General features: G+C 38.4%; 2 long non-coding RNA genes across 2 annotated transcripts; both read left to right on the top strand.

The window, feature by feature from the left end:
* The first annotated feature begins 32,883 nt into the window (after positions 1-32,883).
* LOC104662216 lies at positions 32,884-44,007 on the top strand. Its single transcript, XR_747954.2, has 4 exons — positions 32,884-33,026; positions 37,983-38,159; positions 39,496-39,616; positions 43,903-44,007. It is a non-coding gene; the product is annotated as an uncharacterized LOC104662216 (long non-coding RNA).
* A 3,944-nt stretch (positions 44,008-47,951) lies between these two features.
* LOC115900031 lies at positions 47,952-58,037 on the top strand. Its single transcript, XR_004059716.1, has 4 exons — positions 47,952-48,002; positions 54,896-55,096; positions 55,897-56,019; positions 57,508-58,037. It is a non-coding gene; the product is annotated as an uncharacterized LOC115900031 (long non-coding RNA).
* Positions 58,038-72,089: the final 14,052 nt, after the last annotated feature.

Raw genomic sequence — 72,089 nt, 5'->3', positions numbered from 1 at the left:
AGGGAATAGACAGGGCATGAGATGGAGCAGAGTTCTGCTATTTTTTTATAGGTCAGGAAGGGCCTCTCTGACATTTGAACAGACAATGAAGGAATGAGAAAGTGACCAAGTGAAGATGTGGTGGGGAAGTGTTCCCAGTAGTGAGAATAACAAGTGCAAAGGCCCTGAGGTGGGAGTATGTTTGAAGTAGGACCAAACTTGCTAACATGGCATGGGGAAGGCAAGGAGTCAATAGGACTGGAGTAGAGTGAATAGAAGAAGATGAGGTTGAGAGGTAGTGGCAAACAGGCGAGAAGGGGGCTGCAGGTCTTGCAAGGCCCAGTAAGCCCTTGTAAGAACTTTAACTTTTACTTGGCAGTGAGATGAAAATGTATTGGAAAGAGAAATGCCATGCCCTTACTTAATTTTTCAGAAGATTATGCCAACCTTCTTTCCGTGTTTGGAAAGTAGTTTATCATACTGATTAAAATCATAAGTTCTGCAATCAGACTGAACTAATTTTAAATGTCTCTAAAAAGTTCACTTTCTGTGGGTTTTGGGACAAGTAACTTACCTTTGCCTTGATTTTCTCATCTGAAAAGAAAAAGATGTGGCAGTACCCTAGTTTAAAGAATCTAAGTGCCACCAGAGAGGAGATGCACCATTATTTTATGTATCAGTAAGAAGAAAACAAAACATAACACTGCTAATGATGTACAAATCAGTCAAATCAGGCTCATGTGCAAATTAGTCAAATCAGTCTCTCTCATTTTGGAAATATCATTAATGATAATAATCATTCCTGGGGACTTGGCAATTTTCCTTGCCCTCACTTGCATTGCTTGGCATGAAATAGACACTTATTTTGCATATATCCCTGCCTTTAATTGAATAGCTTGTCATGTAATAAACAATTATTTTACATATATTTAAAGAACAAAATGAAGCACAACTTCATTTATTTATTGATGCTTTCATTTTTTAGTGTCCCATAAAGCATTTGGTTGTTGCTTTGGAAAAAAAGATGAAATTTGTTTCTTATAATGAGTACTTGCTTTACTAATACCAAATTTAAAGTCACATCTTTGCTTGGTTCTTATGCTTGTCAAAACACCTTTAGTTTAAATACTGAGGACAGTGTGAAATATTTTTAAGCAGCAATTAAACTCGGCATATACAGTGCCAATGATGTGCATAAGTCAACTGAAGTGACAGGAATATGAGTTTGTGCATTCATAGACAATGACAGAATTACATCATGTCTGCCCTTTGGCCCGTAGTGATTATAAGGTGACATCAATCTTATATAAAAATATGTATGGATAAAGTCATGATGTATAGAAAATGATATGTATGTCTAAAATCTGTGTGTATGTGTGTTTTTGTTTCAGAATTGATGGAATATGTGGTAGTACCTGCACTACAGAACAGAATTCACTTGGAAGTTCTTGGCATATGGTCAGCACTCAGTAACTGTTAGTTATCACTCTCAGCTCTACGAAGACTGTATTTGACCTGCCATTATCTCCATAAGATTCCTGAACTCAACTTTATTTCCTCTTTTTTTTCCTTTAACCTCAATCTTCTAATACTAATTAGTAAGGCGGCTTCCTCTCCTTCTGGACTTGCTACTCCCAGAAGGAAATTAAATTACAAGTCTTGAACTCCCTCGGCACTCCCTTGTAGCCCAAGTCATTAATCAGTGGCTCATATTTAAAAAAAAAAATTGCTCTAGGTCTCTGGAGACCCTTTCTATGGCATAATAGGTTTTCTTTGTTTCTCATCCCCTGAGTAGCTTTTAATTCAGGGTGGATATTTGCCCTGCAATTTCTTTTATTCCCTAGACAATTTGAAAAGCCAGGGAAACAGTGTCACTCTGTCTTATCTCTTCCCTGTTTATTAGTCAGCCTGTTCTAATAAAATGTTGATTGGCCCACCCTTTTCATGGAATGTCATGGTTCACTGATAAGCTGCCCCCAAACTCAGTTTCCTGGTTTAACGTTATAATCATAATGTCCTCTGAGATCACTTAGAGAAAGGCTGAGTGTAGCAACACTGCAGATTCTTATTTACCTCATGCCTTTGACATCTGCAATGATGTGCTTCTTGAACACCTGCCTCATCAAATTAAACTAAGAATGAAAACAGATGGGCTGGGAAGCCAGTAGATCAAAAGAAGGACCCGGGGGAAGCTCAACTTGGGGACCGGCTTGCTCTTTGCCCTCACTATTTGTCAACTGGGAATCTCCTGGGTGCTCAGCTGTGCTGGAATCTCAGGCAAGGCAAAGACATTGTCAGTTTCTATCAGGCCCAAGTGATTAACAAGATCTTAAGTCTTCATATGGAATTGCTGCTAGGTCTCCTAAAGCACGTGATGTGTTCAGAAGTACAGGCCGTATAAATGTCACAGAGTCAGTTGGGAGAGTATCCATTTGTGAGGGAAGGTGGGCAGCTGAAAAGTCCTTTATATTTTAGTTAGTTGATCCCACTTGATCTGGGCAGAGTGTAATGAAACTGATTACTGGGTCCCTTTAAAATTACTGATTAAAATTTAAGGTAATCTATCTAAACTAATTATACATTCCTGATTATTGATAGAGCTCTACGCAGTTTAATTCACTTGTTACTCGCACCTGGATTGGAATTTGTAAAGTGGTTAGTGTCCAGATACTTGTCCCAGAGGTCACTCAGGCTCTAATTGATTTTCCTCAAAGTTTTGAAACTATCTGCCATTTTGACCTTCAGACTTTTTTTGATAGTCATCTCCCTGTTGGCTCTCTCATTTGAGCGTGTTTTCATTAGCATGTTAACGTTTATTTGTTTTATTATCCAAGTTCATATGAAAATGAACCCAAAGTATTATATTTTAGCTGCCCATTCCCATTATAGGATGTCTAGGTTCCTGCTTTTCCTTATTATTATTTTTTTATTAATTAAAAAACCCTAACACTTGCAGGCTTTAATAGGCTTTCTTCTCTGATGCATTTCAGATAAAGAAAACGGTTGTAAGTTGAGAGAAATCTTTGTGATTCATGCCTGTGCATTGATCTTATCCATAAACATCTGTCTTCAGAGGAGAAATGTATAGTCCAGACAGGAAGAGGAAAGTGGTGGGTATAGGGAAACAACAGGCGGAGTGGAGCTTCCCCTGGCTCTGTGGATTTAACCTCTGGGAACAAACACCCACAAGGAGTCCCTGCATTTGAAAAGGATTAGTAAAGCTAAGGGGGTTAAATAAATATTCATGATCACATACAAGCAAGTGATTAGAAGTCAAGCAACCTACCCCTGGTAAGAGTCTGTTACAAGCAAAATGTTCTCCCTAGAAGGAAAGGAGATTGATATTAGCAATTTTCATAGGTCTTGGAGAGACTGATCTTATTGTCTGTCAAATAAAGTTAGAATTAGGTTTGAAAGAGTCTTAAGCTTCTTTAATAACCTATCCTAATCACCTGTCTAATGCTACACCCCTTTACTATAGAAACATTTTTAAGACCCTTTTATTTGAGGAGTTTATTCTGGGAAATATTCTGTTGATGGAGAGTTTGGGGGGATCTGATATTGTTCAGCCAACTTAAAATCAGTCTACCAAAATTAATTTTGACCACCTGCTATTTGCCTGTTTTTCTAGTTGCTGAGATTATGACAGTATTAAAGGTGTGGTGGATTGGTCTTGAGTCTTGATCCCATTTCTTTCCATACTTGTTGCTGGATAACTTTGAAATCCATCTCACTAAATAGAGAGAGATGTTGAGTGGCCAACCAGTCCAGATTTACCCAAGGACTTTCCTGGTTTTACTATGGAAATTTCTGCATTCTGGGAGCCCCCCAGTCCCAGGCAACCTGAGATGGTTGGTCACTCTTAGTGAAGTGTATTTCTATATCCCTTTGATGTGAGATAGATCTTGTGACATATTTGGCCAATAGTATGAGGTAGAAATTACAGTGTGTCAGTTCTAAACCTATTCTTTAACAGATTTTGCATGTTTGCCCTATCTGTGCTTCTGCTGTCATCATAAGGACATGCTCTGATAATCACGTTGATCCAAGGAGGATGTGGGTGTGTAGAGCACAGCCAAACTTAAGACAGCAGTCCAGATAAACCCAGTTTACACCAGCCAACCTCCAGCAAAGTTATAGTTACATGAGTGATAATAAATGGTCATTATTTTAAACTACTGATTTTTGGCATACTTTATTACAAACAGCAATAATCAACTTGTACAAATAAATTTTATTAGTATAAGGAATTGGGCTGAAAGCTTTACACAGATCATCTCCTGCTACCACACCATGAAGTAGTAATTATTATCACTATTTTACAGTTAGAGAAATGGTTGATACATAGGAATATGGAATAAATATCCAAGGTAAGCAATGGAGACTATTTTAAACTCATTTCTAAAGGAATCTAATACCTTAAAGATTTTAAGCATTATCATGCAGTATAAGCTCATTATAAAAGATTTAAGCAAATCAGAAATAGAAATAAGAAAAAGCAAAATGTCATTCCTTCCATTCCTGGCTCTCTTTCTCGTTTCTCTAACTCTTCCTCTCTGATATAACTGCCATCAACTTTTTGGTATAAATCTTTCCAGATGTTTTACTATGCATTTTATAAACATATTTCTGTATTTAAAAATTTCATATCATTGTAAATTACTTATAGTTCTGCAGTGTTTTCTCTTTGGATATTTCATATAATTCCATGCCAATACATATAGAGGCATCCTATGCTCTTTTAACAGCTACATATTACTTGATAAAATGGCAGTACCATAATTTGAATATTCTATTAACAATAAGCATTTCAATTGATTCTAATTTTCCCTATTCCAAATAATGATTCTGTGAACTTTTTTTCATATATCATTTTGCACATATGGGTATTCGTATAGAAAAAAAATCCTAGAGCTTAATGCTGTTTTCAGCCAATTACACCTTAATGTTTAATATGCCATGTGCAAAGAATTGTAGACTAGTACTTGTGCACCATAAGCAAGTGCTCATCCGATACTGAGCTCCTCTTTCAGGACCCTCCTTCCCTTGTTGGGGGCATTTTGTGGGTCATTCATGACAGCCTGTAAAGTGCCTTAGTTGTATTTGTTTGTCCTTAGATGAAGTGCGTTGTGTTGTTATCAGCTGTTGAATTTGTTGATCTTCCACTTCAGATAACATGGATGATTCTCTGGAAACTATACCCACCATCCTAAAAGACCCCATTAACTGCAGGTGCTTGCTGCTTAAGCAACAAATCAGTAAATTTCTTCAATGGAAACTTTTGTCTAATTAGAGAGTAAATCATGGTATGTACTTTGGGTACACTTTGAGGTGGACTTGGTCACTGTTTCAGTTTAGACTCTTAATAATGTTTCTTATCAAAAGGGACTCGAAAGCTGCTGTCTAATAGAGGTTCCCCTGGCTGGAAGGAAGAACTGGAGAAAGAGAGAAAGAGAAAAAAATATGAGGAGAGAAAAAGATGGGTAGGGATGGGATTAGCATGTATTACATGCTTCTTATAGGTCAGGAATTCATTCTTTGATTCAGAGTTACTGAAAACCATTCACTTGTCAGATACAATGCTAATCATGGGGAAGTTAGAAATAAAAGAAGCAGTCTCTACCCTCAAGTGGCCTATGGTACACTGAGGGAGGCACCTATGGAAGCTGACAATCACTATAAAAGAATACACATAACAACAGAAGCACATAGAAAGGGTGCAGATCCTTCTCCTGTAGATTCTGGGTAGACATTCACGGGCAATTGGTTCACATGCTGAGGTGAAGTGAGAGTCCCTGAGCTCCCTTCCCACTGAATATATTCTTTCTAGAGTATATGACTACTCTGTCTCATGACACCAAGCATAAATTATCAATGTACATTTCAACGAGTTTTTATGAATTGAACATGCTTATGTAACTGTACTCCACATCAAGAACTAGAGTACTGTCAGCACCCTAGAGGCACCCCCTACCACCCTAAAGTTAATCACTATCCTAACTCCTGTCAAAACAGATTAGTTTTGCCTGTTTTTAAACTTTATATGCATGTAATCACATGGGATGTTTTCATTTATATCTGACTTCTTAGGCTCAATATTATATTTGTGAGCTTTATCTACATTGTTGTGTGTCGCAGTTCAGTCATTTTCATTGCTGTTAGTATTCCATTGTATAATTATACTGCAATTTATTTGTGCACTTCAATGTTGAAAAAAATTTGGGTTGTTTCTCGTTTTAGGCTATAATAAATAGTAGTACTACTCTAACAGTATGTGTGTGTGTGTATTACACATGAATAAAACAAATTAGTTAGTTGTTAGTTAGTTAGTTAGTTAGTTAGTTAGTTAGTTAGTTAGTTTTTTGAGATGGAGCCTTGCTCTGTTGCCCAGATCGTGGCATGATTTTGGCTCACTGCAACTTCTACCTTCTGGGATCCAGTGATTTTCCTGTCTCAGTCTCCCAAGTAGCTCGGATTACAGGCACCCACCACCACGCCCAGCTAATTTTTGTATTTTTAGCAGAGACAAGGTTTTACCATGTTGGCCAGGATGGTCTCGAATTCCTGACCTCAAGTGATCTGCCTGCCTTGGCCTCCCAAAGTGTGATGTTTACTTTTATTGGTTATATATCTAGTGAGATTGCTGAGTCGTGTGGTATATTTGTGTTCAGCTTTAGTAGATCCTATCAAACCATTGTTCTTGGTGATTGTGCTAGTTATTGTCAGTGGCAGCACAGCATGGGGACAGCCATCCTTTCTACCCCAGTGCAGGACTGGCTTTTCTTCTTTTCCACTCTTTTTTATGTCTTACATTGCAACCAGCCAAATATGTATATGAAGTCTCTGTCCATGCCACCCTTCTTTGGCCACCCCCTGGACTAAGATTTACACATACCAGCAATATGATCTGCCTTTAAAAAATAGGTCTAGGGAAGAGGCCTAATTAGACAGGATATTCTGGAGTCCTGGTTTTGTTCTATAGTCCAGGGAAGGAGGAGCATGGGTTCTTAGCTGCCATATTCGTTTGGCTCCATGGGCTCCTTACTTTATGAGGTAAGGTAGGACCAGGTCTAGAATGAATGCTCTTGCCAGGTCTCAGGATGGCCGTGTATTCATTTGCATGTAGAGGAATCTCAATTGTTCCCATTTTCCACCAAGACTTAGTCATATTCATTTAGCTATTCTGCTGAGTATGTAGTGGTATTTCATTGTGTTGAACTGATGATCGATGATGTGAGTATTTTTCTTTATTTTCTGTGCCATTTGCATATATTATCTTTTGAGGTGTCTGTTCAACTGCTTCCCACAATTTTCTATTATGTTGCTGGTCACTATTATTATCTCCATGTCACAATGGGATATCTGAAGCACAGAGAAGATAAATAATGTGTCCGAGGTACCATAACTAGAAAGTAGGAACAGAACTAGGATTTGAATCCAGAATGTCTGCCTTCACATTCTGTTCTCTTAGAAACCCAGATGGTCAGACAAGAAACCCAAATTGGATTTTTACTTCTATTATGATTCACAAATACAGAGCTTGGGCTTCTCCTAGCAGGGGGAAAAAAAGAGTTGTACTCAAGTTGCCTAAGAGGAGACTGCCCCTTAGGGGAGGTAGATTCAGGGGAGGGGCTGTGTTGCAGAGACCACAGTCACAGGAAAGACACTCTCAACTGAAAGTATAATAGTAACCACTTACTTGATTTATGATTATAATAACAAATTTTTATTGAGCATTTACTATGTGTTGAGAAGGATACTCAATTTCTATACATTATCTCTAATCTTCACAGCAACCTAATGAAGAAAGTATTATCTCCAGTTTATAGGTTAGAAAAATAACCTTTGAAGAAGTTAAGGATCCATATCAGCAAGAGGTGGAGCCAGCTTCCAAGATCTTGTCTCTCTCTGGCTCCAGAGCCAGTGTTTTTTTTCTGTTCCACTACACCTTCTTCATAAAAAACTAAGGTGAGCTGAATTCCAGATGGGATTTTATGACCCAGGGTTGAATATGGAAGAGGAGCTGCTCAGGTCAATGGGATATGAGATATTGAACCAGTAGAACCCTAAAGACAGTATACCAAAGTCAAACCAAGAAAAGAAACCTTCAGGCTAAGTGAAATGTCGATTAGAAGGAGCCAAGCATAGAGATGAAAGGAAGGGATGAGTAAATGGGACAGACACCAAGGTTATCAGAAAAAAATTTAGGAGAGTAGATGGTTGTGGATCCAGGAAATCCATCAAGCATTTTTCTTATGCTTGATGTTGACAAAAGAGGTTTCTTCTGGGGCAGGGATGGGGGGCTGCAGATTATTCTATATCTTAGAAGGTTACCCTTTGGGGTGTGGAGCCAGCTTGGAGTCTTCTCTGTAAGTCTTTGGTCTTTGCAGCATCCTGCTTACAGTAGGCCCATGTTCAGCACTGTTCCCTCTTTTCTACATCCAGCAAGCTGTGGCTCTGGGGCCAGGTCCCTAACATGAAGTTCCTATGGTTGCTGTAGCCAATCATCACAAACATGATGACTTAAAATGGCACACTTTGTTCTCTTACAGTTCTTGGGGGTGGGGAGGGTATAAGTACAACATAGGTTTTAAGAGGGTAAAACAAAGGTGTTGGCAGGACCATATGCCCCCATCCACTCCACCACCAGCAGAGGCTCCAGGAAGAATCCCTTTCCTTATGTTTTTTCTACCTTCTAGAATAGCATTTCTTGACTCATGGTCCCTTACTTCATTGTCAAGGCCAGAATCTTCAAATATCTCTTGACTTCTTATTTACATCACCATCTCCTCCATGGTCAAATCTACCTCTTGTTTCTTCTTACAAGTACACCTGTGGTTGCATTTAGGGTCCACTTGGATAATCCAGGACACGCTTCCCATCTCAACAGCCTTAATTTAATCACATATCCAAATGTGCTTTCTCTATATAAGGTAATATTCACAGGTTCCAGGATTAGATCTTGGGTATCTTTGGGGGTCATGATTAGCCTGTCCTCTGCCATTTTGATTCAATATTCAATGTGTTTGCCACATCTTTTTCTCTGTGAAGGCTTCTTCTTGGAAATAAATTGGCTCATTGCCTGATTCACTTATGCTGAATATCAGTCAAACCACTGGGAAGGTTTCTGTTGAGAAATTTTTGTCTTTGTGGTTCCCATGAACCACTTACTTCCTTAGGCTCTGTTAAAATGTTCTAGACAAGCACAAAGAATGATTCACATTTATGTTTTATCTCATATAAATCCTTTTAATGATTCATGGGGTTTCTTACTGTGAAGTCACCTTTCTCAGAAGCTTCCTTTTCTAGGAACCTGATATGCTTTCAAATTTTCTATTGAAAAAGTGCCCTCCTGAGCCACTTCTGTTATGTACATCTAGTGAATCCCTGTCGGCAGTGACAGGAAGCTCGCTTCCGTGCGAGGGCTGACTGGCCCTGGGACACCTGTTGTGCTCGTGGTGAACGTGAGATGTCAGGCATGTGCTGCCCCTTCCTCCAGGCTGTCAGGTGGGAGGCCCAGCTGCTCCTCAGACCCAGGATCTTCATGACTTTCTGCAGAGGCATGGGGTTCCTCTCATCTTGCTTTTCATCTTCCACATGATTCACATTGTGCGAGGCTTCAACACTGGGTCCCCTGGAGAACATTTTTATTCTGTGGCCTTTTGTTAGTTCATTCAACATGTGTCTGTCGAGTGCCTACTATGTATCTGACATTTGCTGCATGTTGGAGATTTAAGGAGAAGCGAAGCACAGATCTTGCCCTCAGGATATCAAGTTGCTTAGTCAAGATATGATAATCCTGCACATTAATCATTTTTTAGTGACAAGTGACAGAAACCAAATTCCATCTGGCTTAAATTTAAACTTAAACCATACTGACTTAAACATTAACTGTGTAATGAAAAAGACTAGTGATAATATTGTGTATCAGCTGGGGTCCAATCAGAGAAAGGCTCAATCAATCAAAGGTGTCTGTGCATGCACATGCACACACACATACACACACACTAAGAGATTTATTACAAGAATTAGATCTATGCAATTTTGAAAGCTGGTTGGTTAATGAGTATATATGTATGTATATACATATGTGTGTGTATGTGTGTGTGTGTGTGTGTATGTATGTGTGTGTGTATATATATATATATATATATATATATATATATATATGAAAGTGAAAACATGAACCTGACCTCTGAGGATGGACTGGAACCTGGTCTGTCTCTTACCATCTCCAGACCATGTCAACTCCTTCCTGCAGAAGGAAAGATGGCACCCTTTGTCATGAAGCTAAACTTGCACTTGGCCCAGGAGCCAGTGAAAGTGTGAGAGAATCTGAGGGAAGGTGGAGTAGATATAAATCTGTCTGTTGCCTCACAACAACTAAAGAAAATCAGCAGATAACTGACAAAGCACATGCACTGCAGCGGAATCTGGTGCCCCTGCCCAGCCCTTTCAGGCATAAAAACAAAATGGCTGCCTTCACCTCCACCTTCTGAATGCCGTGCAAAATGTCTTTTGTGTTCCACTCTAATCAGACGTTTATAGCAAAGGGGATTCTGAGAGACAGAGTGTAGTTTAGCCAAGTCAACACATGACAAAGCTGCCCCATATCAGCATATGAAATGACTGGCTGGAGGTGTTCAAACCATTTCCTCAAAAATCTCTCAACTCTGTCTTTTTGTCTTTTGACTTCTTTCTGAGTCTCTTCTCTCAGTTCAGCTTCATAGCCCAGTGGAAAGAGAGTTTTTCTTTCTCAAGTACTGGGCTGACACTCATTGTCTCTGATTCACTCAGGGGACATAGCACTCCCATTGGGCAGCCCTGTGTCACTTATCTTTTTCTGAAGTAGGGATGTGGAGCCGGCCCTGTTTTAATTATGGCACTGAGAATATGTAAGAGGCAGTTTCCCAAGGGAAAATCAAGGCATTGGTGAAAAAAAAAGTTGATTCAACAGTAATAGTTCACTAATAAACATAGAAGACTCGGAAAGATGTTGCTCAGGGACTTCAATAAACATAGAAGACTCAGGGAAAGATGTAAGTCATGACTGTGCCAAATATGAAAGCATCTGGATGCAGACAGCAATTACTAGGCTGGCATCTGGAGACCTGTGGTGTCTGCCTGGATGGCTTGTCTGTTATTCAGCTATGTGGCCTTGGGCAAGTTGCTCAACCTCTTTGGAGCTAAATTACCTCATTTGACAAGGGAAAATGTTAACCTAGAACCATTCATTCATCAGAAAGCGATTATGAACAAGAAGCCTGTAAAGAGCTTATCATTTAATGAGGGAGATAGACAAGTAAAGTCAGCATAATGGATGCTGTACAGGGAGAAAAAGGAGTGCCTCTTGGAGCAAAGCAGGGTTCTTAGGAAAGAGCAGATGAAGGGAGTCTTTTAAAGAACAAGCAGGAGTTTATTGGCAGATGAGTTGGGGGAGCTAATTTAGTTGGTAAAGACAGTAGATGTGCAGGTGCAGAGTTGTGAAGGAGCATGTCATATTTGAAGCAAACTTCCAAGAGTTCAGAATGGCCAAGTTCAGGGCACTTATGCACAGCCAGCAAAATATAAGTTTTTTTTTAGGATCTAAGTGAGGAAAGTTTTATTGAAAGTAATAGCAAAAACCACAACTACTTTTACACCAACCTAATATTTTACTCCATGCTAAGGTGTATGGTCTTCATCTTATAAGCAGTGAGATGTGAAAGAACAGTTTTGAGCACAGGAGTCTCATGAGTGATATTTAAGAAACTAGGTGTCAATGGGGAGGAGGGAAATGAGAGCAGAGCAGGAGATTAGCTAAGAAATCATTTCCGGTATCCAGGTGACAGAGGTTGCATGCACAGACTTAGGTGGTGGTATTCTGACTGAGGTCAAGGGATATTTAAGGAGTGACTGTCAAGAGGTAGCAATTTGCTGATTGTGAGGAGGGAGGGGGAAAAGCAACCAATTCCTAGGCTCACAACCAGGGTGAAGAGGTGGGAGGCGGGGCTGCTGCCATTCAGAATGGAAAACCTAGAGGAAGAGTAGGTTGGAGAAGGGTAGAAGGGGATGTTGAGTTCAGTTTGAGGAATGTTGAATTAAAATCACTTTTAGGATGCCCAAGTGAAGAAGCCCATGAGAGCTGACACTTCTATATTATTCTGAGAGTCCTTGATTTTATGTTGAGTTCATTTCAGTTATGTAGGTTTACTTATGACATTTTCTGATTACTCAATAGGATATAAGAATACATATTTAATATATATCATGAGGATACAAGGGCTTGAGAGTGGTTGGTAGACATGATCAGCGTGTCTATTTTGATAACCCATTTTCAATGTTTAGTGGGAAGAAAAAGCATTAGCTGGATTTCATGATCTATATACTCAAAGAACTAAAATATTCCATATATTCCTAATCTCCCTTTAATTTATATCACAAAGGAAAATCATAGAGTAATAAATAATAAATGTTTAAATAGTTCTTTATAAGATATTTTATTTGCTTTTTATTATCCAAAATGACAGTGTCTATGAAGAATTATTTTGGGTAAAGAAATATGTATTTCTTCAAAATTGCTTTAGATAAGATAGTATTAGCAGTCTTCATTATGAGAATACAAAAATACCCGAAATAATCAGAACTTACATCATAGTAAAACACAATCTACAATCCCATTGCTAATCAGTCATTTTCTTTTTTAAAAAAGAGGTTTTTACTTATAGAATGTTGTATTTATCTCAAGAGAGTAGGTCTGTGCTGAGCCACAGACGTTCCTTCTAGAGTTATGTCAAGCAGTACTGTATTTTTAAATGACTGTGGAAAATGGATTTTCCTAGCATTTTAGGAGCTCCCTGTTCAAGTTGGGGGCGCTCTGTTCCCATTAACTTTGATTTGATAGAGACCATACAAATGGAACAGACTTGAACATGATTGCAGTTTCTCTTGGAAAGGTTCACTGAAGTTAAAACTCACTTTTTCTTGTGTCTCTAATTATCAGAAGTCCAGAAGACTAAATCCTTCACATTCATGTAAGTTTTCCTTTTGGACTCAAGAAGGCAAAAGGACCATTACAGATTCATCCATGATAATGTAGGGAACATCTTGTTTTCCCCGTATGTCTTTCTTTGGTTGGATTTATTAGCTTGATTGGAGCCAATATTTAGTGACTTTTGACAGATTAAAAATGTGGATTCTGTTTCTCTGTGAGGAGGAACATAAACCTGTCATGAAATTGACATGATACCCTGACACAATGTGCTTACATATTCATATATGCCAGGAGCTGTGTTTAAATGCAACTTTCTCATTATTGTTGAAAATTGAACAAATCTTTTCAACAATTATATCAAGCTGGTATACTATTTGTATTTTACAAATGAGAAAACTAAGATTCAAAGACATTAACTAACTTGTTATAAGTGACTACTAAGTCAAGTTTGTTTTTATTTAAACAATATGTTCTCTCCTTTAAATGCCCTGCACGTGTTAAACCTAGGCATACACACCATATTTTATAGGTGGTGGTACAAATCAGAAAGAGCCCTAGATTACAAGTTAAATGTGAGGAGTTCTTGTCCTGGTTTCACTACTGATCACTTAATTCCTCTACAATTTTGCATCCATGAAAAAAAAAAAATGGTATCTGTATCTGTTTCTTCTGCCTAAACTGTTGGTATGAGGAACACATGAAATAATGCTGGAGACAGAATTGGTGCTATGGAAAAAAGATTGAAAGAGTCAAAAGACAGGAATCGACATTCTATCCCAACCACTCTCTTACCAATTCTGCAACTTTGAGCAAGACGCTTCACAGTCTAAAGCTCAGTTTCCTCATCTATTAAATGGGAATATTCACTCATAGCCTGCTTATCTTACATGATAAACACTATGTAAATGAAACATGTAATTGTTAGTAAAATTTTAAAAGGTATTTATACACAGAGTTTGCAAGGTATTAGTCCTCTGGGCAGAATTTGTATTGGAGAGCAGACTATAAATTAATATATATATATATATTCAATATATGTATTAGTTTTCTATTGTGGATACAACTAATTACCACTAATTAGTGGATTAAGCAATAGAAATTTATCATCTTACAGTGTCAGTAGGTCAGGAGTCCAACACAGTTCTCACTGGGCTAAAATCAAGGCAGCAGTGTGAGCATCAGTGGGATTGTGTTGCTCAATGATGTCTAGGGGGAAAGCTGCTTCTTTGTCTTTTCCAACTTCTAGAAAGCACCCATGTTTCTTGACTCATGTCCCTTTCCTTCATCTTCAAAGCTAGCGCTGTTACATCTCTCTGACCTTTCTTCAGTTACTCAATCCCTGTCTGAACACAGCTGGGAAAGACTCTTCAACTTAAATGATTTTTATGATTAGATTGGACCTGTGTGCATAATCTGGGATACTTTCCCCATATCAAGGTCTATAAACTTAATCACATCTGCAAGTCCCCTTTGCCATCTGAGATAGCATATTCACAACTTCTGGGAATTAGACGTGGACATTTGGGGTGGGTGGGGGCATTATTGTGCCTACCACAACATGTAACATAATGAAAGTGCTAGTTACAGACTTACTAAAAGGGTGATTTTTTTCTTTTTTGCTAAATTACCCCTCATTTGATTCCTGATTGAAATTTGATCCAACATTGAGCCCTCATCACATTTAACCTGCCACAGAAATTGTATGAGACTATCAGCTTATTAACCCATCATCTCACTAATTTAGTCATTTACTGTCTTTCAAAAGATATTCTCTGATGCAGGAAAGAGATTCTCAGAAGTGCTGCCAGAGGCATCAACTATTGGAAAGAGGAAACAATACAGGAAAATTTGAACTGGAAACTTCTGAATAATATTAGAAAAATCTTATTTTTTCAGGGTCTGGGGCTGTAAGACCTAAAAGTAATGTTAGAGATCAGTGGATCCTAAGAAACTGTATTTCTGATTGCTTTTTTTTTTTTTTTTTTTTTTTTTTTTTTTTTTTTTGAGGCGGAGTCTCGCTCTGTCGCCCGGGCTGGAGTGCAGTGGCCGGATCTCAGCTCACTGCAAGCTCCACCTCCCGGGTTTACGCCATTCTCCTGCCTCAGCCTCCCGAGTAGCTGGGACTACAGGCGCCCGCCACCTCGCCCGGCTAGTTTTTTTTTGTATTTTTAGTAGAGACGGGGTTTCACCGTGTTCGCCAGGATGGTCTCGATCTCCTGACCTTGTGATCCGCCCGTCTCGGCCTCCCAAAGTGCTGGGATTACAGGCTTGAGCCACCGCGCCCGGCCTTCTGATTGCTTTTGAAGTATATTGGCCACACTCCTTGTCAACCAGACTCCACAGTTCAAAAAAAAAAAAAGTCTAGTTTAAAAACAGATGTACATCATATTTATTTTTTGAAATTTTTATTTTATTTTAAGTTCTGTGATACATGTGCAGGACATGCAGGTTTGTTACATAGGTAAATGTGTGCCAGGGTGGTTTGCTGCACCTATCAACCCATCACCTAGGTATTAAGCCCTGCATGCATTCACTATTTATCCGGATGTTCTCTGTCCTCCCACCCCAGTACAGGCCCCTGTGTATGTCGTTCCCCTCCTTGTATCTGTGTGTTCTCATTGTTCAGATCACACTTACAGGTGAGAACATGCAGTGTTTGGTTTTCTGTTCCTCTGTTAGTTTGCTGAGGATAATGGCTTCCACCTCCATCCATGTGCCTGAAAAGGACAAGATCTCGTTCTTTTTTATGGCTTCATCGTAGTCCACAGTGTATATATATATCACATTTTCTTTATTCAGTGTATCATTGATGGGCATTTGGATTAATTCCATGTCTTTGCTATTGTGAATAGTGCTGCCATGAACATATACATGCATGTATCTTTATAATAGAATGATATATATATATATAATGGGATATAGGTAATGGGATTGCTGGGTCAAATGTTATTTCCTTTTCTAGATTGTTAAGGAATCACTACATTGTCTCCCACAATGGTCGAACTAATTTATATTCCCACCAACAATGTAAAAGCCTTCCTTTTTCTTCACATCCTCGCCAGCATCTGTTGTTTCTTGTTTTTTTAATAATTGCCATTCTGACTGGTGTGTGATGTTATCTCACTGTGGTTTTGATTTGCATTTCTCTAATGATCAGTAATGTTGAGCTTTTTTCTTATGTTTGTTGGCTTTATTTCTAATTAAGACATTAGGTTTGTCAGACTTCTTGTCTTGTCATTGCTGGAACTTTGTAAGAATTGACACCAAAGTTAAATTGAACTTATCCAAATTTAATTCAGTGCTTGGTTGTGTCTTTTCCCAGTATCAATTACAGTGAGATTCTTGTTTCCCTTTATCTAGACAGTAGGTTCCTGTTGATATAAACTAATGCCATATCTGATTCTCCCTACTCAGCCTGGGGGATTAGGGAGACTATAGTTGGGGTTTTACCTAGATGGTGGAGTTTTGGGAGATCCATGACTCTACCAAGCTATGGGGCCCATAGGAATGAAAGCATCATCTAAAACCAAAGGTTGTTTGTGTGTGTATGTGTCTTTACCTTTGCATGTGCATGTTTTTATGTGTCTTGGAAGCAGTGTGGGGTTTAAGGCCAGAGAGTAGTGTTCAAACTAACTCCATAAAGGGAAAAGCTTGGGAGGGACATTTCATAAGCTAGAACACAAGCCAAGGAACTGAAGGCCATCCAGAGTGGTACAGCTACTGGTGACAGATCATGTTAGTCAGGAGAAGGCAGAGGATTCTTTTATATTAATACACAGTATGCAACAGAAATGATGACTAATCTCCATGTAAGAGCAATCCTGTGGTTTGGGCAAATGGCAAGAAATTCTAGGAAATGGTGATAAAAGCTGAAGTCATGTGGGTCACAGTATCTTCCTTCTATGCAGTTAGTCCTTTAGGACCATGACTCCCTGCTAGGGCTCATGAACAGAATTCAGACTCTTGGCGAGGGTTCTGCAAAGGCTGGTCAGTGAGACAGTTTCCAAGACAGGAGGTGATAGGATTCAGGGCATGTTTTTCTACCCATGGGTAAATAACAATGCCAATCCAAAAGTCAAAACTGAAGCCTAGTAACAGTGTGGGAGCCAAAAGGATGGGAGGTGGAGAGAAGGCCACAGCTCAGTGCAAATGTGCTGATGGAATCCTGGAAACCTGGATGGATCCCACAAACAATGCCAAAACCCTTTCCAGAAAATCCCAGTGTGCTTGTTTCCTGGGTGAGGGATGGCTCACCAGAGGAGCTGGACTGAATGAGTCTGGGTGAAGGACTGCAGTACTTGCAGCTCCATGAATGACGAAGGCAGGATCTATGAGCAGAGCCCATAGATCTATGTCCACAGCTGTCTTTTTATTCCATGGAACCAGAATAGTCTCACCCTCTTCAGCTTCTTGTAATGGAGTCTCTCCTTCCAGCACTTCACTGAAACTGCTTCTTTGAGGATCACAAGAGCTTCCCAATAGGTAAATCCAGAAGATTTTTCTCAACTTCCATTTTCTTTTTGCTTCAATCAACTTGATTGGCCAAGCCCTTCTTACTTGACATTTTTTCTTCCAATTCTTTTTTCTTTTTTTCTTTGAGATGGCATCTCACTCTGCTGCCCAGGCTGGAGTGCAGTGGCACAATCTTGGCTCACTGCAACCCCTCCCCCCAAGCTCAAGCTATCCTTCCTCCTCTGCCTCCCAAGTAACTGGGATCACAGATGTAGCTGGGATCACAGATGTGGTAGCACATTAGCTACCACACCCAGCTAATTTTTTTTTTTTTTTTTTTTTTTTTTTTTGTATTTCTAGCAGAGACGAGGTTTCACCATGTTGCCCAGACTGGCCTTGAACCCTTGAGATCACCCACTTCAGCCTCCCAAAGGGATGGAATTATAGGCATGAACGACTGTGCCCAGCTCCAATTCTTTCTTGTTCTCCACATCTTTGGTTAATTACTCTCTCATCTAGGAGAGCATCTCTTTCTCATTGCAAGAACCTCTTTCTCAAATGCAAGAACATTTGGGGGTTCTTAAGACTTTGCCCTTGAAGACTTGATCTTCTCCACTTTTACTCTATTTTCCAAGATTTCAGTTATTCTCATGGCTTCAATTATTTGTTCTGCATGGATGATTGCAGAGTGTATACCATCAGGCTTGACTTTTCTCTGTTCTTTTCAGGCCCATGTAGGAACTTTGTTTGGGAGCAAAATAATGATATATATAATATATAATGAAATTAGTATGTTTGAATTTAAATTAAGAAGATCCAATCTCTGAGAGAAGCTGTGCTGTATCCCCAAATAGGCAAAAACAGTGAAATTTACAGAGAAATTAATTCAACACAAATGGGCTTCTTTAAGATAGAGTGGATTTTTTTTTTTTTTTCAATAAATTTGACCACAGAAACTGAATATATATCTCCTTCACACGAAGAAGTTCCCCACGAATTCAGTTCCCCTGATAAATTTCATCACCTTTATCAGGATGCAAGATTTTCTCATTAGACTTCCCCTGCTTTGGTCTTGTCTATTAAGGGGTGAGGGCCCTTCTAAATATCCAGGATTGTTACATAGCAGGAATGTCCACAAGAAATGAGTGTGAACCCTGCTCCAAGACAGTCATTCTCTTCATTCTTTGTATAATACAGCATCAGGTTCTTGTTTCTCACCATCCAAGCCTTCCTGTCTGTATAGTTCTTTAAAAATTGCTCCTCCGCTGTCTCTCTCTTCTCCTCATTGGATCATCTTAGAGGTAAAAGCCCTGGGAAAATGCCTCTTAGAAGGGAAACTGCAGCTGACACTGAGGTTGGCAGTTCACATTAATAAACTTTTGGCAGTTTCAGTGTTGACTAGGGGGTATTAGTGCAAGAGAAAATACACAGAACAAGGTTAATATTTTTAGCTCTAAACCTTCTAGATATGTTTTATGCACGCTTGGTAGAAAATCAATTACTATTAGAGTTATCACCAGGACAGCAAGGGCACCAAATAAGGTAATTTAGACCATCAGACCACCCCAACAACAAATGACAAGGTCTTGGAAATGAGGGGAGGTGGAATTATATGCCTAATTTGGGCAGGAATGTAGGTAAATTGATAAGCCTGCCAAGGGGATGAGACTGGGCAGGAATTTGTGAGGATACAAAACAAGAAATATAGACTAGAATGATTCTTGGGTTTTATACAAATATATAATAAAACCAGCACTGAGCACATAATGTCAAGCACTCTTCTGAATATGTATTGTCCAATTCTCACAGCAGTTCTCTAAGTGACAAAGTATATCCATTTTACAAAGGAGATATTGAGGCACAGAGTAAGTAGCAGAGCTGGGTCTTTGAACTCAGGCACTAGATCTCATAATCTTAATTGTTACACTACGATCCCTGTAAATCAAAGACTGAGAGTCAGATAACTTCTGGGGCTCTTTCATCATTAATAAATGATGTGACTGTCTTAGCTTGGGCTGCTATCACAAAATACCCTAGACTGGATGGCTGAAATAACAGACATTGATTTCTCACAGTCCGGAGGCTGGAAGGCCCAAATCAAGATACTGGCTGATTCAATTTCTGAGGAAAGCTCTTCCTGGTTTACAGATAGCTGTCCTCTGGCTGTGTCCCCACATGGTGAGAGAGGAAGCTCTGATGTCTCTTCTTCTTATAGGGACATTAATTCCTCATGACCTCCACTAAACCTAATTACTTCCCAAAGACCCCATTTTTTGCTACCATCACACTGAAGGTGAAGACTTCAACATATGAACTGGGGAAGTGGAGGTGGAGACATAAACACTCCGTCCATAACAGTGACTGTGTTTTCTCATGGTATAATCTGTTTTGCATGGTTGACAGTAGGGCCTGGAGGACACTGTAGAAGAGCAGACAGAGATTCAGGCGGGACTGCTTGGTGCCATGCGTAAGCCAGCCCAGGAATGGAGCAATCTGAGCAGCCCACTGCCTGGATTTCCCTCCTTGCCCTTCATGTCATCCTGGAGACTTGAGCCCTCCTCCGGGAGGGAGAAGAACAAGGGTTAGGATTAGCACTGCTCACTTGAAACTTCATGTAAGTAACTGATAAATTGAACATATATGACTCATGACAAAATCAAAATGCAACATTTTTATTTCTGCCATTCTTTTATATTTTATTCAGTGGGGGCAATCTTCTTTTGCCTCCAGAGAAAGACTCCAGAAGGTTCCCATGGTTTCTGCCCATTCTTATTTAATGGATTAATGGGACAACACTCAATTTAAGTGGTAAACAGTATAATTTTAGTATTTAGAATGCCAAGCTCCATATAACAGGTACTACTTCAGTGAGTCCTTATGACTCGAAAGAGAACATCTCATATTTTCTCCACAGAAGTCTATCTAACAGCAAAAGAGAGAAATAGGTGTATTCCTGTGAGGAGGGTCTAGTGTGGGTTCTGGGAGTGTAATCCTTGTGTAGATGCAGCATGTAAAAGTTTTCTTTGATAGTTTATATTTTAACTTAAAAGTTTGTATCAGTCGTTTACTTATCTCCATTATGTACCAGTATTTAAGAATGATACAGCATTAAAAACAATTAACTGGGAAAATTATTATACATCTCTTTTCCCTCACTCCCAATCTCTGAGTGTAGTTCAGAGTCTAATAAAACACTTCATGCTGGCCCCGTGGTGTTGTTATTCCCTCAATCTACTGCCTGCCTCCAGCCTAAAATGTCCAGCTCAGGCACAGACGCCAAATTTTAATATCTATTTAAAGTCTGTGATAGACACATAGCTTTCTGTTGTGTATCTTTATTTTAAATAAAAAAAAAACATTATGGGTACATAGTAGGTGTATGTATTTATGGGGTACATGAGATGTTTTGATACAGGCATGCAATGCTTAAAAATTGCATCATGGAAATGAGGTGTTCATCCCCTCAGGCATTTATCCCTTGAGTTACCAACAATCCAATTATACCCTTGTAATTTAAAATGTACTATTAAGTTATTTTTGACTATAGTCATCCTGTTATACTATCAATACTATACTTTCTGGATTTCTTTATAAGCTTAAAATGTTTCATATTCATAAAACATGAATAAAATAAAAATTAAAGCAAAATTCTCCCAAAGTACTATCTATGAATCCAAACTTATCTCCTTATGCTTCTCTTATAGTTTATTGAATAGAGTGTGAAAATTTATATCAAAGTTTTACTTACTGCATTCCCTGTCATGCAATTTTATCGTTCTCATTTCTGCTTGTCCGAGTCTCACCCTTTTTGTGAGACTCAATTTAAATTTCATCTCCAACAGAAAACCGTGCCAGATGTCCTTAATCCTCATTAATTACTTTCTCTTCTTCTTTTTTATGTTTTTGTGACTTAGAATGCCAAGTATTTTATTTTTAAGCTTATAAAATTTGAAAACAAGATAGTCTAAGTTAAATAATTTAGTATCCAAAGCTGAATGTGCTCATTTAGAGCTTTTTCTCTGCTTGAAAATACAAAAACAACTTCCTAAAACCCCTAGGTGAGAATACCTCTGTTTGGATGATCTGTGATTAGATGAACTGTTGGTAACATTCCTTTTTTCCTTAGTGAAGGTTTCAGAAATTCTGGAATAGATGCATTTTTCTAACCTCACACAGACTATTTTATTCCAAATGTCTCCTGAGAGGCATACACCACATACAGGAATCCATTTCCATCCTTCTTAGATTCTTATGCTTCAAAAATCCGTGAGAAAATGCCCACCATACTTTGTTCACCAACAGGAAGAAGATTGGATTAGCATTGAGTTGTAAGTGCCTTCTAATTGTCTTAATGAGTTCTGTTAAAGAAAAAAAAATCAATGATACTTGTTAAAGCATGGGAAGAAAGCCTTTATTAGGAGCATTGAGATAGGTACAGCGACCACTGCAAAGATGTCTTGCACTGGAAGAGATTGGGTTTAATTATGAATACAGTATGGGCAAATGGGAATTTATAGCCATAGAGCAGGGTGTGGGGTAGTGGATGGACAGTTACTAGGGGAAACATCAGGGTAAGGGGGATTCTGACTAAACCGACCTAACAGGATTCTTCCTGAAGACAGGCCAGGGTGAGCAAACATCACCCGAGGGATGGTGGAGGATGCAGAACTTGATCAGATATCAAGGGTGATCAGATACTGAGGGTGGGGAGAGTCTTGCTAAGCTGACTTAAGCAGGCTCTTTGCTATCACTGTATTTTATAAGGAAGTGCACAGATGGGCCTAGGAGAAGGTTCAAAGGCCTGCTTCAAGTTTGGCCAAGCAAGGAACCTTTGTCAGTTCACTCATGCAGATGTGATCAGGTATCAGGAACTTGGTTTTGTCTAGCACAGGAAGCTGCTTCTCACTCTTGTGCGGTCTATTATCACTGGAATTGTGGTAGGATGTTGCCCTTAGATAAACCAAATACTGACTCTTTGTTATGAAGCTGCTTGAAGAGCTTTTCCCCTGCCATGGCACGGGAGGCTGAGCTGAGGAACAGAGGAGTAAATGGTCCCAGCTGCTCAAGGGGTCAACAGTGGTGGGTCTTACTTGGGCCAATCAATTCCTTTGCTAATACTTGGGACAGTCAATTCCTTTGCTAAACAGCTGAAATATGTACTAACTGGTCTATTCTTGCATCCCAATCTGCCTCTCCTGGTTATCTTTGTCTTGTTCTCTCTTTCCCTCCCTAATTAGCTTGTAAGTGCCAGAGTAGATATTTTAAAAGTGTTGGAACAAGTAAATGAATTATATGAGAAAGATAGTTAGCCAAACATTATATCAATTGCTTTCGTGAAGATGGGTGGGAGATGGTTCATATTAACGTATATTGCTTGCCAGGTGAGTCTTTGCAGGAAATCATTGAGTGTCTCTTCTTTGCACTTGAAATGTAGCAATGTGCAAAACAGATGGTGGTGGTGGTGATGATGATGAAACCATATCTTGTCCATTTGGATGTGGTAATAAGTACTTCTCATCAGCCGTGTCTTACCTGGGCACTCATTGAATCTCGGCATATTGAAACGTTTCCCGTAGTAGAACTCAAAGCAATTAGCTCATTGAGCGCCATGATTAGATACATTAAGGCTGTTACTTGGCTATCAGAAATAAGTGCTATCTCTAGGGCTGGGCGTGGTGGCTCACGCCTGTAATCCCAGCACTTTGGGAGGCTGAGGCGGGCAGATCACCTGAGGTCAGGAGTCCAAGACCAGCCTGGCCAAAATGGTGAAACCCCGTGTCTACTAAAAATACAAAAATTAGCTGGGCATGGTGGCACGTGCCTATAATCCCAGCTACTTGAGTGGTTGAGGCAAGAAAATTGCTTGAACCCCGGGAGACAGAGGTTGCAGTGAGTGGAGATCACGCCACTGTACTCCAGCCTGGGCGACAGAGCGAGATTTGAGACTCCATCAAAAAAAAAAAAAAAAAAAAAAAAAAAAGAAAGAAAGAAAGAAAAAGAAAAAGAAGTAAGTGCTATCTCTTAATCTCCTACGCAAGTGATTGGTAGGAATTCACCCTCTTATGAGATTGTCTGATTAGGCTTTTGCTGAGAATGTATACTATTGCATGTGGGGCACAGTTTTGCATTCTGGAGCAGACCACAGTGCCAAAATTCTAAAAAGAGGAACTCCATGATAAAGAAGAAGCAAAATGTAAGAACCATACCAAGAGATACAATAACAGAGTAAGAGCAAGAGGGAATGGTGTCGCATCTCCAGTAGCAGAATAATCCGGTGTGAAACAGTTCCTTCTAATGCAAAGGTTGTGGTTTCAAGTTTTTAAAAATCATGTTTTTCTTGTTTATAAAGTAATACATCCTATTAGAAATATTAGGAAATTACTAAAAGAGAATTAATGTAGGGGCTGATTCTGGATATAAATGGATTCTGGATATGAAAGTGAAAACAGCTTGCTTGTTTCTCTCCCTTAATGATGGGGCTGATACTGCATATAAATTCCAATTAGAAATAGATAGTAAGTGGTCCCTCCTAATTTCTCCTGGAAACTTTCCCTATCAGGTAAAGATTCATACTTTATTTTTCTATGTATAAGGTACCCGCCTTGAGAAAAAGTGCAAAATCTGTTATTCATTATTTTAAAAAGCTGTAAAGCATGTATTTTTCTTTAATTCTTTACATGTATCTTTATAGAAAGGTTGAAAAACACAAAAATGAATAAAGTTAAAATGATCGTTAATCCCACTATTGCTAACATGCTAGTATTTTGATGCATTTATATACAGATCACGTATATGCATATGCATATATGCCACATACATTCCAACATATAAGTGAAGAATTATAACTGTATGGAAAATGTTTAAAATGTAATGCAAACAGAAAAAAGCAGGATAAAAAACCTTTTACATGGCTTGATCTCTTTAAAATTGTTCAGCATCATGTACTTAATAACTTCATGATAGTTTCCCATTTGGATGTGAACTGATAACCTTTTCAGAAAGAATGGAACCACTCTTAATAAATTCAGGGAATTCTCTCTATTATGAAATGAGGGGAGCTTTTCTACTTATTGTTTCTCCTCCTCTTGATAATTCCATCTCTTTTTGTAGCACTTTCAATCATCCAGATCACGTAACAGAAAATGTATTACCTGTAGAGGTTTTAGAATTGGATACCAATATCAATATTTTAATAGTCAATATTCAGAATATTAACATCAATATTCTGAAGGTAAAATTAGAAAATGTGGAGAGTCACAGGCTTCCTTCATGTAGTTAGAACTTCAAATATTAAAACATAGCTGGGAGTAGTGGTTCATGCCTGTAATCTTAGCACTTTGGGAGTCTGAGGCAGGAGGATTTCTTGAAGTCAGGAGTTTGAGACCAGCCTAGCAATATAATGAGACTTCGCTTTTCTGAAGAAATTAAAAAAAAAAAAAAAAAAAAAAAAAAAAACACAGCTGGGTGTGGTGGCCCATGCATTTAGTCCCAGCTACTCACGAGGCTGAGGCAGGAGGATCACTTGAGCTTGGAAGATCGAGCCTGCAGTGAGCTGTGATCACACCACTGCACTCCAACCTGGATGACACACACAGTGAGATCCTGTTTCAAAAGAAAAAATAAGAAAAGTAAAAACAGCTTGCTTGTTTCTCTCCCAGTACCTGATAAAATAGGAGATACATTTCTCTTGACAATGACATCTTAGAGTCATGATCAAATACCTCCTTAGTCCTATAACACAAATAAATGGAAAAATATTCCATGCTCATGAATTGGAAGAATCAATATCCTCAAAATGGCCATAGTGCTCAAAGCAATTACTGGGTATAAATCCAAAGGAAGATAAATTATTCTATCAAAAACACCCCTGTATTTGTATGTTCATCACAGTGCTATTCACAATAGCAAAGACATGGAATCAACATAGGTGCATATCAATGGTGGATTGGATAAAGTAAATGTGGATGTACACACCATGGAATACTATGCAGCCATAAAAAAAGAAAGAAGTCAGGTCATTGGCAGCAACATGGATGCAGCTGGAGGCCATTATCCTAAGCGAACTAATGCAGGAACAGAAAACCAAATACCACATGTTCTCCATAATAACTGGGAGCTAAACACTGAATGCACATGGATATAAAGATAAGAACAATACACACTGGGGACTACTAGAAGGGGGAGGGGTAGAGCATGGCATAGACTGAAAAACTACTTATTGGATACTATGCTCATTACCAAGATGACGGGACAATTCATATCACAAACCTCATCATCATGCAGTATACCCATGTAACAAACCTGCATATGTATCCCTTGAATTTCATGTATATATATATAATACAAATATAAAATTTAAATATAAATATATTTATATATATAAATAATATATATAATTATTATTTAGAGTCCTAGACTCTGTGATTCCCCAAAGCCAGTGCACAGATCAAAGTAGCTATAGACTGACACTTCAGGGAGGCTTTTAAAAAGGACCGACTCTTGGACCCTGGTTCGGTATGTCTAGAGTGGGACTGGAAGTCTGTATTTTATGAAGTTTCCCAAGTGATTCTGATGAATAATCCAGTTTGAGAACCACTGCCCTGGGAGCTGTAGTGTAATCCAATTATTTCCTGGCAACCAGAAGGGAAGAGGTGAAGATGGAGCTTGATTTATTGTATGAAACATGGATTCCCCAGAGAGGGTCTCCCTGGAAGACATTTAAAAAATCTATTTCAAGATAGTTATTAATATTTTCTTGATTGTCATTCTAAAGCCATAGCAAAGATTTGATGAACTTTGCAGGTCACTTCCAACCATTCAATTTTATAAAATTGTGCGTAGTTCTATAAATGTTGCAATGATCTTTAGAAAAAATTTTCCCTCTAGTAAAGAGTGCATTTACTTCCCACCCATTAAGCTAAGCAATCATGGCATGTTCACACCCCTGAGCACATTTAGTTCTTGATAGAAAATGAGACATTTAGTTTACTGCGGGCACTTAAAGTCACTGGAGATTTTGTGATGACTTTTCATTTCTCAAAAAAAAATCTATATTAAACATAAAACTAATATTTATTTCCTTCATTTTTATATAGTTTGCTTTGTAAATATATAATCGTTTTTCCAATTTTACACAATAAATGACTTGTTTTGAACAGATGCCTCACTTTAATAGGATCTTATGTTCTCTGAGTATTTTCATTTTTTTTTTTTTTTTTTTTTTTTTTTTTAGTACTTTAAGTTCTAGGGTACATGTGCACAACATGCAGGTTTGTTACATATGTATACCTGTGCCATGTTGGTGTGCTGCACCCATTAACTTGTCATTTACATTAGGTATATCTCCTAATGCTATCCCTCCTCCGTACCCCCTCCCCACAATAGGACCCGGTGTGTGATGCTCCCCTTCCTGTGTCTAAATGATCTCATTGTTCAGTTCCCACCTATGAGTGAAAACATGCAGTATTTGGTTTTCTGTTCTTGCGACAGTGTGCTGAGAATGATGGTTTCCAGCTGCATCCATGTTCCTACAAAGGACACAAACTCATCCTTTTTTATGGCTGCATAGTATTCCATGGTATATATGTGCCACATTTTCTTAATCCAGTCTGTCACTGATGGACATTTGGGTTGATTCCAAGTCTTTGCTATTGTGAATAGTGCTGCAATAAACATACGTGTGCATGTGTCTTTATAGCAGCATGACTTATAATCCCTTGGGTATATCCCCAGTAATGGGATGGCTGGGTCAAATGGTATTTCTAGTTCCAGATCCTTGAGGAATCGCCACACTGTTTTCCACAATGGTTGAACTAGTTTACAGTCCCACCAACAGTGTAAAAGTGTTCCTATTTCTCCACATCCTCTCCAGCACCTGTTGTTTCCTGATTTTTTAATGATCACCATTCTAACTGGTGTGAGATGGTATCTCATTATGGTTTTGATTTGCATTTCTCTGATGGCAAGTGATGATGAGCATTTTTTCATGTGTCCGTTGGCTGTATGAATGTATGAATGTCTTCTTTTGAGAAGTGTTTGTTCATATCCTTTGCCTACTTTTTGATGGGGTTGTTTGTTTTTTTTTCTTTTAAATTTGATTGAGTTCTTTATAGGTTGTGGATATTAGCTCTTTGTCAGATGAGTAGATTGCAAACATTTTCTCCCATTCTGTAGGTTGCCTGTTCACTCTGATGGTAGTTTCTTTTGCTGTGCAGAAGCTCTTTAGTTTAATTAGATCCCATTTGTCAATTTTGGCTTTTGTTGCCATAGCTTTTGGTGTTTCAGTCATGAAGTCCTTGCCCATGCCTGTGTCCTGCATGGTATTACCTAGGTTTTCTTCTAGGGTTTTTATAGTTTTATGTCTAACATTTAAGACTGTAATCCATCTTGAATTAATTTTTGTATAAGGAGTAAGGAAAGGATCCAGTTTCAGCTTTCTACTTATGGCTAGCCAATTTTCCCAGCACCATTTATGAAATACGGAATCCTTTCCCCATTTCTTGTTTTTGTCAGGTTTGTCAAAGATCAGATGGCTGTAGATGTGTGGTATTATTTCTGAGGGCTCTGTTCTGTTCCATTGGTCTATATCTCTGTTTTGGTACCAGTACCATGCTGTTTTGGTTACTGTAGCCTTGTAGTATAGTTTGAAGTCAGATAGTGTGATGCCTCCAGCTTTGTTCTTTTGACTTAGGATTGTCTTGGCAATGCGGGGTCTTTTTTGGTTCCATATGAACTTTAAAGCAGTTTTTTTCAATTCTGTGAAGAAAGTCATTGGTAGCTTAATGGGGATGGCATTGAATCTATAAATTACCTTGAGCAGTATGGCCATTTTCACAATATTGATTCTTCCTATCCATGAGCATGGTATGTTCTTCCATTTGTTTGTGTCCTCTTTTACTTCACTGAGCTGTGGTTTGTAGTTCTCCTTGAAGAGGTCCTTTACATCCCTTGTAAGTTGGATTCCTAGGTATTTTATTCTCTTTGAAGCTACTGTGAATGGGAGTTCATTCATGATTTGGCTCTCTGTTTGTCTGTTACTGGTGTATAAGAATGCTTGTGATTTTTGCACATTGATTTTGTATCCTGAGATTTTGCTGAAGTTGCTTATCAGCTTAAGGAGATTTTGGGCTGAGACAATGGGGTTTTCTAAATATACAATCATGTCATCTGCAAACAGGGACAATTTGATTTCTTCTTTTCCTAACTGAATACCCTTTATTTCTTTCTCTTGCCTGAATACCCTAGCCAGAACTTCCAACACTATGTTGAATAGGAGTGGTGACAGAGGGCATCCCTGTCTTGTGCCAGTTTTCAAAGGGAATGCTTCCAGTTTTTGTCCATTCAGTATGATATTGGCTGTGGGTTTGTCATAAATAGCTCTTATTTTTTTGAGATATGTTCCATCAATACGGAATTTATTGAGAGTTTTTAGCATGAAGGGTTGTTGAATTTTGTTGAAGGCCTTTTCTGCATCTATTGAGATAATCATGTGGTTTTTGTTTTTGGTTCTGTTTATATGCTGGATTTCGTTTATCAATTTGCCTATGTTGAATCAGCCTTGCATCCCAGGGATGAAGCCCACTTGATCAATCACCTTAACCAAAGATGTAATGTATTCTATAATATATAAAGTGCTGTGTCCCAAATTTTCAGTCATTGTAACACTCTACCTAGAGAAATTACTACTGTAGTGGAAAGTTGACAGTTTCAGCTCTACACCACTTTTGCCTGCTGTGGGGATCTTGTCCAAAACGAGTGGCCCTGGTGAGTCTGTCAATTAGTATATCTACTGCTTTGTTCCCAGGGGTGAGCATGTGATCTCAGGTGGACCAATTATAACAGCCTATCATTCTTGGAGCAGTAATTGGCTTAGAAATGAGCATTTAAAAGATCAACCTGTTGTTGGGTGAGAGAATTATCCTTTTTTAAAAAATAAAAATGCTCCTGAATTGGCTGAACTGGAAGAATGTGACTCCAGGTCAATTAGAAGTAGTTTTTCCTACCAAATGATGAGAGTTTGCTTGAATAAGAATGTGAGTATTTGGAGAGAGGCAGAAAGTTGAGACTGGGAAAAGAAACTTATGACGTTCTAGATCTAATTGCATTGACTACTGAACTTCCAGCAATGTGAAGTTCCTGAATTTGTTTTTTAATAAGTGAATTTAATTGACAAACAAATTGAATTGAATTACACACACACACAAAATCTTGGCTAATGCAATTATTTCCTTCATTTTCCAGATGAGTAAATTGAAACCCAGAAAGGCTAAGTAACTTGAACTATTTCATAAGTAAGTCAGACTCAAACTCATGTCCTAACACTCTAAAACCTTTGTTCTTTATATCATGCTTTCATTCCTCAGCATCTACTAAAGAAGTCTGGTATTCAGGAAAAACATGACCTCATAAATAGATCAAATATGGCTGAGAATGATCTTACACAAAATACAAAGTTAGCTGAATTGCTTTTGATCCAAATTTATGGGGGGTCTTTGCAAAATTACAAGGGTCTAAGGTGTCAAACATTAAAAAATAATAGGGTAAGTACTTAAAATGAGAATTTAAATTTTATGTTATCCAAAAACATGTACATTTGATTCAGTAGTTCTTCAGAATTTTAAGTAAGTTTTGTTAAATTATGGGCAGCCGACACAAACCAATAATGCACAAATCTACCCATGTTCTACTCTGTAGGCTAGCAGAGATACCCTGTTGCAAGTTAACATTTTACAAATGGCAGGCCCTCATAACCTACCCTTAAAGTGGTGGGCTAGTTTGAATGACTAAAACGTGTGTATGTGGAATTTTTCAATCAGACAAAGTGATGTAAAGAGAAAATGAAGTCTCCTTTACCATCTGAAGTTCACCTTTACCATAGTGACAAATTAAAACTTGTTTCTTCAGGGTCCCATTATACCTGGAAGTGTTCTTTGGTTTTCCTTTTTTTCTCCTAATCTACCTCTGTTCTTCTTTGACAGAATACTTTCCTATGAGAAAGAATCTGAAGAGCATCATGTTTAATTCTTGTACATTTAAGGAAGTATTAAAGGAAATAAATACAGGAGAAAAGTGAACTGCTAAACATGCCTGAATACATCCTGTCATTAATGTCTGGATTTTATTTTTTACTTTTAATACATATGTTAAAATTTTTAATGTAATAATTAATGTATAAAAATCACAATAACATTTATATAAGTTATATAAGGCACATCTGTGACTCCATCACTGATCTTAACTCAGTCAGCCCTTTCAAGAATGTGATTGTCCCCAAGCCCAGCCTGTGCCTCCGCTTTAAGAGGTACCTAACTCCTCTCCTGAATTTTATGCTTGTCATTCTCTTACATTTTTAGAAGTAGTTTAGTTCTTTTTAATTAATGTTTCTCTAACAATAGCATTGTATACTTTTGCTTGATTTTGAACATTCTATTTGTATCATGCTATATGTCATTTTCTATGACTTATTTCATTTCACATTATGTTTCTAAAATGTATTTTTATGCTTGTGAGTAGCTTTAGTTCATTCATTTTTAGGTTGTGTAATATTCCACTGTATAATTATTCTATACTGTAATTCATTTAGTCACTCTCCTGTTGTTGGAAATTGAAAGGTTTTTTTCTTTTTTTTTCAATTTTTGCTGATACAAAGGATACTGTGATACATGTTCTATTCATTTCTCTTGGTATACATGTCCAACAATTGTTCTAGTTTCTAGGGTACCTAAGAGTGGAATTGCTTGGTCTTTGCATGTAAACTATTTAACTAGTTATGAAGGTGTCAAACTGTTTTCCAAAGTGATTAAATTGATTTATATTCCCATCAGACGTGTATGAATATCCATTGATTCAAATCTTTACCAATGTTTGGCAATGTCAGACTTCTGTATTTTTGTACATTTAGTCTTTTACAGGTGTACTCTCTTCCTGATGTCTATTCTGTTCTGGTCAATAAATTTGACTCTGTGTCTATACCACACAGTATTAATTATTCTACCTTTGACTTTTTTTTTTTTTTTTTTTTTGATAGAGTCTTGCTCTGTGGCCCAGGCTAGAGTGCAGTGGTGTGATCTCGGCTCACTGCAACCTCCGCCCCCTGGGTTCAAGTGATTCTCATGCCTCAGCCTCCTGAGTAGATGGGACTATGGGCCCACGTCACCATTCTAGGCTAATTTTTTTTTTTTTTCATTTTAGTAGAGATGGGGTTACACCATGTTGTCTACACTGGTCTTGAACTCCTGAGCTCAGGCAATCTACCCACTCTGCCTCCCAAAGTGCTAGGATTACAGGCATGAGCCACTGCTCTTGGCTGACTTTTTATGTAAGTTATCTTAACAACAAATTATCAATGTTCTCAAAATACACTATTGGGATTTTGCTTTTCAAAAGAGGCCAATGCTACCTCAATCACAACTTTCAAACCTACTAGCTCAAGATTCAATATCCTTTTCCTGGAGTCAGACAGTTGGCCCTGCCAGATTGCTGTGCACTATCTCAGCGTATGATAGGACAATATTGGAGGTCCCAGATGTCTGTTCCTTCTGCCTCCAAGAGGCATCCTGGTCAACACCATGTTGGCAGGTCAAAACATGTGCTGCTTGGCCATTTGCCCTTTTATGCATGATCCTGTAAGTATCTGTAAGCCACCACTTACTTATCTACTCTCCCAATTATGAGTACCCAGGTTACCTCCAGTTGCTGGACACTACAAACCACCCCATCATCTTTGTGCATATATGCTTACAAACCTGTGTGAGGATTTATTTGAGATATATGCCCAGGAATGAAATGGCTGGGTCATAGGTTATGTAGATATTTTACCTGCTTAAATAAGAACAGCAGCACCAATGTACACTTTCACATTACTCAACATCTTTACCTATGTTTCTCTGCATGCACAGGTATAATGTCTGGGAATTACAGTTTTGGCCTTACTCACACAACCCTCCCGAAAATAATTTCTCAACTCTAGTCCCCATACACCATGAAAAGGGCCTTTCCTTATGACAATGCGGACTTGTGCTGCTTTGTACCACCAGGTCCCTGTCTATCTTTCTGCTTCCTCCCTATGCATGAGGCACCTCACCCTCAAATTTGGGGAGATCTTGTCCAATTTAAAAATTCTACTACTCAATCATGCTAAAATAGAAAGATATGATTGATTTTGATGAGTATCAATATTTGGGATGGGAAGAAGAGATGAACTTTTTTTTTTTTAGATGGTTAGAAACAACTAAATAGAACATTAAGAAATGTGAGCAAGCACTAGAGTGGTGCCAAAATTGTTCTTCGCTCTGATCCCTCCATTTAACAGAACTGTAAAGCCCTTCCCAGTCTCTTCAGCTGGCAGGGCTGCGGGATTCCATGGGCTGTAGCACCTCATCGCCTGCTGTAGGCTCCATGACTCATCTCCAGTCTGCCATCTTGTGGTCCTTCCTGTTGCTGCATTCATACTGGTTTACCCAGAGATTAACAGTGGATTTAGACTCCACATAGCTTGCATCACTGCTCACGTCTCCGTGTAACTCACAATAAAGAGACTTTGGCATCAAGTGTGAGCTTAGGGGTAGAAGAAGGGTATATGTTAGGAGGTGGGAGCGGAATCAATTCTTCAAAGCTTAAGGATGTAAGTCATAAAGACGTTTCCTCGAGCCACTGTTGATTCATTGTTACAGATTCATTATTGCGTTTTCTGCAACACTAAGAAACCATTATTTCTACTAACTTTATAAAAAACATACAAGTAAAGAACAAGTGAAAATCTAGATTTTTTTTTTATGAACTATGTATACCTTCCTGGAAAATCTGAAGACAAAGACTGTGTTTTACTATTTTCATTTTTGCCCCTACAGTTTCTAGCATAGGCTTGGCACCCTGTAAATATTCAATAAATGTTTGTTGAATGAGTGAATGAATTGATTCTCCTACCAGTCTGAGCTATCAGTTATGTCTCTGTGGCTAGATGGACACCGTGTCTTTCATCCCTGCCAAGAGTTCAACTGAATTCAAGTTTATAAATGGAAATGTGTGTGTATGAAGGAGTTAAAACAATTCATAAAATATAAAGTTTTAAAAACTACTTTTCCTAGACATAATTATTGTTAATAATTAGGTATTTATCTTTCTAGACCTCTTCAATATTTCTATGTATTTACATATGTAAATATACAAATGTATATACACATGTAGATTTATTAAAACGTAAAAGGGTTTTCTTTGGGAAATAGTTCTTGAATTTGCGTATTTTTCTTACAGTTAATATGTGTAGGAGATGATTCCATGTCCATATGTAGAAGTCTGTAGCATTCTATTTAGCAGATGCATAGCATTTCATAGTATAAATGTCTCATAATGTTAAAATCATTTCCCCTTTAGTGGAAATCTTTGTTCTTACAATGTTTTCCTGTACAATTCTTGGCCATGAAACTTGGTGCACAATTGTGTCTTTCTATAGGTCAGAGTCCAAGAAGTGGGGTTGTTGGTCAAAGTATATATTGTGTTTAAAATTTTTCACGAATACTCCTACATTTATTATGAATTGATACAAAGGCTTTTTCTCATGAGTTAAGATTAATAAGAAATACTGAAATCAGTGTTTTTGTTTTAATTTTTAGGGATGTGTTTGATATGATCCCAAATAATGTGGCTGACTGAACTTCCTGCTTCCTAATCATTTGTATATCTTCTAGATACTTCTATATATGCTGGCTTAAAAAATTAGCACAGAGGCCGGGCGCGGTGGCTCAAGCCTGTAATCCCAGCACTTTGGGAGGCCGAGACGGGCGGATCACGAGGTCAGGAGTTTGAGACCATCCTGGCTAACACGGTGAAACCCCGTCTCTACTAAAAAATACAAAAAGCTAGCCGGGCGAGGTGGCTGGCGCCTGTAGTCCCAGCTACTCAGGAGGCTGAGGCAGGAGAATGGCGTAAACCTGGGAGGCGGAGCTTGCAGTGAGCTGAGATCCGGCCACTGCACTCCAGCCCGGGCGACAGAGCAAGACTCCGTTTCAAAAAAAAAAAAAAAAAAAAAAACCAGCACAGAGGAGCATCGCTGGGCTTGGTTTTTCTTTTTCTCATTTCTCCTATGGGGAATTCTAAGCAGCAGGTACGGCCCTGGAGCACTGTGTTTGAGCTCTGAGGGTGGTACTTCTATGGATTCAATTGGTTCACAAAAGAAAATTTTTGCAGTATCAATATTTGATATATGTTTGACTTCATATTATTACATGACATTTCTTTTTGTCATAAAAATGATATTTATTATAGAAAATATTTAAAATGCATTAAAGTATTAAAAATATAGAAATAAACTATAGTCTCATAAACCAGAGATAACTAACCTTAACATTTTGGTTTATATCCTACCAGATGCATACTGTTTTTAAACAAAATTGGGATGACACTGTATTACCATTTTTAACCTGTTTTTTTCTCTCTACCTAAAAATATATTACAAACTTTCTACTATATTAATATGGCATCATTTCAATGATTGGTTTAGAGAAAGCATAGCCATGTGACACTTTGAGCTGACTCAGAATTTACAACTGGATCTCTGATGCTTCAAACTCATTTAAACACACATGATCTAAGGCAGAGAAATCCTACTTGGATGTTTGTATGTTCTCTGTCACTATTTAGAATAGCTATATCTTTCTGAGTAGTTATTACATACTAAATGTTTTGCAAAGCACGTGACATTATTTCTAATTGTCAAAACTACCTTCAGAAGTAGGTATTATTGTTAAAATTTTGCAGAAGAGGAAACTGAGATTCAAAGAGATTCAGCAAATTGCTCAAGGACGCACAGTGAGCAATGATAGGGTTTAAATTAGAATCCAGGTCTATCTGCTTGTAAAACTGTTGCTTTTTAAAATTCTAACTACTGTTTTGATCCACGTATATTTTCAAGTGTGACTTCTGTTCTAAAAGTCACTGTCTAATATTAACGTCATAATTGAGTTGAAAGTAATTTCTGAAAGGAATTAAGACGCGTTATTTATTTTTTTTAGCTACGTAAGAAAGTTAAAGCACGAGTGTTTATTTTCTTTTCATTGATGAAAACAACCCTTTGCTTGGGAATGGGCAGAGAACTTCCGTAACAATTGGAACTAGAGCGCCATCTGTTGACTGTAGAGTTCTAGGCATTTAATATAAGAAAATTACAAATTTGATCATCACTATTTCTTTCCTCAACAAAGAAAATGCCCTCAGTTGCTGGGCGCGGTGGTTCACTCCTGTAATCTCAGCACCCTGAGAGGCTGAGGCGGATGGATCACTTGTGGTCAGGAGTTCGATACCAGGCTGGCCAATATGGCGATATTCCATCTCTACTAAAAATACAAAAATTAGCCGCGCGCTGTGTCGCACACCTGGAATCTCAGCTTCTAGGGACCCTGAGGCAGGAGAATCGCCTGCACCCAGGAGGCGGAGGTTGCAGTGAGCCGAGATCACTCCTGCATTCCAGTCTGGGCGACAGAGCAAGACTCCATCTCGAAAAGAAGAAAAGGAGAGAGCCCTCAGCAGCAATCTTGGATGAAATGTCATTAGTCCTGACTCTAAAGATCAATTTATAATTGATTTAAATTTCATTTAGATGAAATTTATAAAACATAAAATCAACCATTTTAAGGTGAACAATTCAGTGTAACATCACCTACTTCTATCTAGTTCCAAAACATTTCCATCAACCCGAAGTAAAGTCCATTACCCATCAAGCATTTTTTCTTGTTACCCCCTCCTCCACAGCCCTGACCACTGTCAATCTGCGTTCCGTTTCTATAAATTTATCTATTCTGGATACAGTATTTCACATACATGGAATCATACAATACTTAATGTTTTGTGTTTCGCTTCTTTCATTCAACATGTTTTGTAGATACAGCTACATCATAGCATGTTATCAGTACTTCATTTCTTTTTATGGTTGAATATTATTCGATTTTGTAGATACATACACAATAGAATAGATATCCACAGTCGGTTTATCTATTCATCTGTTGATGAAGATTAAGGCTGTTTCTACCTTTTGGCAATTGTGAATTGTGCCGCTGTGAGCATGAGTTACATGTACCTATTTGAGTACCTGTTTTCAATTCTTTGAGTAAATATCTAGGAATGGAATTGCATTAGCCTTGATTTTCAAATGAAAATGTGGATGAGAAATACATGACAATAGACTCAAAGATGTTTGATGCAAAGTAAAATAATTATTTCAACAACAGGAAAAAAAATTAGTAATGAATCTAAGGATGAACATTTTCTTATGCTTATCCACCACAGTGAGAAAGAAATATTGAAAGGTCTGCCTGGTTTGAAAAACTCACTTAACCTCAGCAGCCCTCAAATAACTTATCTTTACAATGAGGACAATGCAACTTACCTCACAGATTTGCCCTGAGGATTAAATTAGAAAATACAGCGCTTTGCACAGTGCCAACACATGTCAATTTCCTTGTCCTTTCTTTCTGCCATGACTTTTGATTCCATTTACCTGGAATTTCAGAATGGTGTGCACTTTCCGCAGCAAAAATAGTCTCTGAGTAATGAGAGGGGAGTTGAATGGAGTGTTGACCCATGCAGTTGATTAGCATGATAGCGATGTTGTTTATCTTCCCCTCTGTGGCTGTTTGTGTCAATGTACGTGAAATTCAGTTTTTCTCTTCTAGAGACAACTTGCTGTATTTCTGTTTTAAGAGGAGTTCATCACTCTGAAAATGATCTCAGAAGGGCTTGTGAGATGTTTGACAGAAACTGTATTTTAAAACATTTTGTCTTTTGTCTAGTAAACATGCTGATTCTTGTTTTTCAAAATGTAATGCTCATGCAAAAGAAATGCAAAAGTATATCCAATGTGTTATTAACTTTCAGGTATTCCTCTGAAGCTTGCTGAAATGCAAAATCTGCGTGCCCAAGAGAAACCATAGCTTTACAACCTTGCAAATATAGTCTGAATCTTAGTTTTGAGGAAATTTTAATTGTAAACGATTGAGGGAAATGCTTATCTGTGACTGGCTTGGCTTGGTTAGCACATTTATTTCCAAAATAAAATTAACTTCAGGGTTTCAAAAAATCTCTCTGTCTCTGCCTGTTTCTTTCTCTCTGTCTCTTTGTGTGTGTTTATGTTTTCAAGATGAAGGCCTTTATAGGAGGCAAAAGAGAAAAGCTAAGCCAATCTTAGAGAGAAATAAAGAAATATCTATAGTAGGATGTACAGCATATAAAATCAATGCAATTTGATGCATTTTTTTCCAGAAGGGCAGGACAAGAGACAAGTAACTGCCCCCAGGGACTCACTCAGCCTTGACATATGCTTGAACACATAGATTTCACGTTGAACACTAGCTGTTGTACATTTAGTTAATGCTAAATGCTATATTCTTTATCTTCTTCTGCCAGGACACCATCTTGTCTAGTGAATAATATTATTCCCAACTTATAGATGAGAAGACCTGGACTTAGAGAGATAACTAACACGTTCAAAGTTTGCAATTCTACGGTGGAAGAGCTGGGATTTTTACCTAGGTCATTGTAACTTAACTCCTATGTTTTCTCTCTCTCTCTCTCTTTCTTTTTGTCTTAGGGTGAAGAAGAGTGCTTACCAGATTCCTTTCTGGTCTGGAAAAGGAAATTCCTTCTTTTGTGGATGTCATCTTTACCCTCTCTCGGTAAAAAATTTTTCAAGTGACTCCTAAGATGGAGAGAGCATTGGAAGTCATCTGGCCCATTTCCCTCATGCAACTCAAAGCTTCTTTGTAAGGTAGGGTACCATTTACTTTTATAAGGCCAACTTTGGGGAGTTTACTACTTTATAAAGCAATCTATCAGATACTTACAGTCACAATTGTGAAGAATTATTTGATACAACTCTTTGAATGATCAGTTTTGCCTAGTAAAACCTTAAAATTATTTTTTAGTTATCTCATTTATTAAATTGTTCCTTTGTTCGTTCACTCAAAAATATTAATTAAGCCAGGCTTGGTCTTTTTTAGCTTTGAAATTACAGTCCTAGATGGTTGTGAATACATATTTTATTCTACAAACCCTGTTGCTTCTAGTTCATATGGAATTTGCAGGTAACTAAAACTCTGTCTTTTTTCCCCAAGAACTGTTGCTTAGTCAGATCTGTTCTATTTAACCTGCAGTTAAACTTTTCCCTTAAACTGAAGCATTGAATTGTTCAGTTTCAACTCTTCTGTCAACTTTTTGAATGCTAATTAATACCGAAGAAGGTACTCTAGTTTTCTGGTGTCTGCAAGATTGGTACACATGTTGTCTTTCTCTTCATTTATGTGTTCATGAAACATACTAGATAGAAGAGGATAAAGTTCAGAATGCTGAGGTTCTGTAGTACAGATCTCTCTGATGTTTTTACACCTAATATATTACTTAACATTTTGTGGAGTGGATTTACTCAAAGAAACGAATCCAACAGCCTATGTGCCTTAATTTTGCTTAAAACTATTCATGAGAAGTGGTTAAAACCCTTGCTAAGTTCCTATGAAAGAAGCTTGACCTCCTAGTGTAATTGTCTCAAGTCTGCCTTGCTTGGCCAAGGACCCAGACTTTAGGCACAATCCCAGAAGATAGGGTCAAGTTCAGAGGCTTATAGGTACAATATCAGGAGAGATACAAGCAACTCTCATAAAAGTAGAAATGAAGTCCATCTTGTATTACTTTATTTTTGTTTAATCTTTACTGGCTGTAATTATCTACCATCTCATGTTTGGGATAGCCACAGCATATTTTAAGTACAATCTTCTAGAATTGTTCTTGGAATAAATTACTTTCCCTAGGGCAAGCTGTGCCATTATTTTTCTTCTCCCTCTGTGCAGCTCCATGATCTTCAATTGTCACTTGGGTTAACACAGTCACTCATGTCAGGCTCCTAGAGGCTAATTCCTGTACGTCAGAAACTTGGGACATGTTTTGAAATACTCACTGCTTCCTATTATCCTAGTTAAATAATCAATTTAGAATTTACTCTTTTTCCGTTTCAGTAAGTATGATTTGCATTTATTTATGGGAGTCAAGCAATATTGTTTAATCTCTATCTTTTTTTGCAAGTAAGAGGAACTCTTTGTTTTATTTTTTAGAAAAATACTCCCAGAAGTTTGTTTGCATTATGAAGATCAGGTCTTGAGAGATCCAGTCTGGCTCTTCCCTGTACAAAACATTTCTCACAAACAGAATATGGACAATTGCTAAATGTCAAAGGTAAAGTTATTATGGGAACTCCTTCAAAAAGTTCAAGTGAGAGCTCATTCTATGAGGGACCATTTACACCTAAGTTTTTTGTGTGTGCTATGTTACTTATTCTGAAGTGGTTGATCCAATTACTAAAAGGGAATATTGCATTACCTTTTATTTCCTATAGCATCCATTCTGACCCCTTTATCAGTTTAATTATTCCCTGATTCCATTCTTCATTCACTCATTTATTTGAGAAATATTTATTGACCAACAAGTATGCCAGATCCTATTCTATGTGTAGGGACTATAAAGTTGAACAAGACAGAGGAGGTACCGGCCTCAGAATTTACATTCTAGTAGAAGATGAGAAAGTAAAAATAAACACATGGAAACATGAATGAACTGGATATTACAGACTGTGATAGGTGTAGTTTGGGTAAAGCACAGGGTGCAGTAGTAAAGATAAACTGGGCTCAGAGTGGAGCTATTTTAGATGGAATGGAGATCTCTGAGGAAATGAAATTTGAGCTGAGACCTAAAAGGTCACCCAAGGACTCATGGGAAACCTCAGTTGTTTGTGTCAAAATTTAGCTTCATGAACTCCAGGCCCTTGCAAATGATGGTTACCAGGTGAGAAATGTCTCACTGGCAACAGAAGTTGGCAGACCCAGCTCCAGTTCCATCCCGGCCAACATGCCAATGTCATTAAAATAAGGCCATTCATGAAGGTGGAGACTATTACTAGAAACAAGCATTCTCAAGTGCCATTCGAGTGCTAGGCCCTCAACACTGGGCATAACACTGTTCCATGTGGCTTTTGAGAGCATGTACTGAGGCATGACCAAAAAAGTTAAGTCCCATGTAAGTGATGCAACTGCTCCCCAATTACTGTGGAAGTATCTGCAGACTATTGTGCGTGTGTGTTTGTTTGCTTTAGTGAATAAATTCAGTCAACCAACCATCTAGCTATTGACTAAATCCGTTCTTTTTCTTCCAAAATAACTGTCTATTGGCTGAAGTTTACTGGTTTTTATTTCTATTTGCATACGTAATTTTCTAAACCCCGTCCTTATGGAACCTTCTCTAAGTTCCTCTCTATGGCCCTGTTCTATGTTCATATGGATGGATACACACAAAGACACAAATACACCAAACTAAGTTTAGAACAGTCTGGTGCCTGCCTAAGACTTCAGTCTCATCTCCTGCTTCTACCCTCTTTAGTTTAAGAGAAACAGGTAACATTACTGAGTGCCAAGTACTGTGCTAGTAGCTTTGCATGCATTTTTTCATTTTATCTTCACAAGTTTCCTCTATCACCATGATCTGTATGTTTGACCATTGTGTTTCTTCCACCTGAAATTCCCTTGGTACTCTGCCTGGGAAACTGTTACTCATTCTTCAAATCTCAACAGAATAATCTCCTCCTCTGGAAAACTCTCCCTATTTCCCTAGGAAGAAGTAATCCCTTCCTCAGTTCTGCTTTGATTATAACTTTATAAGCACCTGTCACTCTGCATGGTATTAATCCACTGTCATGTCCATTTCCTCCACTGGGATGTAAATTGCTTATGGGCAATAATTAGGCTCTGAATCATTTTATAATGTGGCCTAAGACAGTGTTTGGGACATACTATGGGCTCATCAGATGATGGCTGAGTAGAATTAAATTGAATCAAGTTGAAGTTATCATTTTGATGTTTATCAGTTAACATGTGTAGTGTGTTAAATGGTGGTCACTAAAAACATATGTCTGCTCCCTAACTCCTGAAACCTGTGAATATAACCTTACATGTTAAGAGGAAATATGACCTTAAATGGATCTGGAGACAAGGAGCTTATCCTGGATTATCTGAGAGGACTCTAGATGCAATTGCATGTATTCTGATAAGTGGAGAGAAACAGAAGAGGAGGATGCAATGCAACCATGTAGGCAGAAGTTTGAGTGGTGCAGTCACAAGCCAAGGAGCCCCTGGGGCCATCAGAAGTTGGAAGAAGCAAGGAATGGATTCCTCCCTAGTGTTTGGAAGGAGTGTGCGCTTGCCAACACTTTGGTTTGAGACTTCTGGCCTCCGGAACTGTGACAGAATAAATGTCTATTGTTTTGAGCCACCCAATTGTTGCTAATTTGTTAAAGCAACCCTAGAAAATTAATACAGCATCCGCAATAAAATTTCCCAAAATATATGTTCCTGTGAAATGGAAGAGTTCTAGCGATCTAGTAGCATATAAGGAACCCAGAGAAGTTATACAAGTTTTTCCCTGAAAGTCTTTTCAGATTCTTTAGTGGGCTAAGGTGCATTGTGAATCCCAAAAACTTTAGCATTTTTCAGCATCTTTTATCACAGAATCCTTTCCCCACCCATGGAATTATATACTAACCTATTTTTGTAGATGTTGATATTCTGTAGAACAGAGTTTTGGGGTCTATATGACTTAAGATCCTTCTACAATGGAACACAGTCAGGACGGTATTTAGAGGAGGTATAGAGGGCATCGATCTTGCAATATATACTCAGAAAATTACCACGGTCAGAATAAAACGCTTTTGCAAATATTTAGTGTTTGCTTGGCACTGCTTCTCTTAGGTTTAGCTTTGCAAAATTTTCCTCAGGTATCATTTTTATTGTTGCCATGGAGCCAATTCGCTTCTCAAGGCAAGTTGGTGATTGGCCTAAGGGAAACTATTGAGAAAAAATGGACAGCTCAAGATGTGATTTGAAACACTGATGTTCTTTCTTGGTGCACTCAACTCCTCTCTCTGCTATTATTTTTCTTCTTCACTCTCCTGGAATCTCCCTCTTTCCCAGTGTAAGTGAGAGTCTAATAGCTCATGATGCAGCTTGGTTTGTTGTGTATTGAAGTAACAGTAGCTGCATTTGTTTTGGCAAACCCGTCATCATTTATCTGAAGCAAAACAATGGCCTCTTTATTGTTTAATCCAGTTCCTGAGGCTGGATTAAATAAGACAACTGAAGCTCAGATAGGTAAGTGGCTTGGCCTTTGTCACCTAGCAAGGCACTGCTAGCCAGACACACAATCTCACTTAGTAATTTCTGCGTAGTGCCTCCTACTAGACAAGCCAAGGCCCAGGGCACTGCACTCTGCATGGGGTGGAAGTAGGGTGTAGCACTGGAATGGAGGTAGTGGTGGAATGCCGTACTTGAAGCCAAGGAGAGAACACTCAAGAATCCATAGCCCCAGGAGAAATAAAGTCAAAGGTAACCAAAATTCAAAGGCAGTAATCATCGAGAGGGACTCAGTAGTGAGAGAGAATTCATGGACAAGTGGCAGGTCAGAAACCAGGGAAGTCAGGGCTGCTAGAAATTTGCAGGCAGCAGGCAAGATCCCTAGTCTTTATACAACCCTGGTCTTTCTGTAAAAGGCTGGAAAAAAATGTCTTTTTCAAACATGCGGTATTCAAATGTGCCATAGTTGTTCTGTTTTGAGAAACCAGAATGGTCTGGCTTCTGTACAGAAATAAGGAGAATATCATCTTTTGCTGCTCAATGATAAATGTATTGCCTTACCTGAGCCTGGAAGACACTGCTGTGCATGTGCCCAATGTCTCACAATGCTTCCTTTGGGCAGTTTAGTTTGGTGTGTGACCTCTGACCTCAAAGTATCTGAATAGAAAACAAAACCACACTAGTTCACGCTACCTATTCTTCTTTCCTCCAAGCAAGTACACTCAACATGCTAAGTCCAAACTGAAAGATCTGAGAGAACACCCTATTTGTAAGCTAAAAAGTTAGCCTGCCATGATATGTATATATGTTGGTGTATATATACATATATTTATGTGTGTGTGTGTGCATGCACACATGTGTGAGGTGTGTAATATATATATAACTTTATATCTGACCACGTTTTGCATGCCATGTTCTCACAAAGCAACACAATGAGGGCTTGATGTCATTGCATGTGCAGTGGTGTTGGCTCTACAGGAGAAGAAGAGCTCTGAAGTTATAAAGTTTGGAAGTTTATGGGACATCCATCCATGTTTTGTTCTGGAAAGAGGAAGAAAGAAATACTTTACTCTGGAATGGAAAAAAAAAAAAAATGTTTGTGGAGAAGAGGGGAGGGTTTTTATTTTACCACCCTAGACTATAAACAAATGGTTTCAGGGACAGAAAAACCCTGAGGTCTCTATCTTTAGGTTTAATACTATGGTCCAAATATGTGTGTATCCTCAAAATTCATGCGCCGAAATCCTAATCCTAAAGTGACAGTATTAGGAAGTGGGGCCTTTGGGAGGTGATTAGAGGATGAAGGTGGAGGCTTCATGAATGGGATTTGTGTCTTTATAAAAGGGCCTGAAGGAGCTTTTTTACCCTGCCACCATGTGAGGACACAGTGAGAAGGCACCATCTATGAACCAGAAAGCAGATGCCCTAACTAGACACTGAATATGCTGGCGCCTTGATCTTGGACTTCTCAGCTCACAGAACTGTGAGAAATAAATTTCTATTGTTTGTAAGCTACCCAGTCTATGGTACTTTCTTATAGCAGCCCAAATGGACTAACATGTTTGATATTCAATCAAATGTTCTTTGTTCAGTGTTGTTTGTTCATAAAGCTCTGACCATGAGAAAACATGAAAATATTTGTGGAACACTGTCTCCCAACACCAAAACTCATCTTCTCTCTCTTTAAAATAAAGGTATTTCCAGAACATCAATAGATGCTGGGGTAAGTAAAGGAGGGAGAGAAAAAAAATGAAAAAGGAATGAAGCTATTGTACATATGAGCAGTGCCTGGGATCTAGTTCAATGAGCCTAAAATGCCTGTTGCTATCATGATAAGTTACACACATGTCAATGTGAACTCTCACTAACCAAGGAGAAAACTGAGATAACTATTATTATTCTCTCTCTCCTCCCCTCCCCTCTCCTCCCCTGCTTCCCTCCCTCCCTCCCTCCCGTCCTTCCTTGTTTCCTTCCTTTTCTCTTTGTTCTTTCTTTCTTTTGTTCTTTCTCGTTCTTCTTTTTCTTTTTCCTTCCTTCCTTCCTTCCTTCCTTCCTTCCTTCCTTCCTTCCTTCCTTCCTTCCTTCCTTCCTTCCTCTATTCTTTCTGCATCAGATGGTTAACAAAATAGACATAGTCTTGGAGCAAGTCTGGAGTGGCACAGAGACCATCTGTAAGCAAAGCATCAGAAAAAATTATTACTTATAATTTTATTAATAATTATGAAAGAGGAGCCCATGGTACTCTTAAGAGTGTATAATAAGAAGAAAATATCTCATTTGAAAGTGTTTTAGAGTTTCCAGACTTAGCAGATAAAAACACAGGACACCAATTAATTAGAATCTCAGATAAACAATGAACTGTTTAGTATAATTATGATTCATGCAGTATTTGGGACACAGTTATAAAAAAGTTTATTCATTGTTTATCCAAAATTCAAATTCAACTGGGCTCCTATGTGTCGGGTAGAGGAGGGGGTAGCTAAAAAGCTTACTCCTGGGAAGTGACATCTGAACTGAGACCTAAAGAATGAGTTGGTGTTATCCCAATTCAAAGGTTTGGGGATGGAAACAGAGGGTAAGGATAGGTAGACCAGGCAATCATGGTCAGACTGTAAAAAGTAAAGGGGAAAATGGCATTCAGAAAAGCCAGAAAGATTAGGCCCTGATAGGCCAGTTTAAAGATGTCAGATGTTAAAGAGACTGGGGATGGATGTTAGAGTGTAGGGGCTGGCCCAGGGGCTACAATGAGGTGCCCACTGAATTTAGGCAAGTCAATTCACTTCTCTGGGTCTCAATTTTGTCGTGGGTCAAATGGATGTTCAATTGTTGGAAAATGAGATAATTGAACACAAATTCTGAAGGGCTCACTGGGAAGAACACTCAAAGTTGTCTAATATGAAATCCTCAAGCTACAGATGAAACTGAGACTTAGTCAAGGCATTGGCCCCGAATGATGAAAAGTGGAGAAGACTTTGGAGTCAGACAGTCTTAAGTTCAAAGTCTGGCTCTGTTGCTTGTCTGCTGGGTGACCTTAGGTAACAAGTCAACCTCTCTTTGAGCCTTTACACTTCTCCAGTGTAGAATGGGATAATATCTTCCTTCCTGAGTCATTGTTAGGGTTTGTGACAAAATGAAGAGAATCATGACAATGAGCCTTGGTGCTTATCCAATGATTTGCTCATGCAGATTGGTTCTCTGTTCATTGTTTTAAAGAATTTTGGAAACCTTTAGTGAGAGACTAGAAGGTGAAGGGGAAGAGAAGCAAACTGTAGCTAAAGGCACACATTATCTATGTCAAACTGACCACCAATGACTGTCCCTCCTCCCTACTTTTATAAATAGTTGATCTGTCAGTTCTGGGGGCTCAGGGAAGAAATGAATTCAAACAACAGATGCCATGAGACTCTCAGGCTTTGAGGAATCAAGAGCTCAAAAGCTGCTGTGGGAGAAAGAAAGACTGAGTCTTCAGGCGTCCCTCACTTCCCAGATAACACTTTAACAAGGTCTCCTAGAAATAATCCGATAGAAATATGTTCTATTAATTAATTAGGCAAACAATCATGAATACCTTTCATGTAGCTATTAAGCAACTTCTAATCTAGTTAGGGAAATACAGAGAAGCAAACAAATTCAACAAATACTTCTTTATTGACGGTCTCAGGAGAGTCAACTTTATTGGTGAGACTTTCACCCCAGGTAAGTGAGAAGATGGCTCTAGTGGGACCTTGGAGCATTCTTCAAAATACTCAATAAGGTTATTTCTGATCTCAAACAGCGGCACTGGCTAGCCCCATTTCCTTAATCCTGCCCAGCATATACAGCTAGTTGGGCTGTAGAGCTGTTAGTGATATAATCTGTCAATTCCCTCAAATTCACTGAGAATCAATGGTAGATATTTGCTGTGGCAGGTTAGTTTTTGATAAATGTTGGTTGATTTGAATTGTTTACCTCATGGCTTCATGCCAGGTAGATGGCAAAATATTTAATATTATCTTTCATATGTTAAAAGAGCACAAGAAGTATGTGCTCATTGAGCTGTTAGTTTTTTCAGCAAAGATGAATGTGTATGAATCCATCCATAGCTGAGTCTACTCTTACTTTTGCAAAGCAACTGGCCATATTAGGAGAGAAGTTGGTGACTGAGAACAGACAGCCTAATCCTTTAACAAAGGTCATGCCTGTGACTCTAATTTCTGAATAGGGTCTAAAAATAGGAGCCCAGAATGAGCATATTATAAACATTTACAATTTGGGGTCCTATTAAATGTTTAGTTAAAATTGTTTATGGCTTAATGTCCCTAGACAGTTTGTTTTTTTTTACTTCTCTTTTGGAAGAAAGAAGCAAGTTTAAGAAAAACCTATTACTAAAGGATTAAGTGTAAGAAGGCCAACCTCCCACACTTTCTACAGTTACAGTTTGGGGCAAAGGAAACTTGTTTCTGAGGGTGTCCCTGAGGCACCAAACTTCAGAATCATTAAAGAAGGATTCAATTGTTTACAGAAAGGTGGCTTTTCCTCACAGGAAAGGGAGCAGTATGTTTTAGAATTATTACCAACTACAGGGGTTGAAATGGAAATATCAGCAACTCCTAGTTAGAATATTCAATTGACTCTTACTCCTCTAGTGGTCACGAATTTCACAGCTAGATGCTCTAGGGAAGCGGAGGAAACCCTGATTTCCAGGAGTTTCCACTTTTAGGAAAAAGAAAAGACAAGCAGTGATGGTAATGTCTAAAACTCAAATAGTGTGAAGCGCAAATAATGTGAAGATGTGCATTCTTTCCACATGCTGATTTATTTTTTCTGATTTAACCACTCCACTGGTTCTTGTGGGGTATTTTATTTTTCCAATCTGTGTTGGCAACTTCTGTGTGAATGTGTTAGACCTACAGAGATGATCATCACAAAACCTGTTTTCTGGCCAGTTTCAAAAGTGAGTTGAACTCTGACCCGCTTCCTCTGGTTTATACCAAGCCTTTGTAACTATAAAAGCCACTTACTTGATTAAAAAGCCCATGATCCACTATTAGAAACATTATCAGCAACACCGTAGAGATGATTTTTGATACAATAGATGTTGAAGTTTTGAATCATTTCTTTTTAAAATTTAAGTTCATTGTAAAATGGATTCATAATGGATACAATTGCCAGTAGCGCAAAAACCACATTTTCTAGGAAATTAACAAATTTGAGACTTGCAATTGGAAGAGAAACACCCTAATACTCTATTGCACTATTGAGGAAAAAATATCTATTATTCTTTTTCTCTCCAGAGTACTAAGACTATAGAATGGTTTTGGAAAGGTTAAAGTTAAGGCTATAGATATTTTAAGTATTGTTTATATGTTTGTCTCCTCGAAATAAGTAAATTTTAAAGGCAGTGAATTTTTAAAATTTATTTCAGATCTGCAGTGTCTAACATTGTGCTTGGTACAGAAAAACTGGTAAGCAAATGTCTTTACATTGTTGGAGATGATGCTATATATATTTTACTTTTTATGGAAAGGTATTGTTTTTAACCCCTAGAAATGTGAGATGGTCACAGGGAGAGGCATGTGTGAGTAGGGAGTGACGGGAGAGGGTTCTGCCTATGGGGCAGAGATGCTAAAGGTCCTACAAATATGGAAGACAGTCCTGGTTCAGTGTCCTCATCTGTTAACGTGAAGTCTGCAATACACTCTGGCTCTCTGATGTTGCTGACAGTTCTATTCTGGCTCATTAAAAATGTCTGGAAACTATTGTCAATGCCTAAGGGATTTAAAATAGATTCAGTTATATTAGAAAGTTGCTTTTTTCAATACCTACTAAAATCCTTAAGCAATAAATGCACTTTGATCTAGTCATTCCATATCTAAAAATTTATCCTAAAAAAACAAGTAGAGTATGGTGAAATACATATATTATTGGTAAAAGAATAGGGTAACCAACTTGTCCTGACTACTGTGGACTTTATCCTTTGAGCAATGTAATTGCTGCGGTGCTGGGCAAGTCCAGACCAACATGCTGTTGACCACCATACAGCAAAACCTCCCTTTTGGTGAATGAATATTTTGAGATACTGCTTGGAAATGTGAAAAGAGTCCTCAGATTGCCTTCTCAGGTTTAGGTAACTTCAAGACTTTGCTTTTCAGAAGACATAATATTAGTTAGGTACAGAGAGCAAATTATTTGGGGGAATTAAGAGGTTGGGGGAGGCTAAATGAGGGAAGAATTTAAAGAAAGAAGTAGATTCAGAGGTTATGGCCAAGGAAAAAACTTGATTGATATGAAGTTTCTTTTCTTCTTTTTTTTTTTTGAGATGGAGTCACTCTGTCTCCCAGGCTGGAGTGCGGTGGCACACTCTCTCCTCACTGCAACCTCTGCCTCCTGAGATCAAGTAATTCTCCTGCCTCAGCCTCCTCAGTAGCTGGGATTACAGGCATGCATCACCAACCTGGCTAATTTTTGTATTTTTAGTAGGGATGGGGTTTCACCTTCTTGGTCAGGCTGGTCTCAAACTCCTGATCTCGGCCTCCCAAAGTGCTGGGATTAGAGATGTGAGCCACCATGCCTGGCCTTGAAGTTTCTTTTTCTTCTTCCCATAATATCTTCCTGCTGATATTTAAAATTTGATGGATTAAACAGACGTTTAGATACAGGAAAAGAGTGAAGGAGTCAACAGGAAAATAAATCTCAGCTCCACCCTACCACCCTCCTCTGCCAAATTCTAAAATAGAATATAGGGAGAAAAATAGAAAATACAAAAAAGAGAAAGATTTGTAACACATATTATTGATCTTAGATTTGCATTCCGAATTTAAAAAGGAAGAAAAAGGCCCATTATAAATTGGTAAGAAGTCAAACAAAATGATGGAAATACAAACAAGAAAAGTGAAAGGGGAAATCATATGATAAGCAATATTGATGATAAGTAAACACAGAAGAAATTCAACTTCACCAGGAAAATGGAAATACAAATTAAAGCCATTTTTATGTTGACATAACATTTTATACCCAGCAGACTGTTTTTTTAAATTCATACAATATTAAGCCTTGACAAGGATAGAGATCAATGGGAACTTATATTCTAATGGTGGAAATATTGGTTCATTCAACCACTGTGGAGAGCAATTTAACAGTATTTCCCATATGATATACTATGACCAGCAAATCCTCTGCTAGGTGTATTTCCAAGGATACTCTTGCACATTGCATAAGGAGGTAGGGATAAGGATTTGTATTGCAATATTGTTTTTAATAGGGGAAAAATTGGGAAGCAATATCTTTTTTATGGTTAAGTTAAAATCCTTATGATGATGTTTTGCTCCATTAGAGGGACATTGACTAGTGCAGCTTCTCACGTTTTCTTCTCCAGAGGAGGAAGAGTAAATTTTTTGTGAGTTTGACATAAGGAAATGAACCTGCATGGCTTGGCTTCTTTCTCTCTCTTTCTTAGGAGAGTTCCTCCATGCCTGAAGTGCATGCAATGCTCTGCTTCTTTCCAGAAGAATTATAAGGGCTAGTCCTGCCCTGTTGGTGTGGGGAGGACTGCCTTAGGTGATCTCAGCCTATGTCTTAGGTTCTAGGGTTCAGAATTAGGAAGCCCATTTGCCCACACATGTAAGTCATATTTTTCAGTTCAGTTTCACCAGGAAAAAAAAAAAAAAAAAAAAAAAAAAAGACGTTCTGATGTCTATCTACCATCCTGCTTTATCTCATTTCTTAAATGGGTTAGTATAGATGTATGCTATTTATTGGACCTCTTGAATCCCAAGATTGAGAAATAAGAAATATAATTTGTGAAAATAGAGAACATATGGAATAAAGAGGCTTTCAGTGTGAGCAGGGTGGGTAGGTCTATGCTTTGATGATACTATGCTAGGCTATGGCTGGGGAGGGGGTGGATTTTTACCTTAGTGGGTTTCTTAATGTATCTTTGTCCACATGAGTGTGACTGATTTTAGAAAGGCAGGACTGCACAGAAGGTCTTAAACATACAGCATCTGGTCCTGACCGCCCTTCTTTTAGCAAAAGCAACCCTCTCAGCAGGTTTCAGCAAAGGCACTGGCCAAGGTGATATCTTAATCAAATCGTGAGGCCTCGAAAATGCACACTGTTCCATCTTGACCTGATCCTACATCTGGACCAAGTATTGGAGGTCAGACTGAGGCAGGATTAAATCTTTAAGCCATTATTGACAGAACATGACTGGCTGATTTTAAGCTATAAGGCATTACCGAGTTCCACATACATTATCGAACACTAGCAGAGGTTCTAGTTTTACACTTTTAGAAGTAGGCCTACATATGTAGCTCTAGGTTGCTGTCTCAAATTCTATTTTGCTTTCAAGCAAAATGAATAAAATGTAGAGAACTTGAGGGAAACTAGTCTCGGGTATCTTGGCTATATGGCTTGTCATGGGTGAAAGGGCCACCCAATTGTGTGCTAAGGCCAGCTTGCATCAGCTCATGCAAGCAGATTGTTAAATCCTCAGTAATTTCGTGAGGTGGTTAATGACATAATGGTAGCTTGAAATTGACAACTCTGAGAATTTTTACATGACTGAAATCAGTAAACCCTGCAAATCAGGGTTCTTCTCCCTGCCGGACAGTTGTTAAACATTTTTCATCATGTTTTTATATTGGCTTTGGGCTTGAAAATAACATAAGTTCAGACCAGAATTGAAACCCAACCTCTGGTAGATGTTATTACTTTTAAACAAAAGACGGATCAGGGCACCAAAAAAGAGAGGCCATTTTGAGGGAATTTAAGTAAAGAAATTATTGCTGACTAAATAGGAAGACAACCACAGAATTTCATGCTGAGAGTAGATTATTAGTTTGATTTGATTAGGAATTCAAGGGTAAATTGGAGAGGCTTGACATAGTAAAACACACACACACACACACACAGACATATATAGACTGAAAGATAGGCTGACTTAGCTAGAAGAGGAGAAATTCCTTTAGGAAAACACTGGAGACCCTAGGAAATAGTCTTGCTTTTGTAAAATGGACAATGAAAATTTTAAGGACAGGGCATATAAAAATATTAAGGAAAATGGAGATGAATTCCAAACCAAGTGCTCATGGAAGGCATTAGAAGAGAAGGACGGCACTGCCCTGGCAGAAGCTTTGACTGGGGACCAAAAAAGGAAGGCAAAATTTTAGAAAGCAAACTGGAATGATTGCCTCAAGGAAGGCCAGGTTTGGGAAACTGCTGAGACGTAACTTTTTAATTTTATATAGGAAAAGCAACTGGCTATGGTCTGTCTTTTATACTGAGGCAAGTGAGATGTTGCCTTGGGGAATTTAAAAATTGGATTCCCTTAAAGATTGAAACAGCCCTGCATCTACAGTGGTGGCAGGAAAATCTGGACAAATTTCAAAGGAGAAAATAAAGATTAGCATCATACGAAAAGAATGCCTGGGAGAGTCTGAAGGTGCCGGGTTCTACGGGTGGAGAATATAGGAATTGCTTATTCTGAGAGTAAACATTCCTGAGAAAATCAGGGGTCTAAAATGCTAACGGAAGGCAGAACACAGAGGAAATATTAAAGGTTCAATAGGCAGTGCAGCGAGTTGAGACCAGCCCTGGTTAAAGGTTAAAGTTTAGCTAAAGGAGCTCAGAGTCATCAACCAAGGAAGGTGAAGGTGAGGAGGGTTTGTTTCATCAATAGGTACTTAAACTCAAAGTTTGATTTCTGGCCCAGACATTCTGTTTTCAAATACATTCCTCCACGTTTTGGTTCGCATTTCTTTAAAAATAAGAGATACGAAACCAGTTTGTTCTTAATTGTCAAAAAGACATTTATGGCGAGCAAAATCATAGTACTTCATGAGGTAGAGAAGGAAAGGGAGAAAATTAAGCAGGAGGGATGGTTAGAACCTTCCTAAAAGACATACAAGTACAATGGAATGAAATCAAACATTAGAGGATTAATTCACTTGTACAGGGCACACAGGCAGGCATGCACGCGTGCACACACACACACACACACACACTCCCCTGAGGAGCATTTGAGTTATTGGACTTTATTATGGCCCTAGGGGCACAACTTCAGAAAACAACTATAGGTTCCTTTCAGGAATCTGCTGAGGGCAAATCCTCTGGAGCAGTGAATTTAGAGAGTTGGGGAAAAGCCTCCCTAGGAGGCCAGTGTTACAGGCTTACGCAATTCTACAGCAAGCAACACTAGAAAACCTCTGAGGGCACTGGGATGGATGTGTCTGCTCACTAGAACGAGCAGTTGGATATTCTGGGCAGGAAAGAAGGCATCTCAAAATGGATTCATAGGCTGCCACCATTAAAATTTCCAAACATTGCAAGAAGGATGCAATATCTTAAATGCCACAGTCTGAGTGACAAAACGATAAGCATAAACGAATTTTCCCGACCAAGCCTCCCACCCCTAGATACTAAAAAATGGCAAATACATAGACCTACATGAACCATTTGCTGGGAGATCTTTCCCGCTTGATTTTAAATTCACAATTTGTAGACACTAAACATCTGGCATAGATATATTAGCATTCTGATGAAGTTGAAACGAAGTTTTTCTCTCTATTTTTTTAAACTCAGGTACCACTGGGGTTTGCTATGATGTGTGACACTAAAAATAGTCAGTTTGGAGGAACATAATTTTGCCTGAGATAAATAATTTAGCAGATACTATTTTTTCTTATATCTTTTAGGTGTGAAACAGGTGCTGGGATAATATTACATGTCCTATTAATCTTGTAGGTCATTTAATAAGCGAGACATGTTATTGAAATTATGCATATTTTGAGACCTTGAAAGCACTAAATTAGTTCTAAGAGTGCAGCCCAAGATGTAACTTCTGAAAGACTAAATTCTTCTGTGCCGCTAAGAACCCCTTTAGCTGGTAGAATGAATAGAATTAAGAAATTAGAGAGGCTGCCCTTTAAACTCTCCTTTTTCATTTATTTCTGAAGGGGTGGCCTACCCCTCCACACCTGTGGGCATTTCTCATTAGGTGGAACGAGAGACTTGAGAAAAGAAATGAGACACAGAGACAAAGTATAGAGAAAGAAAAAGTGGGCCCAGGGGACCGGTGCTCAGCATACAGAGGACCCACGCCGGTACCGGTCTCTGAGTTCCCTCAGTATTTATTGATCATTGTATTTACCATCTTAGAAAAAGGCAAGTGGCAGGATAATAGGATCATCGTAGGGAGAAGGTCAGCAGTAAGACATATGAATAAAGATCTCTGTGACATGAATAAGTTTAAGGAAAAGTGCTGTGCCTTGATATGCATATGAAAACATCTCCATAAACCTTTTTGGTGCATAAAGAGCAGCATTGCTGCTAGCACGTCCCACCTTCAGCCCTAAGGCAGTTTTCTCCTTTCTCAGTAAACAGAACATACAATCAGGTTTTACACCAAGATGTTCCATTGCCCAGGGACAGGCAGGAGACAGATGCTTTTCTCTATCTCAACTGCCAAGAGGCCTTCTTTCCTCTTATATTAATCCTCCTCAGCACAGACCCTTCATGGGTGTCAGGCTGGGGGATGATCAGGTCTTTCCCTTCCCACGAGGCCATATTTCAGACTATCACATGGGGAGAAACCTTGGACAATACCTAGCTTTCCGAGGCAGAGGTCCCTGCGAACTTTGGCAGTGTATGTGTCCCTGGGTATTTGAGATTAAGAGAATGGTGATGACTTTTCACAAGCATACTGCCTTCAGGCACTTGTTTAACAAAGGACACCCTGCATAGCCCAAAATCCGTTAAACCTTGAGTCACCCCAGCATATGTCTCTTGCAAGGACAAGGTTGGGGGTAGGGTCACAGATTAACAGCATCTCAAATACAGAACAAAATGCAGTCTCTTATGTCTACTTCTTTCTATATAGACACAGTAACAGTCTGATCTCTCTTTTCCCCACAACTTCAACTTCAAGTCACAATGGCAAAATAATTAGATTTTTGACAGTGATATCTTTAATCTTTGAATATTAATTTCTCATGAGTCATTGAACAATGATGCTAGACAAAATTTGAAATGGGAAATGGATAAAGAGTGAATTTCAGCATTGATATGGAGTGGACTTGGAGCTAACATAACTAGTTTACCACTCTGACATGTTCAGAACCTTTTGAGAGTTTATTCTACACTTGACTTTGGAGGGTGCTCTCTACATTAGCAGTGGTTCCAGGAAGAACCCAAAGGAGTAATGGCTGGTGTTAGGAAATAGGCCTTGTAAACATAGGAACGGGGCTACCATAATAGAATGATCTTCTCCTTGTCTGATTTTACTTTTAATGGTTAAACCCAGTAGATTAAGATAAAAACTGGAAACTGTCAGTAAGAACATTTTTTTTTTCTGCTCCAGATGCTTCATTTCCATCCACCCTCACTCGCTCCTCCCTATAAGGAGAGAATAACCTGACTATTGATTTGGTATCTGGAACTGGTCAAGCAAATCTGGGAATTGACACTGCTCGCAATTGCTCTCAAGATTATGGGCCATATGAATTGTAGTCATGAAAATCTTTTCCCCATGAATGAAGCTTGTGTCGGTCCAGTACTGACTGTGAGTAAGTCAGCCTAATTCCGGAGTTCAATATTATGAAACCTACTTCTCTGCCAGATGTAAGCTACATTCCCTGATGCCAGCCTTGTAGGTTATAACAGTAATGTTTGGACTCTTCATGTGTGAATTTCTAGTTTCATTTGAGAGGGAAATATTCCACACTGCTGATGTTGTCTTTTAAGTGGAACTATCTGCATTTGTATAACCTTCCTGACCTCTCTATATCCCCTCACTTACCACTTGGAGAGGTGAAGTGACTTACCTTATGGGTGATTTTGAAAAAAGAAACCAGGCATGTCTTCATCTCTTCTTCCACTTTGAAGAGGTCTGACAACTACTCTTGGCTATGTCATGAAGTTAGTGGTAAAGGCTTTCCCCTCTTATAGGAAAGGTCTGCCCCAACTTACACTATGTATTTTTATGTTATTTTAGAATATTCAATTCTGTTGTAGAAGATAAGAAATACAAATGGGATTGATGAAACTCATTTAATATGTTTAATTATATATAAGATAGTGACCTATAAGATGACAGACATGGATAAAGTCATTAGAGCATAGGAGTGCTAAACACGGATAAAAAGGAAAGAAAAATGAAGAGAATCTAAATATTTATAATTCATTAAATAGATATGAGGCACTGAAGCACCTAATATTGATGATATGCATGAAGCAGCAGTCAGTAGTCATGAGGTCTTAAATTGGCGGTCCATTCTGGCCCTACAACTTCTCTGCCCAGGAAAAGCAATTAAAAATTTATAGTTGCTTATCAGGTTAATTGCCCCTGGGTCTCTTCAACAGAGCAAGACTATATGTTGGCTCAGCCACCTTTTATCTGAAGACCCCCTTGCCAAAATTCAACTCTGGTCCTCACAACCTTATCATCAGGAGGGAACACTGGTGCCACAGAGACACAGGATTCAGGTAGCATGGTCCCTTTATCTTGCTTGTACCCTATCCTAACTGTATTAACTTATGCCATATCTTTCCCTTTTCTTCTTACTATGTTTTATATTGATCTAGTAAGCCATGTGATTTGAGCATCTTAACTTGGCCAGTACACCTCTCTATTCTATGACCTCTGGAATAGCTTGCCTTGTGGTGTACTTGGAAGCCACCATTTTTAAATGTAATTTCCCACATGCTTAGACTGATTTTGTATTGGTTCTACACTACAAAAGAAGACCGGTTTACTAGAATTTTATATCTCATCCACCAGTAGATGAACAGATAAAGTATGATTTATCCCTAGACTGAGTACAATACAATTATTAAAATGGCTAAAATTTATTTAATGTTAACAATAGGAACAAGTGTAAAAAATGCAATATCAAATTTAACAAATTAATTACTGAAAGATATACACAATGCAGTCATTTATATAAATGTTAAAAACCTACAAGTTACTAACTCTGGCTTAGAATCCAGTCTACCCAGCCAGGCGCAGTGGCTCACATCTGTAATCCCACCACTTTGGGAGGCCGAGGCGGGTGGATCACGAGGTCAGGAGATCGCGACCATCCTGGCTAACATGGTGAAACCCTGTCTCTATTAAAAATACAAAAAGGGCGTGGTGGTGAGCGCCTGTAGTCCCAGTTAATCTGGAGGCTGAGGCAGGAGAATGGCATGAACCCAGGAGGCAGAGCTTGCAGTGAGCTGAGATGGTGCCACTGCACTCCAGCTTGGGCAACAGAGTGAGACTCTGTCTCAAAAAAAAAAAAAAAAAGAATCCAGTCTACCCTTCTCTCTTCCAACGAGAGAAGAGCCCATTGCTCAAGATTCAGCAGTGGTGTACAGTCATACTGGCAGACATTATCCAGCTTCCCTTGAAGCTAGGTACAGCCATGAGTCAAATTCTGCCCTATATGATGTGAATAGAATTATATGTACAACTTCAATATTATATCCATAAATGTGAAAGGGGACTGCACATCCACCCTCCCTCTCTTTTCCCTTTCCAATGGCTAGAATGCAAGAATGCCAGCTTCAGCTATGAAGACACCCAAGATCATGAGGCAGCAACAAGAGAGGAAACCTAGATCTTGGTTAACCTTGTGGGTAAAGACATCTGCCCTGAATTGCTAGCCTATCACTGGACTCCATGAGCCATGGAATTTTTGAACCATTATATTTTGGGATTTCTTTGTTATAGAAACTTAATATGCATCCTAATTAATATAACACAAAATGATACATTTATTTTAGGTTAATATGCAATAAAATAAACATTTATGGGATGATGTACACCAATTAGAGGGTCATGGTTCACTCTGTGGAAGGAGAGAGTAAAAGGGATGGGATAATGCAGAGGTAGGTGATCTATAACTAGTAAGATGAATGCACAAAGTAATAAAAATCCAGATTCATTCTTTTTTCCTTGCTCACTCACTACATGTCACTTCCTTCCTCAAGGTCACAAGATGTTTGCTGGAATCCAGCCATCACATTCATATTCCAAGGAGAAAGCAATACAATGGAGGAGAGAAAAACTCATGCCAAATTAAGGTCACTTAAAGAGATTTTATGTAAATCCCACCCAAAAACATCTGCTTACATCTCTCTGTAGTCATGCCCTCTCTATTTTATGCTCCATGTTACAGTTAAAGCGACCCAGTGTTTTATGCATCAATAACTCCTCCAGCCTCAGAATTCAGTTCAGACCTTAAATTGGCAAATTAAGTCCTTCATGATCCAGCTATTATCCCTCCAGCTCCATCTTCTATACCTCCCTGCTTGTAGGCAATGTTCCAGACAGATCAAATGCTTTCAGTTCTTGAAAATTGCTACAATCTCTCTTGTTCCTTTGCCTTGGCAACTACATCTCCTTCTATTTGGAATGTTCTTTCTTCACTTAACTAACTCATTTTTTTTCGTTTAAGACTACCTGCCATATGCCTTTTGGACACTGAAAAGTATTCCTGATGCCTGGTCTGGAACAGATACGCTACAAATAAACTTTGAAGCCCTTCTACATATATCTATTATATATAACATTTATCACATGCATTAAAATTGTTTATTTGTCTATTTCTTCTATTAAATATTTAACTCCTTAAATGCAGAAATTTTCTTTTATTTCTGGTGCTTGACATGCATGAGTTGTTTAATAAATAGGGTAAATATATAATTTGCTATCCGAACTAGGATGCAATCATTCTGTTGGCACAACAGGTGTAAGATGGGCAAACTGGGACATATGATCTTCTTATCAATAAATGTTTGGATAATACATTATCGAAGTACATACACCATTGTATTAGAATTTAAGAAATCTGGCTCTGTTATTAGACTTTCACTTTCCTAGTGATTTCAACACCAAGCATGGCTCATGGCACACCATAAGTGCTTCACCAGTGTTGAATAAGACAGTAAGTACCTACTACTACCACTTACCACCTGTACAACTTCATGTGGGACACAGAATTCACCCTTTATGTACTTGAGATAATTTGTAGAGATTGAGATTGATGATTCAAATAAGAAAAAGAGAACTTTCCATTGAGAGTCCAAGAAAATACTTTCATAGAAGAGGTAGTCTGAACCATTGACTTTTACTCATATATGACTATTTTTCTTGAGGAGGTTCTTTGCCTCTTGTCTACTTAAAACTTGTGAAATTCTGCAATCTTTGAAGTTCATCATAAATAATTCATCCCCCAAAACTTCTTCATATGTTGGTCTTATCAGAGGATATGGTTACTGTGAGCAGTATTGAGACATTGTGTACACCAGAAAATGTGATTTGGAACATCTTTGAGTAGGAGGACAGAAATACCAGAATTACTTCATTCCTGCACATTGCTTGGCTACAAATTCAGCTCAGTCAGTTCACTTTCAAGAGAATATTTCTTAGTTTTCCTTCCTTTAATGTCCCAGTGTTGTTGTTATACTAGTCACGTTTAGGAAGAGTTTTTTTTCCCCTCTTGTGTAGGAGTCTTCTGCCCACAGGCCCATGTTGTGTTAAAATTAAGAAACACTGATGGAGTGATGAAAAGCAAATGCTTAGATGATTCTCAGAGATCTTTGCTTAAGTGCTGAATTTAAAACAATCACTTCCAGACACACTCATTATCTACTAGCTATTTCAAGTTTCTAAAGCACAATTAAATTTAGTTAAAATTATGAACTTGTTGGTACATATTTATTTCTAAACACATATAATCAGGCAAGAGTGTTAACATTTAGTCATGGTCTAAGGAATGTAGGGCTTTGGCAGCTGGGTTTTTGAGATGTTTAGGTATGTGGATAGAAGGATGGTGAGCTTACTCTTGGTACAGCATTCCAAGTTTCCATCTACTTGCTCAACAATAACTCAGTTAGAGAAGTTTCAATGTACACTTATCAACAAAATAAACTTGTAACATCTACTTCTTTTCAGGAGGCTTCAAAACCAGTCAGAAACTGGCCGGGTGTGGTGGCTCATGCCTGTAATCCCAGAATTTTGGGAGGCCGAGGTGGGCAGATCACCTGAGGTCAGGAGTTTGAGACCAGCCTGGCCAAGATGGTGAAACCCTGTCTCTACTAAAAATACAAAAAATTAGCCGGGCGTGGTGGCAGATGCCTGTAATCCCAGCTACTCAGGAGGCTGAAGCCGAGGCAGGAGAATCCCTTGAACCTGGGAGGCGGAGGTTGCAGTGAGCCGAGATTGCACCACTGTACCCCAGCCTGGGCAACAAAAGCAAAACTTCATCTCAAGAAAACAAAAAAACAAAAACCAAAAAAACCAAAGCAGTCAGAAACTAAAACAAACCCCTATGAAAATTCTCTAGGAGGACTGAATCATAAGATTCCCAGTTTTCGAGCATAGAGGTTGCAGTTTGTCTTTGCACAAAGAACCAAATTCTTCCGGACAACACCAAAGGAATCTGAGCTAATTATTTCCCACTGCATATTCACAACCAAAGACAATTAGACCTAAGAAGGGTTATATATTAGAAAGAGACTTACATCTACCACTAAATAGGGAAACTTGAGTAATTAATTTACTTCTTTTCATGGCTTCGTTCTCCTCAGTAATAAACCTAAAGTAAGTTATCTACAATTTTAATTGCAAAAATATGATTCTATGAATTCAAGGCATGAAAAATCAAGAGACAAGTACATCTCTTGACCACTAGTCGTCCCTCTTGTGTAGAAAATGAGGGTACTTCTTGTTACTCTTCTTAAGCAGAAAATGAGGATATTTGAGGTGCTCTTAGTTTAGTTGGTCATATGTGAAAAATAGAAGACATTATGCCTTCAGAATGCTTGGTCTTTGTTTTCCTGTTATCATCATATTTATTCTGGGCGTTCTTTGTATAGAGACCAAGAGCTCTGTATTATAAAGGTGATATTTTTGGATAAGCTATTGATGGAGTTGCAATATATGAAGCCATTAACTATTTTCCTCAGAGGAGGGAGCTTTCATTTGGATCCACCTGAGTGGCCATGGATCCTAGGTAGGCAGTTGACATATGGGAGTCTATAGCTTTCAAGGAGAGGAGTTTGAAAAATGCTGCATTTACTTGAGGATGCATGTGTCCACTTTTCTGGGTATAAGGGCAGGAGGAAACTACGAAAAGAAAGGGCTAGACATCTACTTGTATGTTTAGCTGCCTGTAGGGGTAAGGGCTGACTCTTGCGTTTATGGCACTGCAAATGTTAACACCCCAAATTGATTTCTGGAAAAATGAATGACAGACACATTAAATAAGGGGCTTTATCCCAATGTGTATTTTCAGATACAAAGGATTCCTCAACTCCTAGCAGCAAAAATGACTTGTGTTTTTCTGAATCAGGTTGAAGCCAAAAGCAACTCAAATTCACATAAAAACACAACTTAAATGTACCACATGTATGCTTGGATTAAAAGAATGTCATTGGATGGGAATGTGTGTTTTCTAAAATTTATAGTTGAAACATTGAAAGTATGTGGAGGAGGGGGCGGAGCAAGATGGCCGAATAGGAACAGCTCCAGTCTCCAACTCCCAGCGCGAGAGACACAGAAGACTGGTGATTTCTGCATTTTCAACTGAGGTACTGGGGACATCTCACTAGGGAGTACCGGACAATCGGTGCTGGTCAGCTGCTGCAGCCTGACCAGCGAGAGCTGAAGCAGGGCGAGGCATCGCCTCACCTGGGAAGTGCAAGGGGCAAGGGAATCCCTTTTCCTAGCCAGGGGAACTGAGACACGCAACACCTGGAAAATCGGGTAACTCCCACCCCAATACCGTGCTTTAAGCAATGGGCACACCAGAAGAATATATCCCTCACCTGGCCGGGAGGGTCCCACACCCACGGAGCCTCCCTCATTGTTAACACAGCAGTCTGCAGCGATCTAACCACAAGGCAGCAGCGAGGCTGGGGGAGGGGCGCCCGCCATTGCTAAGGCTTAAGTAGGTAAACAAAGCCGCTGGGAAGCTCGAACTGGGTGGAGCTCACAGCAGCTCAAGGAAACCTGCCTGTCTCTATAGACTCCACCTCTGGGGGCAGGGCTCAGCTAAAAAACAACAGGGGAAACAGCAGAGGCATGAGCAGACTCGAACGACTCTGTCTGACAGCTTTGAAGAGAGCAGTGGATCTCCCAACACGGAGGTTGAGATCGGAGAACGGACAGACTGCCTGCTCAAGTGGGTCACTGACCACTGAGTAGCCTAACTGGGAGACATCCCCCACTAGGGGCAGTCTGACACCCCACACCTAACAGGGTGGGGTACACCCCTGAGAGGAAGCTTCCAAAGTAAGAATCAGACAGGTACACTCGCTGTTCAGCAATATTCTATCTTCTGCAACCTCTGCTGCTGATACCCAGGCAAACAGGGTCTGGAGTGGACCTCAAGCAATCTCCAACAGACCTGTAGCTGAGGGTCCTGACTGTCAGAAGGAAAACTATCAAACAGGAAGGACACCTATACCAAATCCCCATCAGTACGTCACCATCATCAAAGACCAGAGACAGATAAAACCACAAAGATGGGGAAAAAGCAGGGAAGAAAAGCTGGAAATTCAAAAAATAAGAGTGCATCTCCCCCTGCAAAGGAGCGCAGCCCATCGCCAGCAACGGATCAAAGCTGGTCAGAGAATGACTTTGACAAGATGAGAGAAGAAGGCTTCAGTCCATCAAACTTATCAGAGCTAAAGGAGGAATTACGTACCCAGTGCAAAGAAACTAAAAATCTTGAAAAAAGAGTGGAAGAATTGACAGCTAGACTAATTAATGCAGAGAAAGTCATAAACGAAATGACAGAGATGAAAACCATGACACGAGAAATACGTGACAAATGCACAAGCTTCAGTAACAGACTCGATCAACTGGAAGAAAGAGTATCAGCGATTGAGGATCAAATGAATGAAATGAAGCGAGAAGAGAAACCAAAAGAAAAAAGAAGAAAAAGAAATGAACAAAGCCTACAAGAAGTATGGGATTATGTAAAAAGACCAATCTACGTCTGATTGGGGTGCCTGAAAGTGAGGGGGAAAATGGAACCAAGTTGGAAAACACTCTTCAGGATATCATCCAGGAGAACTTCCCCAACCTAGTAGGGCAGGCCAACATTCAAATTCAGGAAATACAGAGAACACCACAAAGATACTCCTCCAGAAGAGCAACTCCAAGACACATAATTGCCAGATTCACCAAAGTTGAAATGAAGGAAAAAATCTTAAGGGCAGCCAGAGAGAAAGGTCGGGTTACCCACAAAGGGAAGCCCATCAGACTAACAGCAGAGCTCTCGGCAGAAACTCTACAAGCCAGAAGAGAGTGGGGGCCAGTATTCAACATTCTTAAAGAAAAGAATTTTCAACCCAGAATTAAATATCCAGCCAAACTAAGTTTCATAAGTGAGGGAGAAATAAAATCCTTTACAGATAAGCAAATGCTTAGAGATTTTGTCACCACCAGGCCTGCCTTACAAGAGATCCTGAAGGAAGCCCTAAACATGGAAAGGAACAACCGGTACCAGCCATTGCAAAAACATGCCAAAATGTAAAGACCATCGAGGCTAGGAAGAAACTGCATCAACTAACGAGCAAAATAACCAGTTAATATCATAATGGCAGGATCAAGTTCACACATAACAATATTAACCTTAAATTTAAATGGACTAAATGCTCCAATGAAAAGACACAGACTGGCAAACTGGATAAAGAGTCAAGACCCATCAGTCTGCTGTATTCAGGAGACCCATCTCACATGCAGAGACATACATAGGCTCAAAATAAAGGGATGGAGGAAGATCTACCAAGCAAATGGAGAACAAAAAAAAGCAGGGGTTGCAATCCTAGTCTCTGATAAAACAGACTTTAAACCATCAAAGATCAAAAGAGACAAAGAAGGCCATTACATAATGGTAAAGGGATCAATTCAACAGGAAGAGCTAACTATCCTAAATATATATGCACCCAATACAGGAGCACCCAGATTCATAAAGCAAGTCCTTAGAGACTTACAAAGAGACTTAGACTCCCATACAATAATAATGGGAGACTTCAACACTCCACTGCCAACATTAGACAGATCAACGAGACAGAAAGTTAACAAGGATATCCAGGAATTGAACTCATCTCTGCACCAAGTGGACCTAATAGACATCTATAGAACTCTCCACCCCAAATCAACAGAATATACATTCTTCTCAGCACCACATCGCACTTATTCCAAAATTGACCACATAATTGGAAGTAAAGCACTCCTCAGCAAATGTAAAAGAACAGAAATTATAACAAACTATCTCTCAGACCACAGTGCAATCAAACTAGAACTCAGGACTAAGAAACTCACTCAAAACCGCTCAACAACATGGAAACTGAACAACCTGCTCCTGAATGACTACTGGGTACATAACGAAATGAAAGCAGAAATAAAGATGTTCTTTGGAACCAATGAGAACAAAGATACAACATACCAGAATCTCTGGGACACATTTAAAGCAGTGTGTAGAGGGAAATTTATAGCACTAAATGCCCACAAGAGAAAGCAGGAAAGATCTAAAATGGTCACTCTAACATCACAATTAAAAGAACTAGAGAGGCAAGAGCAAACACATTCAAAAGCTAGCAGAAGGCAAGAAATAACTAAGATCAGAGCAGAACTGAAGGAGATAGAGACACAAAAAACCCTCCAAAAAATCAATGAATCCAGGAGTTGGTTTTTTGAAAAGATCAACAAAATTGACAGACCGCTAGCAAGACTAATAAAGAAGAAAAGAGAGAGGAATCAAATAGATTCAATAAAAAATGATAAAGGGGATATCACCACCGACCCCACAGAAATACAAACAACCATCAGAGAATACTATAAACACCTCTACGCAAATCAACTAGAAAATCTAGAAGAAACGGATAATTTCCTGGACACTTACACTCTCCCAAGACTAAACCAGGAAGAAGTTGAATCCCTGAATAGACCAATAGCAGGCTCTGAAATTGAGGCAACAATTAATAGCCTACCCACCAAAAAAAGTCCAGGACCAGATGGATTCACAGCTGAATTCTACCAGAGGTACAAGGAGGAGCTGGTACCATTCCTTCTGAAACTATTCCAATCAATAGAAAAAGAGGGAATCCTCCCTAACTCATTTTATGAGGCCAACATCATCCTGATACCAAAGCCTGGCAGAGACACAACAAAAAAAGAGAATTTTAGACCAATATCCCTGAGGAACATCGATGCAAAAATCCTCAATAAAATACTGGCAAACCGGATTCAGCAGCACATCAAAAAGCTTATCCACCATGATCAAGTGGGCTTCATCCCTGGGATGCAAGGCTGGTTCAACATTCGCAAATCAATAAACATAATCCAGCATATAAACAGAACCAAAGTCAAGAACCACATGATTATCTCAATAGATGCAGAAAAGGCTTTTGACAAAATTCAACAGCCCTTCATGCTAAAAACGCTCAATAAATTCGGTATTGATGGAACGTACCTCAAAATCATAAGAGCTATTTATGACAAACCCACAGCTAATATCATACTGAATGGGCAAAAACTGGAAAAATTCCCTTTGAAAACTGGTACAAGACAGGGATGCCCTCTCTCACCACTCCTATTCAACATAGTGTTGGAAGTTCTGGCTAGGGCAATCAGGCAAGAGAAAGAAATCAAGGGTATTCAGTTAGGAAAAGAAGAAGTCAAATTGTCCCTGTTTGCAGATGACACGATTGTATATTTAGAAAACCCCATCGTCTCAGCCCAAAATCTCCTTAAGCTGATAAGCAACTTCAGCAAAGTCTCAGGATACAAAATTAATGTGCAAAAATCACAAGCATTCTTATACACCAGTAACAGACAAGCAGAGAGTCAATTCAGAAATGAACTTCCATTCACAATTGCTTCAAAGAGAATAAAATACCTAGGAATCCAACTTACAAGGGATGTAAAGGACTTCTTCAAGGAGAACTACAAACCACTGCTCAGTGAAATCAAAGAGGACACAAACAAATGGAAGAACATACCATGCTCATGGATAGGAAGAATCAATATCGTGAAAATGGCCATACTGCCCAAGGTTATTTATAGATTCAATGCCATCCCCTTCAAGTTACCAATGACTTTCTTCACAGAATTGGAAAAAACTGCTTTAAAGTTCATATGGAACCAAAAAAGAGCCCGCATTGCCAAGACAATCCTAAGTCAAAAGGACAAAGCTGGAGGCGTCACGCTACCTGACTTCAAACTATACTACAAGGCTACAGTAAGCAAAACAGCATGGTACTGGTACCAAAACAGAGATATAGACCAATGGAACAGAACAGAGTCCTCAGAAATAATACCACACATCTACAGCCATCTGATCTTTGACAAACCTGAGAGAAACAAGAAATGGGGAAAGGATTCCGTATTTCATAAATGGTGCTGGGAAAATTGGCTAGCCATAAGTAGAAAGCTGAAACTGGATCCTTTCCTTACTCCTTATACGAAGATTAATTCAAGATGGATTAGAGACTTAAATGTTAGACCTAATACCATAAAAACCCTAGAAGAAAATCTAGGTAGTACCATTCAGGACATAGGCATGGGCAAGGACTTCATGTCTAAAACACCAAAAGCAACAGCAGCAAAAGCCAAAATTGACAAATGGGATCTAATTAAACTAAAGAGCTTCTGCACAGCAAAAGAAACTACCATCAGAGTGAACAGGCAACCTACAGAATGGGAGAAAATTTTTGCAATCTACTCATCTGACAAAGGGCTAATATCCAGAATCTACAAAGAACTCAAACAAATATACAAGAAAAAAACAAACAACCCCATCAAAAAGTAGGGAAAGGATATGAACAGACATTTCTCAAAAGAAGACATTCATACAGCCAACAGACACATGAAAAAATGCTCATCATCACTCGCCATCAGAGAAATGCAAATCAAAACCACAATGAGATACCATCTCACACCAGTTAGAATGGCAATCATTAAAAAATCAGGAAACAACAGTTGTTGGAGAGGATGTGGAGAAATAGGAACACTTTTACACTGTTGGTGGGATTGTAAACTAGTTCAACCTTTATGGAAAACAGTATGGCAATTCCTCAAGGATCTAGAACTAGATGTACCATATGACCCAGCCATCCCACTACTGGGTATATACCCAAAGGATTATAAATTATTCTACTACAAAGACACATGCACACATATGTTTATTGCAGCACTATTCACAATAGCAAAGACTTGGAATCAACCCAAGTGTCCATCAGTGACAGACTGGATGAAGAAAATGTGGCACATATACACCATGGAATACTATGCAGCCATAAAAAAGGATGAATTTGCGTCCTTTGTAGGGACATGGATGCAGCTGGAAACCATCATTCTTAGCAAACTGTCACAAGAACAGAAAACCAAACACCGCATGTTCTCACTCATAGGTGGGAACTGAACAATGAGATCACTTGGACTAGGGAAGGGGAACATCACACACTGGGGCCTATCATGGGGAGGGGGGAGGGGGAAGGGATTGCATTGGGGAGTTATACATGATATAAATGATGAATTGATGGGGAAAAAAAAAAAGAGAACTGAGCCAGATAAAATATCATAAAGTACAGAGATTGTAATATGGAAAATAAAAAAAAAAAAAAAGGAAGTATGTGGAGATTCATTATTATCACTTTAAATCTCGGACCACCCAAGTTAAAATAAAGTCAAATTGGCAGGTAACCTTTTTTATGTCACATTAGCTTATAGTAATGGCTATGTTACTGTAGTTACAGTAATATGTGTAGTATATATAGCACTAGATAGACAGATAGATAGATAGATAGATAGATAGATAGATAGATAGACAGACAGATGGAGTCTCACTCTGTCACCCAGGCTGGAGTTCAGTGGTGTGATTTTGGCTCACTGCAACTTCTTCCTCCTGGGTTCAAGTGATTCTCCTGCCTCAGCCTCCTGAGTAGCTGGGACTACTCAGCTACTCAGCTACTTATTGTATTTTTAGTAGAGGTGGCGTTTCACCATATTGGTCAGGCTGGTCTCAAACTCTTGACCTTGTGATCCACCAGCCTCGACCTTCCAAAGTGCTAGGATTATAGGCGTGAGCCACCATGCCCAGACAATATATATTTTTATATATAGTACATATATGGTGTTAGTTATGTATATAGTATATAAAACTACATTTATACTATATGTAATTCTATAATAATATAATATATAGTATATATAATATACTATATTTGTTATATTAATAGTATAATATGTATTATACATATAACTATTAATACACAGTAGTATATACCTCCATAACATAAATCTATACTATATATCTATATAAATATTACCAGTATATATATGTTAGTGTATATTATATAATACATATTATATGTCATTATATATTATGTATTACATTACTATAATATTATAATAGTTATAGTAACAATAGTGTCAGGCATTTATTGGGTTTACTTTGCACTGGGCACCATGATTAGTGTTTTACTAAGTTGATCTATGTAATACTCATGTGAGCCTATAAGGTATAATTATTATTTCCATTTTGCCCATTATGAACCCAAGGACGAGAGAGGAGCCCAAGAACACATAACTACTATGGAGTAGAGCTAGTATTTGAATTCACACCCAAACTCCAACCATTGCACTCCACTGCTAAAGGCGTATCAATGACTATAAAGATGGAAGAAAAATTTAAAATGAATCAATATTATTTCTTGTTAGATTTTAATTGACTAGATCTTTGTTTTGTATTGACTATAGAATTTAGTTTAAAAGTCACACTTGCTGAGACTAGCTTCTTGTTAGAAAATATCATTTGTGAAAATTGGGCTAAATTGTGAAATTCAAACACAGTATTTTTCAGAGAATGCACTTAAGGGAACTTTTACTCATGCAAGCTAACAATTACTCTTAGTAGTTCAGAAGCACTGGTGTCAGGAATGATGAGAAATCTAGTTTTATGGTCTAATCTTTTAGAGATCTCAGTTGGGTAGTGGAAGGAGAGGACAGAGAATCTTGTTTGTTAAAGCTTTTTCTGTTTGGTTGATTGTCTATTTGTGAACTCAAATTATTTGACAAAATGTTTTAGTTCCTCTGGGAAGGAGAAGAACTTACAATACCTGGACAGTGCTTTTCTGTGTTCTGTTTTTTCTTTTGATCCATGGCTGAGGTTGTAGAATGAAAGCTGTAAGCTTTCTGTGTGTCTATGTGACTGTATTTGAGAAAAGTCTTTTGACAGATTCTATTTTTCAAAAAATGACTACCACTATATCTTCCATCCAACACGTTATTACATCATGACTTTGATACTCTTCACATTAAGAGGCAAGATCTATGTTCTATACTCTTAATTTTGAGCAGATTTTGCACTCAGGTATAAGTGGCACTGTGGAATTTCTGAATGTAGGTCATAAAAGACAATACAGTTGTTCTCATGCTTGGGACCAACCACTATGCTGGGGAAAGCCCAAGCCACTTATATAGACAGACCCACATGGAGAAGAACCAAGGCCCCAGCTCTCAGCCCTCATTGAGGTCACAGCCAACAGCCAGCAACCAACACTAACTTCTCAGTCATGTGAGTGAGATCTCTTAGAAGTGGATCCTCCATACTTCAGTTAAGCCACCACAAATGACAATGCATGGAACCTTCCCTGCCAAATTAGTATTTGTAATGCAAATAAATGATAGTTGATGCTACTAAAACTGGAACCCATTTCATCATGTGAATGTGAAATATTTTTTATTGCTAGAGGATAGTAATACATTAAACCATAGAGTTTCTCACTACAGGAACTCTGTTCTGATTGGCTGATAGAGATTCATGAATACACACACACACATATATATATAATATGACATACCTAAAGTCTCCATGTTTTATATACTTATGTTTTACATTTTAATTAATAGTCTAAGTTCAAATAATTAAGGTATTTGTACCAAAGCTGGTTTCATAATTTAAAATAAAAGCTATATGTCTTTTTCCTGACTTTATTAACACAGAGCATAATACCAGTCTACATTGTATTCTGTGTAACATTTGGGGTTTTTTTTGTTTGTTTGTTGGAATCAACCTTATCAATGATTTTATGTGTGGCTTTTGAGTTTTTTTTTAAAGTTCTGGGTTACATTTGTAGGTTTGTTACATAGGTAAACATGTGCCATGGTGATTTGCTGCACCTATCAAGCCATCACCTACGCATTAAGCCCAGAATGCATTAGCTATTTTTCCTGATGCTCTCCCTCCCCGCACACCTGCCCTCACAGGACCCAGTGTGTATTGTTACCTTTCCTGTGTCTAACATTGGGGTTTTAAAAATTTAGTTAATCTGAACTCTTTATGTTCTTAAACTATTTTACCAATCAGATAAGCCTACATTACTTCTACACAATGTGTAAAATTAAGTAAAATGTAAAATTATGTGTTCAACTAAATTGAGTTATATTTTGACAAATGTTTTTACATAAATGATAATTGGGTTCTGCAGTGCATCAGCTTAAACATAATTTCCAAAATATATAATTAATTTTAAATTATTAAACTGAAATTAGATCAAATTAATTAATATTGGAAAACTTGTAAGATAGAATACTAAAACATTGGTAACCAAACATTGTTTACATGTATTATACGTATGTACACACACAGACACACATATATATATATCATTTTGCCCCTTATCTATATATTTTATAGAGTTGCCGTATGTTTGAATCACATTAACAAATGTATTATTTTTTCCACTTTAAGAGAGTGTGGGCCAGGCGCGGTGGCTCAAGCCTATAATCCTAGCACTTTGGGAGGCCGAGATGGGCGGATCACGAGGTCAGGAGATGGAGACCATCCTGGCTAACATGGTGAAACCCCGTCTCTACTAAAAAATACAAAAAACTAGCCGGGCGAGGTGTCGGGCGCCTGTAGTCCCAGCTACTCAGGAGGCTGAGGCAGGAGAATGGCATAAACCCGGGAGGCGGAGCTTGCAGTGAGCTGAGATCCGGGCACTGCACTCCAGCCCGGGCGACAGACACTCCGTCTCAAAAAAAAAAAAAAAAAAAAAAAAAAGACTGTGAAAGGAATTGTCACTGCTGGGAGTGGTATTGTACCATCTCAACAGAGATCCTTACTCTTCTCTATTCATGAGCTCTTTTAGTATACTAACATGCTTGTGTGTGACACACGGTTGTCAATTCTTTCCTGTCTCCTAGTTCTCTCTGTGAAAAAGTAGTCTGTCAATCTAGTTAAAAAGTATAATTAATGTGGGTAATCGAGAATATGTTAGGAAAAATAGTGACGAAGAAGTTTGACTGAATACCAAGGCAATGGATGTGCTTTTGTTTATCAAGGGTAAAAGAGTGTAGTTTTGACCAAAGGAAAAGCGTCAGATTGTTTGAAATATGAAAGAGAACAGCAAGAGACAAAATTTGTATGGATATAGAAAGTTGTAGAAGGCTTGTTATTATGTCTGAAAATAATGAATCTGAAAGAGAAGTCATAAAATATGTTAAATTTATTTAGTTTTGAGGGACTTACTCAAAAGATAATTGAAAAAGAAGACACTTAAGGATCCTTTACTGCTAAGTATTATATTTGTGCAACACTAGATTTGGTTTTCTGTTTTTCAAAATGATAGGTGTGTCTTGTCATATTCTGCTCTTTACAAAAATAAATTTATCCTTTATCTTTTGTACATTCCACTCAGAGAACAGATATCCTGTGTAAAACTGTTATTTAAATAAAACAAAAAAGCTCCTTACTTAAAAGAATTGTTTCCTTACAATTGTATATTTAACAAAATATATTGTTTTTCTGATTAATAAATAGCAAAAGTTCCATGATTTATTCCCTTTAGGTATCCATGATCTTATTTTAATAAAATGACCACATCTATTTTGAGAACATTTTTGCTTTTGCCTTCCAAGATCAAACCCTAAACTCAGAGGAAAGAAAAAGCAATGTATCTTTTATACTTAAAACGATTGTTGAGATTTCCCAAAGAATCCGAGAGGAATCACAAAATTTATTACAGATACTAGAAATGATTAGGTACATTTAATATGTTTGGTATTTCTTAAATAGCTCAACACCACAGTAAGAGCTGTCTTACTGGGATGATTACCATAATTGTCCTACAGGGAAAAAAAATCATCAAAACATAAAAGAAGCTCTGCCTTGCCTAGGTCACTTTCTGGCAGTCCAGGAATGACAACGGATTATGGGGATCTTAAAAAGGAAGAAATTTGACCACAATGATAGGGACTGCAGGTAAAACTCATGGAGGTAACTTTTTGGGGGTTGATTTTGTAGGCTCAGGATGAAAGAGCAAATACCACAGAGGTTTTGGAAAGTGGAACCCTAGATTCCTTATACAAATTTTCACATGAAAGATAATTATCTGGCATTAGTAGTTTTTAACACTGTATGGCTCTATGCATTCAAGCAAGTGAACACTCAGTGTCATATATATGTAAATGAAAGGACTGGAAAACAATACATAATCATTTTGATTCATAATGAATCAAAAAAAAATCTTTGGAGATTATTTATGAACATAAGCGT

This window comes from Rhinopithecus roxellana, chromosome 10 (assembly GCF_007565055.1).
Source record: "Rhinopithecus roxellana isolate Shanxi Qingling chromosome 10, ASM756505v1, whole genome shotgun sequence".
In the NCBI taxonomy this organism is placed as follows: Eukaryota; Metazoa; Chordata; class Mammalia; order Primates; family Cercopithecidae; genus Rhinopithecus; species Rhinopithecus roxellana.
This window is presented reverse-complemented; position numbering and strand designations above follow the sequence as displayed.